Here is a 70718-nt window from a genome sequence, read left to right as displayed (position 1 = left end):
TATTGTCCTTTCCCCAGTGCACAGTTATTCTGGTAAAAGGCAGGAGGTCTTCTTGGGGAAGGATGGGAGAAAGATTCACCGCATAAATTATCAGTAATGTAGTGGGGTCCTTCCTCAAGGGGACCCAGCCTCCACTTCATTCAAGGTGTTCTGGGTCTGTAAACTGGCTCATGTCTAGAAACTGATGGAGGGGTCGGGATTCTCTGTTTTTATAATTCAAATTAGTCTTTTCACAATTCTAACTAGAAGTTTTCTGCTTGTATAAATTAAGTAGGAATGCGTAGGCTTTCTACCAACTTCACTTCTGGGAACACCATGATTTATTAGCCAGTGCCATAGGGCTACACAAGTAAGATTATTCTGATTGCCGCTTTGCCTTTGCTGTCCATTATGGTAGTAGCTATGCCCACCTTGCCTTTGGCGGTTTAGTGCTGCCACTTGGCCCCTGCCACCTCAGGATCCAATTATACCCATTGTATTTAAATTTTGTAGTTTAGTTACTGCAGTTCCCACCATTAGATCTGACATATAGAAAAGAGCAATTACAAGTCTCTTCAAAGATGTAGGTGCTGCCTTCACAAATCTATTTCACAAGTCAGTATTCAAGGGCATATCTTCTGGACCCTCCCAGCTGGGATGAGTAGGTCTAACATGACTAATACACTCCACCATCCCAATCTCCATTAGCCTTTGGATCCCTTCCTCTACATTAAACCAAGGTAGATCAGGCATTTCCAGCTGCTCACAGTGGGCCATCTTTTAATCCATATTTCAGCTATCCAAGCAAATAAGCAACTACAACCTTTTTTAACTTCCTGAGCTGCAACATTAAAAGCAGAGTCTTTACTTAGTGGGCCCAAATCAATGAATTCTGCCTGACCCAACTCTATGTTCCTTCCATCATTATCTCATGCCGTTAATATCCATTCTCATGCCTGTTCTCCAGATTTCTCTTTATAGAAATTAGAAAACTCAAGCAGTTCTTCTCGGGTGTAGTGCACCTCCTCGTGGATCACACTCTCAACCTCACCTCCAGGGGCCTGCCGGGACTTTAGTCTAGTTATAGGTCTAGAAGTAAAAAGGGTTGTTGGGGTGGCACCTGAGGAGAATCAACATTATCTCACCTGGCAACTCCCTCAGGGGAGGCCACCACTGTTGCCTCAAGAAGCACAGGGTTCATCTCCTCAGACAAAGGTGGAAGGGCTGATGGCAGCATGGGTCAGGGAGGGAATGTTGCCACTAGTGGGGATGGGGAAACTGTTCTGGCAAAAAAGATTCATCAGAGTTTACAAACTCAGTGTCCCCAGCTTTATCAGGGTCCTTCCACACATCCCCATTCCAAGTTGCAGGGTCCTATTCTTTTCCAATCAATGCCCTCACTTTAACAGTACCCCCCTGGTGAGGCTGTGCATGCATCTTTTGTTGCAGGTCAGCAACTCACATGATAAGACCTTGGGTCTGTTTTCCCACAATTTTAGCTCTTTCTCTACAGGAGATAAGACTCTCACTCAGGGCAATCTTAGCAGATTTGAGGCTCAGTATCTGCTTCTGAAGCCGGGAGACAGAATCCCTGAGTTCATCATTTTTTTTCATCACTTTGTCCACTGAACTTAGGAGCAACTAACCAGCTTCATTATGTTCTTTGATTCTCCGCATATGGTCAAAGGTATTATGTATAGAGTCACTAAACTTCTTGCCTCTCACGAGTGCTGAATCACGAATGTCAAATGCATTTATTTTAAATAACTCTCTAAACAGTTCATGTCAAAGGCTAAAAGTGTTTTCCATACTATTAGAAGTAGAGTCCTTAGCATTTTTGGGGTCTAATCATATTAGGCAACCAACTCCAGAAATGCCCAAACCAACAAAAGAACTCAATCTTTAATATTCTCTTTCTCTAGAACCACCCCTGGTACCAAAAATCTGTATTAGTCAGGGTTCTCTAGAGGGACAGAAGTAATATAGGATATATATCATATATTTTATATATATATACATATATAAATTATATATTTAACTAGTACCTTTAATCGAAGTGGCCAGAGTGGCAGGGAAGTTATGGGGGGTCCAGTGCTGATATAGAAGGAAGATGACAGGATGTGTAGGAGGAAATGTTTAAACTTTTGCTCCTATTCCATTGTGAAAATGTCAGGTGGCACCTGAGACCACAAGTGCCAGTAGTCTGGTTTGACTGAAGCAGTAATAGCTCCAGTCTGTGCTAATAACCACCTAAAACCACATTAATAGGTGAATTGGCTTAATTGAACATAAAGAATGGATTACAAATAGAGTGTTGAGCATTAGAATGAAACAGGCATAATGAGGTTAAGTATGATTTCTGATGCTGAATGAAAGTTTAAAAATGAAAATCACTGCACTGAGCTATGAAATGTTAGATAATTCCAATGGCAGAACTCCTTAGATTTCTAGCTGCTGGTCAGCCTATATTATATCTATATATAGATATAATAGATATATATATATATATATATACCTATTACTTCTGTAATAGGTATATATTCCCCCTTCCCAGGACTTCTTGATTTTGCTTCCTCTGGGTTGTAGGGGTTTGTTGTTTGTTTAGTGACTTTTCTGGACTATATTTTAAAGTCTACATTCTTTGTCATGTACAGACTCTGCCATCCCTTAATTTATTAGCTTAGCGGCCACCTAGTGATTTGATAGAGATTTTCTTAAATGTATGGAATTTAAAAAAAATCCCAGTATTTGTAGATGCTATGCATGTGTCTGTGTTGGAGCACATAATACCTCAAAAGATGAGCTAGTCTATCTTCACTTTGGCCAATTTAAGAGTTTTTCATGATGATAGCAATATCTTGAATATCCACATAGTATCATTGTGGAAAATAGTCATACTTTATATAATAGTACATTTTCACAATGGGCAATTTTATCCTGGTTAGCCCCAAGGGCAGCTTGAGAGAATCACAATTGTGATAGTCATACTTAGCCATGATGCATCACCTTTCTTCTGAGAATGAAAAAAAAAAGTCATAAATGGTAAATAAGCTTTCCAACACCCACTGGGGAATGGATATTATTATACAAGCTAATTTTAAAGATGAGTAACCGAAATCAAGTTTTCATCTGCTGAAGTATAAGGACCCTGCCCCAGATGTTTGGGTCCAGCTTCCTTTCCCATCCTCTGGGTAAAGTCCAATGTGTAGCCCAGAGGTGGTTCTCAATGAACACTCAAATACAGACGAGGAACTAAGGCACAGAGAAGCTTGTGTAACAGGTCCTGAGCCACCAAGCAAGTAAGGGTGGAGGAGCACAGATGCAACTCAGGGTCTAGCTGAACCTGCAGCCCATACTGTTAGAAAGAGGTGCTTGCCAGTGTTCCTATCGGACAGCATCATCTTTATTACCAGTGATCATGCCCCAAGCAGGCATGAAGGGGGAGATGGCTTGTCAGTTCAGACACTTGAATAACAGGCACCATTGCCTTTTCAAGAGCTTCATAGATGGAAACCACTCAAGCTCCTCAGAGTCTAGAGCCTTGAGGGCAGACGCTATTTTAGTGAGATCCAGGGAGTCCTGGAGCTGAACCACTGCTCTGCAGGCCCACAAATTCAGTTTTAGCAGTCCTCCCAGCGTTGTCCAGGCCCCAGAGGCTATCTAGCAAAAGCAACATGACACTGACACACAAACCAGTTGTCAACCTCAAGGTTTCTTACTATTAAGTAAAAATTTCCAGACAGACAAGGAGAGGAGGCTGTAATGATCTCTGCGATAGCAGATTTGAGTTAGAGATATTAGGAAGAACTCACTGTTGACTTAATATTCATGCAGATCATTGCATCTAGAAATATTTGTAGATATATTAACAGGTTACTATACACACATATAATTTCTTGCTCTGTCAGCAGATGCCACAAACACCCCAGTAGGAATGAGCATACCTAATATACAGATCTAGATTTCTAATACCATTCTCCAATTTTAAAAAATGGGCTCAGTGGAGAAATTGCTGATGGTTGAAGCAGATCAGGAAATATGCAGTCTATTCCTGGAACATCTTATTGTGCTTGACAGTAAAGAAATACTAAAAAAAAAAAAGTTAAACACATTGACAAATGTATAAGAAAGACATGTACAAAGAGAACTAAGAGAAAGTGCTCCCAATGGCCAAACCTGGAGTAATTTTAACAACAGAACATATAAAGTTGTATTGGATTTTCAACAAAGTGTAAAATTAGTATCCGTAAGTCCACATTGAGATAAATAAATGATTACTTAAATGCAAAAATGAGGGTGAACAGACAAATTTCTCATGGGAAAGAGTTCCAAACAATTTATGCAGATACTCTCACTCTCACAAGAAAGCAGAATGTGATTCCCCACTGCTCATAGTGTGGGCTACACAGAGTAACTTTCTTCCAAAGAGAACACAATGAAATAGGGGAATAAAAGAGAAACTTTACAGTAATCATACTTCGCGCAGGTGTTCAAGGTAAACATCATTAGTAATAAGTCATGCTGATAATATGTAGCCTTGATGTGAAGTGATGAGAATGGCATTTCTCCTTTATTGTCTTCTTCCCCAGAACCCATAACCCCAGCCTAATCATGACAAAAGTACCAGACAAACCACAACTGAGGGTCATTCTACAAAATACCTGACCAATACTCCTCAAAACTGTCAAGATCATCCAAAACAAGGGAAGTATCACACCCAAGAGGAATCTAAAGGGACCTTACCACTAAATATAATGTGGCATCCTGGATGGAATCATGGAGGACCAAAAGAACACTAGGTAAAAATGAAATAAATCTCAATAAAGAGTGACCTTTAGTTAGTAACACGTAACGCAACAATTGTAGCAAATGTACCATACTCATGTAGGATGTTAACAATAGGGGAACCTGAAACTGAAGGAGGAGGCATATAGAAACTTTGTACTATCTTTGAAAATTATTTTCAAGCATAGAATACCTCAAAATAAATAAAGTCTATGAAATTTTAAAAATGGATATAACAAAAGGAAACTTTGCAGAGTGATGAATTTAATTTTTATAAAAGAAACCATACACAAGCACAGAGAACTAGGAAATGTGACGCCAACCATTTCTGAGTTGTCCTCAGACCTTTCCTCCCCTGCAGCCTCTAAGCTGGACTCGCCCACAAGACCCGCCTCTTCCCCCTGTGCGATACTTCGGAAATCCATCCCTCATCTCCAGCCTTTCAACCACTGCCCTAATTTGGCCTCACAATTCCTCTCACTTGGACTGTGACCGGAGCCCCCTAATAAGGCTAGATGCTCTGGGACCCCATACTTGCTCAAGAAGGGCTATAGAACACTTACCAGGGGTAATTGCCACAGAGAAAGGCTGGCAAGAGCCAGGCAGGAGATCAGTCCCTTGTCAAGGAGGCTGGAGTAAAGAGTAGGGGGTTTAGCCATGGCTGGTGGAACAGGGAGGTTTCTCAGGGAAGTGAGACCATGGCTGAGAGGTCTCTCACCAGCCCCTCAGGGGGCAGGCTTGGGGCACCTGGAAACCCTCAAGACCTATCCACGGATGGGCACAGGTATGCTCCCATCTGCTCTGCCCTGTGATGTTCAGAATTGTCCCAGTCCTGTGTGATGTGTGTCCATACAGGAGGCTTCTGTGGAGGATGCTGGACCCTGAAATGCCTGTAGGAGAGGATGTGGGGTGCATGGAACATCCTAGCTGCTGCAGCCCTGCAGTCCTTAGGAAACACAGGGTGAGCATTCTCCATATCCCTTTGCTCTGTCCAATAAGGGACATGTGGTGTTGCTGTTTCCACCAATGTCCCCTGTGGGGTCCAAGGGCCCACGCTGAGATCAGCAAGATGCAAGTTCTTGAGTACATAGCCAACGCCAATGGGAGGGATCCCACTTCTTACCCATCCCTCTGCGGACCTGAGTCTCCATCCCTCAGATTCCCAACGCCGAATGAGGAGGCACCTCAGTCTAAGATGGGGGCGGGGTGGGCCCCCTGTCCTGGGGTGCTGGGTCTCCTCAGGCCTCTCTCATCTCCCAGGAACTCATAGCATGCAGGATCACTGCCAGGCACTTGCCGGTACACCAGGTACTTTTCCTGCACCCAATCTTGGGTGAGGAGCTTCTTGGGCTCCCCAAAGAGGAAGTGCTCCCTTCCAGCATACACCCCCATAATGCTGAGGACTTCCCACATAACCTCCATGGGACGCAGTTCCCCTCCATGAAGATCACACCCAGGACTATTATCAGGAGGCCAAAGTTGGGCATGCTCTGCTCATTACCCGGTATGCCATCATAAAAGAGGCCGAGGGAAACAGAGGAAGCTGGGATTTGTGAGATACCTTTTTCTTGGCATGTGAGAGGGTACCTTTTTACCTTCAGTCTTCACCAATATTCCTCTCCTTGACTACTGGTGAGAGGTGACAGCATGCTGGCAGCCCTCACAGCCCTTGCTCACTCTCGGCGCCTCCTCTGCCTGGGCTCCCACTTTGGCAGCACTTGAGGAGCCCTTCAGTCCACTGCTGCACTGTGGGAGCCCCTTCCTGGGCTGGCGGAGGCTGGAGCCGGCTCCCTCAGCTTGCCGGGAGGTGTGGAGGGAGAGGCGCAGGCGGGAACCGGGGCTGCGCTCGGTGCTTGCGGGCCAGCACGAGTTCCGGGTGGGTGTGGGCTGGGCAGGCCCGCACTCAGAGCGGCCGGCTGGCCCCGCCTGCCTGGGGCAGTGAGGGGCTTAGCACCTGGGCCAGCAGCTGCTGTGCTCAATTTCTTGCCGGGCCTTAGCTGCCTTCCCGCGGGGCAGGGCTCGGGACCAGCAGCCCACCATGCCTGAGCCTCCCCCTTGTTCCGTGGGCTCCTGTGCCGCCCGAGCCTCCCGGACGAGCGCCACTCCCTGCTCCACGGCGCCCAGTCCCATCGACCACCCAAGGGCTGAGGAATGCCGGCGCATGGCACGGGACTGGCAGGCAGCTCCACCTGCGGCCCCGGTGCCTGATCTACTGGGTGAAGCCAGCTGGGCTCCTGAGTCTGGTGGGGACTTGGAGAACCTTTATGTCTAGCTAAGGGATTGTAAATACACCAATCGGCACTCTGTATCTAGCTCAAGGTTTGTAAACACACCAATCAGCACCCTGTGTCTAGCTCAGGGTTTGTGAATGCACCAGTTGACACTCTGTATCTAGCTACTCTGGTGGGGACTTGGAGAACCTTTGTGTCAACACTGTATCTAGCTAATCTAGTGGGGAGGTGGAGAACCTTTGTGTCTAGCTCAGGGATTGCAAAGGCACCAATCAGCACCCTGTCAAAACAGACCACTGGGCTCTCTGTAAAATGGACCAATTAGCAGGATGTGGGTGGGGCCAGATAAGAGAATAAAAGCAGGCTGCTCCAGCCAGCAGTGGCAACCCACTCAGGTCCCCTTTCGCACTGTGGAAGCTTTGTTCTTTTGCTCTTTGTGATAAATCTTGCTGCTGCTCATTCTTTGGGTCCACACTGCCTTTTTGAGCTGTAACACTCACCACGAACTCACCGCGAAGGTCTGCAGCTTCACTCCTAAAGCCAGCGAGACCACAAACCCACCAGGAGGAACGAACAACTCCAGACGCGCCACCTTAAGAGCTGTAACACTCACCGCGAAGGTCCGCAGCTTCACTCCTGAGCCGGCGAGACCACGAGCCCACCAGAAGGAAGAAACTCCGAACACATCCGAACATCAGAAGGAACAAACTCCGGACACGCCGCCCTTAAGAACTGTAACACTCACCGTGAGGGTCCACGGCTTCATTCTTGAAGTGAGTGAGACCAAGAACCCACCAATTCCGGACACACTGGCAGATCCTGGACTCCACCCTGTGCTGACCAGGTGTCTATCCCTCTGCTGACCTGACAACCTGCCTCAGACCAAGAGCCCCACCTCTCTGAGATGTGGGAGGCACAAAGTGAAGGGGCACTACACGGACAGCCCTGCATGGCATGCCAAAGGCTGACAGATGGAGCAGATTTCAGGGGTGCCTGCTCTCTCTGGGTGTCCTCCAGGTATTCAGATTTACTCATGACAATGCCTGCCCCTTTCCCTTCATCCCCTGGAGGCCCCAGGTAGGGGAGGCATGTGCCATGCTCACGTTTCTGCCAGGTGGTTGGGGGTGTGAGGTTTCATGGAGGTGAGCATCTGGTTCCAAGGGGGTGATGATAGGTAGGTAAGCAGTGGAGCCACAACTGGTCAGCAGAGGAAGGAGTCCCAGGATCTTTAGGACTCAAGATGTGAACCCCTCGTGAAGACTGGAGATACCCCCATCCCATAATGAAGGGATCCCACAGAGTCTCTCTGTCCCCTGTCCTTGTCTCTTTGGAGACCTGATCATGGGTGGCTCTAAGTGGCAAGGTCACTTGTACCACAGGCAGGAAGTTGGGGAATCTTCAGGGAGATTCCCTGAAGATTGGTGTAAAGGGAAGTCTTGGTGTAAAGGGATATGTCTGCTCATCTCAGGGGTTGGGAGTAGAGGAAGGACAGGCCCTGGCAGAAGTAAAGATGAAAAACCCACAGGAGGACTTTGGAATCCCCAGAACAGAAGGGTCCAGCCTCTGCTGTCAGCCCTGGACAACCGCATGATGGGGTGATGGGACGTGGGGCCCCTTACTTCTGTTTTGGAATCTTGGGCAGGTGAGCACTATGTTCTCAGAGGACGACTTCCAGTCAACAGAAAGAGCCCCGTATGGTCCACAAATACAGTGGTCCCAGGATCTGCCAAGAGTCCAGGTGAGAAACCTGAGGGAGGATTGAGGGTTCCTCCTGGCCAGAACACAGAGGGCTGCTTAGAAATCTGCTCTGCCCCTGCTGTCTCCCCAGAGAGCATGTGCAGGACTATCTGCTGAGACCCCTCTCTTATACTGGGATCATTGGTCTCAGGGAGGGGGAGGCATTGGTCTGAGAGGGCTGCACTTAGGTCAGCAGTGGGAGGGTCCCAGGCCATGACCAGAATCAAGGTGGGGGCTGACGGGACAGCACTTACCAAAAACATGGGACTCAGCCCTTCCCTGCCCCTTCTGTCAGCTATGGGAAGTCCCTGGGACCGTGGGTGTTTCTATTTCCCTGATTTCCTCTTCTGGTGTCTCCTGGAGGTAGAGCTTTGGTTTAAGGAGATGGCGTCAGGTCAACAGAGGGAGGGTCCCAGGCCAAGATAGGCATCAAGATGGGAACCAAACAGGCTCCTTACCTGAGGACACATGGACCCAGCCGACTGTCACCACCACCTGCTGTCCTTTTTGGGTATCCCTGAATTGTGGGTGGGTTTTGCAGGCCAAGACCACCATCTCCCAGAGAACCCCAACTAGGAAGTGGGGAGCTGCCTCTCTTTCCTAGAGTCCTGCCTGGGGCCTCCCAGGACTGATGGCAGGGGCAGGTTTTCTACCTCAGGGATAACTTGTTGTCTGAGTCCTCCCTCAGTGCTCTGGGACTTCTCCCGGGGTTGACCTGAGGCTCCACTTCTCAGACCACAACCCACTCCTCTCTGACACCCCAAAGGCAGAGTGAGGATGCACCACATGTGGGCACTGTGCCTTGGAACTCCAAGGGCCAAGGTCCCCACTGAACTGGAGTCCAAGGTCTCCTGAGTCCTCCCTCTTCCTCCCCTTGATCCTGGCAGGGCTGAACCAGAGATCCCCTCTGCAGACCTGAGTCTCCATCCCTCAGATTCCCAACGCCGAATGAGGAGGCACCTCAGTCTAAGATGGGGGCGGGGTGGGCCCCCTGTACTGGGGTGCCGGGTCCCCTCAGGCCTCCCTCATCTCCCAGCAGGGACTGGGCCTTATCTGTGCTCCCCCTAGGTCATTCTCATGATACCAAGCCTCTTCCCTCGGTCAGCCCAGGATGCGGAAATCAGGATCCACTTGCCTGGCAGCAATGCCAGGAACTTCCCAGGGCTGACAGCAGAGAGGGAGCCTCGCTCTGTGGGGCCTCAGCCCTCCCTCGGGGTCCTGACCTTGATGCCTGGCAGAACCTGGGTCCTGCTCCCTCCTAACCAGCCCTGCCCTGGTCACACCAAGCTCTGACCCCACAGTCCCTTGAGGCTTAAGCGGCAGGGAGCAGAAGGGGGTGGGGGGTGCGGCAGGAGGGGAAGGCCCAGCCTGAGAAGTCCGTCCCCATGGGGTGATCCAGGGCTGGCAGCAGAGGCGGTGCTGGATTATCTGGGGTCCTCTATCTGGGGAGGGAGCGTCCTCAGTCCTCCCTCAGTGTCTCATCTTGCCTCCTCACAGAGCCTGGGCCCGCTGCCCTCAGCGGATCACAAGCCGCCCTTCAGAACCAGGCTGTCACTTCTCTCTGACCCCCTAATGTGCAAGTCCGCAGTACCAAGCCCGGAGGTCCTTTGCATTGACTGCAGGGACAAGGATGGACTCTGGGGCCCCTCTATCAGGATGGGGTGGAACCTCTCCATAATTTCTCAGAGTCCTGATGTTGATGTCTGGAAAGGCCGGGGCCCCACCCTTTATGGAACTGCCTCTGCCCGGGTCACACCATAGACTCGCAGAGTCTCCTTGAGCATTGAGGTGGGGGATTGTCTCAGCCTGATAATTTGATCCCCTGTTGTTTCAGGGCTGGCTCCAGGGTTGGCGCTGGATTATTTGGGGCCCTCTATCTGGGTAGGAGGCCTCCTCAGTCCTCCCTCAGCTCTCACCTTGCCTCCTCATGGAGCCTGGGCCCACTGCCTTCTGCCACTCTCAAGACACCCCTCAGAGAGATGCCCTCTCTTCTCTCAGATCCCAGAGGCAGAAGCCAGTGGAGGTCACATCTGGCCCCCATGCCTGGAGCTTCCCTGGATTGACAGCAGTGGCAGTACTCGATTCTGCTGGGGTGGGGGCAGGGGGAAGAGTAATGGCGACGGGTGCAGATGTGGTCGAGGGTCATGGAGGTGCCTCAATCCTCCCTCAGGTTTCTGTCCTTCATTCCTTGCAGAGCCTGGGGCTCCGTCCTCTGCCAATGGTGTCTCCTCTCCTCAGACCAAGTCTCTGATTCTGAGTCCCCTGAAGTGGCAGTGAGGGGGAGGTGTCAGGTCGGGGGACAACATTGCCAAGGTCTTCCAGGGCTGACAGGAGGGACCGAGCTGGATTCTGTGGCCCCTCTATGTAGGGAGGGTGGACCCTCACTTCTCACTCAGGAGACTCCTCCTCCTGGCTCCCAGCTCTTTGATGAAGTGATGGGTGGGAGATGCTCTGTTTCTGTCACCTCTGAGCATTTGCCAGCTGCACCCCTTGCAGAGAATGGCTGCGGGTCCCAGGCTAGGTGCTTCCTGGGGGTCTTCAGCACCTATGATTTTAGTGACCTCTGGGAGAAGACCCACACCTTCCTACAGGGGCTTCTCCCCAACCAGAGCTAAAGGCTAGCCCTGTTGGTTCTGGGATGGGTGTACCAAAGTCCTCCTGTGGGTTATTCATCTTTACATCTGCTGGGGCCTGCCATTCCTCGGCTCCCAATCCCTGAGATGAGCAGACATCTGCCCTTTACACCAAGACCCCATCTCCCTGGGGGTTCCCTAACTTCCTGCCTGTGGTACAAGTGAGCTTGACACTTAGGGCCACCCGTGATCAGGTCCCCGTAGAGCCAAGAACAGGAGACAACAAGATTCTATTTGCTAGATCATTTTTTTGTAAGACTGTTGTAAGAAATGTATTGAATCGCCTGACACAGTGCCTGGCATATATTGAATATTTAATAAATGGTAGTTTTCAAATATTATTTTTAGACCACATCTTACTATAATCTCCTTTGGGAATTACTTCTGTTGTTATCTAAAATATCTCAGAGAATATGCAGCTCAATAGAACATAAAATATCGAATTAGTCAAAATTGAAGCTTTGTGAATAAAAGTTAGTAAAATTTCCCTCCGAGATGGCCTATTATTTAATTTGGGCGTATAAGAGTCTTCCCCATCTGGATGCAGCTCAAAGATCTTGAAAGTTGAGTGAAAGACCAACTCATTCTCTCCCTCCCAGCTGCTTTTCCATCCAAACCACTATTTTCATTCATTTTACTCCTATCCCAAACCTAGCCCTTGATTATCTGAGTTCTCCATTTCAGACCAAGGCCTTACCTCCCTGAAGCCCCACTCTCACCCCACTGCAGAAGTGAGAGCATGCCACGTCCAGCCTCTTGGCAGGGTCATCCTAGGGCTGACAATCGGCAATAGCCAGAATCCTGGAGGGCCCTTCTTTTCTGGAGTGTTGAGTTCCTTCCAACTTTATTCTTACAGGCTCTACTCACTTCCACAGTTACTTATGTCAGCACATTTTCTCTTGATATTCATTAAAGAGGTTGTTTCATATCTTTGTAATATATAGTTATTCTGTTTTGTCATATTGTCCATTCTTTCCTGGGATATTCAGACCTCCTAAATTATTTTTTTATATTTGCATACATTAGGGGTCACAATTGTTCTGAGCATTTTGACAAATGCATAGTGTTATATTCACCATTACAGTATCATACAGGATAGCTTCACCACCCTAATAAATCCCCTATGCTTACCCTATTCAATCCTTCCCCTTCACCCACCCAACCCCTGGAAGCAACTGATCTTTTTACTGTCTCTATAGTTTTGCCTTTTCCAGAATGCCAAATAAATTGTATCATCATACACTATCTAAACTTTTCAGGCTGGTTTTTTTCACTTAGGGATAGGCATTTAATATTTATCCATGTCTTTGTATGGCTTGTGATGTGGTTTGGCTGTGTCCCCGCCCAAATCTCAACTTGAATTGTGTCTCCCAGAATTCCCATGTGTTGTGGGAGGGACCCAGTGGGGAGGTAACTAAATCATGGGGGCTGGTCTTTCCCATGCTATTCTTGTGATAGTGAATAAGACTGAAGAGATCTGACGGGTTTATTAGGGGTTTCCACTTTTGCTTCTTCCTTATTTTTTTTCTCTTGCCACTGCCATATAAGAAGTGCCTTTTGCCTCCTGCCATGATCCTGAGGCCTCCCCAGCCATGTGGAACCGTAAGTCCAATTAAATCTCTATTTCTTCCCAGGCTTAGGTGTGTCTTTATCAGCGGCATGAAAACAGACTAATATAGCTTGATAGCTCATTTCTTTTTATTGATTAATAGTGTTCTATTAAATGGTTGTACCACAGTTTGTTTATCCATTCACCTACTGAAGAACAACTTAGTTCATTCTATTATTGACAATTATGAAATAAGCTATGATACAAATTTATATGCAAGATTTTGTGTAGAAATAAAATTTCAAATTACTTGGATTAATACCTAGGGGTGTGTTCTCTGAATCACATGGTAATACTATGTTCAGCTTTGTAAGAAACTCACAAATTGTACTCCAAAGTGACTGTACTATTTGCATTCCCACCAGCAATGAGTGATTCTTTTTGCTCAGCATCCGTGCCAGCAATTGATATTGTCTGTTTTTTTTACTTTAGACACTCTAAATATGAAATTAATGTAGCTATTCCAGCTTTCTTTTGTCAGTGTTAGAATACCTTTTTCAACCTCCTTACATTGAACTTATGTGAGTCCTTATAATTTAAAATGGGTTTCTTATAGACAACATGTTCTTGAGTATCATTTTTTATTAATTCTGACAACCTGTCTTTTATTGGTATATTTAGACCATTCAAACTGAAAGAGATTATTAATATAATTCATTAATATCTACCATGTATGTAACTGTTTTCTATGTATTTAATTTTTCTTTATTCCTCTTCTTTTTGTCTTCTTTCACTTTATAAAACATTTAGTACATGTAAAATACACCTTTTTTAAAAAAATTAGTCTTTGTCTTAGAGTTTATAATATATATTTTAATAACATGCCATAAAACAACACTATACTGCTTCATATGTAGTATAGATACCTTATAAAAGAGTATACTCAGTTCCTTCATTGCATTGCTTGTAACGTTACAATCATTTATTTCATTTATCCATATACACTAATTGTCTGATACATTGTTACTATTATTAACTTAAATAAATAGTTACCTTTTAGGTCAGTTAAGAATAAGAAAGCATTTTATTTTACCTTTATTTATTTCTTCTCTGGTATTCTTTCTTTATGTAGACCTAAACTTAGGACCTATATAAGATTCCTATAATTGATAGAGAAAAGTAGAAAATCAGTAAGAGCAAAGAAGATCTAATGACCATTAAATGCAGAGTATCATTTGAAAATTTCAACACATTTTATTTTAAAAAATTCTCAGCAAATTAAAAATATATGTGAGCATTATCAATTCATTGAAGGAAATCTACAAAAAAACTAGAGCTAAGAATATGCTTAATGATGAAATACTGAATGTTTTCCATCTAAGGTCAGGATCAAGGCAAAAATAACGGATTTCATACTTCTCCTCAACTTTTTCTATTAGAGGTTCAAACTATTGCAATAGAGCAAGAGAAATAAATGAAAAACATGATTCAAAAGGAAGAAATACAATGGTCTTTCCTGCAAACAACATGATGGTCAGTGTGGAAAATCCTAAGGATTCTACAAAGAAAAAAGGAAAACTGCAATTAATAAGTGAATATACCACGGTTATAAGATACACATTTAATACAAAGAAATTAATACTATAGCTCTATACTAACAGCAAACACATGAAAATGACAAAAAGCAAGTGCTTTATGAATAGCAAAACATAAAATACTTTGGAATACATTTAATGAAAAATTTGTAAGACCTGTACACTGAAAACTACAAAATATGACAGAAAAATTTGAAAACATCTAAATAAATGAAGAGATAATCCATGCTCATACCTGAGAAAAACCTAAATCGTTGTTTTATTCTATTGCTTATAATTCAATACTATCATTATTTATATTGTTGCTCAAATTTTCCAGCTTTTGGGAGCCCTTTTAGTCTTTGGAAGCTCCTGTACCCTTTTTATATACTGCATCATTTCTTAAGCACGTCTTTATTTTCCGGCACCACAAAATGCTAAGCTCACCTTGTATTTTCTATGCCCCAGTCCTAGAACCAAATAAATAAATAAATTTGGACTTCCTCAAAATTAAAATGAAATGAAGACAGGCCACAGACTGGGAGAAAATATTTGCAAAGCACACATCAAAACACTGACTTGCACCCACAACATACAGAGAACTCTTAAAAACTCAAAACTGCAAAAAGAAACACCTAAAAATTGGCAAAAGAGTTGACAATTTGCGAAGGGGATATACACATGGCGAAAAAGCACAGGAAAAGATGTTCAACGCCATTACAGGTTAGGGAAGACAAACTACAACCAGGATGAGGGCCCGAAACACATGGCTTCAGAATGGTGAAACTCAGCAACACTGACAAGGCCACGTGCCTGGGAGGATGCAGAGGAACTGGGACACTCCAGTGTTACTGGCGGGAAGGCAGGTGCTACCGGCACTGTAGAAAATGGTTTGGCCATCTCCGATGCAGTTAAAAGCGCACTTACCGTGGGACTTGGCTGCCCCACTCCTGGGTATAAGATTTACCCCCAGAGAAGTGAAGGCGCGCAGCCTTGTAGAAACCCACACACCAGTGTTTGTAGCAGTCTTGTTTGCATTTTGGATAGCGGCCTTGTTTGGTTTTCACAAACCACCCTCAGCGGACAGTCAGATAAACTGTAGGCATCCATACAATGGAATACCACTCAGAACTGAGAGGGAACGACCTGTGGATACAGGGATGGAACAACTTGGATGAATCTCATTAGAGACATTATGTGGATGGCGGGAAGCCAGTCTCAACAGGTTACTTGTCTCGCGATGCCATCTACATAAAGTTCCAGCAGAGACAAAAGTACAGTGACGGAGAACAGATCAGTGTTTGCCGGGGCTAATGGTGGGGACAGTGTGATAGTGAAGGGACAGCACGGAGAGTTTTGCAGGGTGACAGACCTCTTCTGCATCCTGCCTACGGCTGTGCGAATCTACACTTGTGTGAAGACTCAGGGAACTCACACCAAAGGAAGACGGTCACTTTTCCTACTGTATGATAGATGAGTAATAAAAAGGGAGAACGGAGGAGTGTCGTCCCAGGAGGCAGGGCAGGAGGGCGAAGACGTGTCACAGGGGAGCCTGGCCAAGTGGCGCCCCCGGAACTCATCCTCTGGGCTTGTGTGTGGATGAGACAAGGTCTACCTGGTACGACAGGGACATACTGGGAATGCGCCCTTGCCGTGGAGGCGGGGACCCGGCAGAGCTACGTATCCAGCATCAACCCGCCAAGTTCACTAACTTGGTAGGGGTGAGGTTAGGGATCTTTAGGAGCCCAGGCAGCCAGACTTTCTGGGGAGCCCATTCCCATTTGTGTTGCCAAAGTACCCCCAGCAGGTTGTGGGAATGTTGCCTGTGAAGAGAGTCTGTTGGGGTGAGATCTTGTGTGTGTGCACAGGGTGACAGTTGTGTCCCATTTCCCGGGAAGCTGTGATGGCAGCAGAACCTAGAGGAGCCTGAGAGAGTGTGGGAGAGTGGGCCTCTGGAAGAGTAGAGGCTGCGGAGCCAGGTGCAGGGCTGTCTGTCACCCAAAGGAAGAGGGACTGATGACTCACTGAGCGTGTGTGTCCCCTGGTGGCAGCAGGCCCCATAGTGAACATACCATACCTTTTCTGTCCTGAGCGATGCTCCCAGCAGTCCTGGGAGATGGAACGGTCCTTATTCGTCTCACGGGAAGGACCGCCTTAACTGGACAGACACAGCAAGGTGCTAAAGATGCCTTCCATCAGAGGCCAGGTTGGAAGCTCTAAAGAGACTTCTCTTGCTGTTCTCTCACCCACCCCCAGGTTGTGTGTGTCCCGCTGTGGATTCTCATGTCCTTTCTGTGCCTGGTGGTCCTCTACTACATTGTGTGGTCCGTCTTGTTCTTGCGCTCTATGGATGTGATTGCGGAGCAGCGCAGGACACACATAACCATGGCCCTGAGCTGGATGACCATCGTCGTGCCCCTTCTTACATTTGAGGTAAGCGTTCCACGGGAAGCCTCTTCAGCCCCTGAAGCTTGCGCTTCCCCTGACAGGATTCTGCACCCCTAGAAAGGCAGCCTCTGTCCCTCGAGCTCACAGTGAGCCCACTCTAGGAGAGGGGAGAGAACACAGCCGTCTCCGAGAGGGAGCTTCGGTGAAAGGAGAGCATCCTTCCTTTCTCTTGGGGGCAGAATGTGGGGCTGGCAGGGAGAAGAGTGCACCTTTTTAGCCATGGTGCCTCTGTATGGCTCCAGTTTCCACTCTCGGAAAAGCAGAGTTGGATGTCAGATTTGTGTATTGGAGTCACGTGGAGAATTCTAGAATGGGAGCTGTTGACTCCTTAGAACAAACACCGGGAGGAGTTTGCCATAAAACTGCTGGCACTGGGAACTTTTCAAGTGGATAGGCTATTGCCGAGCTCTGAAGAGGGACATGAAAGCTCATTTTGAGCTTTCCCCAGGGATAGGTGGTTTCCTGCCTTTTTCTGGCGGTGCTGATGTTGCCTCTTGTGGGAGCTCACGCGGGGGTGGGGTGGTGGGGAGGAACTGCCTAATCAAGTCTGGCTTCCGCCTCTGCCCATTTTCGGTGCTGGCATCAACCGGGACTATGTCTCTTTCTTTAGATTCTGCTGGTTCACAAACTGGATGGCCACAACGCCTTCTCCTGCATCCCGATCTTTGTCCCCCTCTGGCTCTCGTTGATCACGCTGATGGCAACCACATTTGGACAGAAGGGAGGAAACCACTGTATGTACTCAGCATTTCAGAAGTCCTTGGTGTGTGTCTGGGGTGGGACCAGGGGGTGGGGGGGCGGATAGAAGTCTAGGAAGGGATGAGTCCCCGAGGGCCCCAATTTAGAAGCTTGTGTGGGAAAGTGAGGGCTGAGGAAATTCTGGGACCTTCTAAGGGAAGGGCATGCCGTAACTCTGGTGTTCTGCTGGCCTGCACCGGGACTTTTCTCGCAGTGCACGCTGCCATTTGAGGTAGAACCAGACACGGCAGGCAACCTCTCAGAGATCCCGTTCCCTCCTCTGCAAAATGGGGATCAAGACAGATTCTTCCCAGGCCCGGGAGGGTTTGATGGAAAATCCACATCTCCCACCCAAACCTGGGATTCATCCTAGGTCCCTGTTGGCCCCTCTGCCTCCCCCATATCCTTGCTGCCATCACCCGAGTCTTGCCTGTCTTGCCTTGCTAACACTCTATTCCCCTCCACCTGCTTGCTGAGGCAGACACTTCCAAAATGATCTCTGCAGAGGGTGCCTTCCTGGCAAGGCTGTGAGCTCCATGGCATGGAAGCCCAGAGCATTGCCCTTCGGAAAGCCAGTGGGTTTGGGGGCAGGGCCTCACTGCAGCCCAGCAGCCCAGGCTATGCTTGCTGTTTGTGTCTCTGCCCCCCCGGGAGCAGGGAGGGCTTGCACCGAGCTGACACTCCAGTAGCCTACAGAGAGGAATAGTGGGACTGGGAAAGTGGCTTTAAGGTGGCTCCATGAGTTCAGGCCCCCTCCTGGCCAGGACCCACGCATGACTACCGCCCTCGCGGATTCCAGAGGGTGACAGAAATCTTGTTCTTGGGTGGCACTGTCATCCATGAGTTTATCCTGGCTGGAGAAGATTAGCGGAAGACACCGTAATCTGCGCACCACAGATATTTTGAGACTCACTGGAGCAGTAGTTCTCAAACTTGGGCATCCAGCAGAATCCCAAAAGGGCCAGGAAAAGGGGACCGCTGGAGCCCACCCTAGCCCGACTCAGTTTCTGGAGGTCTGGGCTGGGGCCCGAGAATGGCATCCCTAACTAGGCCCCGTGGACGCTGTCCCTGCCGGTCCGGGAACCCCACTCCGAGCAGCACAGAGCTAGCATTTGCACTTCTTCCCCATTTTGGGTACTCAAGCCCTGTTCAGGCTTTGTGACTCAGGAGTCTGGATAAAGTATGTTATGACATTGTAGGAGTGAAACTTCTTGTTATGGAAAGAAAGTTAACAGGAAGGTCGGTTGAGCCTCGTGTGTGAAATAAAAAATTCTTATTTTTCAGGGTGGTTTGGTATCCGCAAAGATTTCTGTCAGTTTCTGCTTGAAATCTTCCCATTTCTACGAGAATATGGAAACATTTCCTATGATCTCCATCACGAAGATAATGAAGAAACCGAAGAGACCCCAGTTCCGGAGCCTCCTAAAATCGCACCCATGTTTCGAAAGAAGGCCAGGGTGGTCATTACCCAGAGCCCTGGGAAGTATGTGCTCCCACCTCCCAAATTAAATATCGAAATGCCAGATTAGATGCCACTTCCGGGGACAGAGCTTAAGTGGACTGGGACGCACTCTCTCCGCCTTCCTCTGCCCCCTCGTTCACCCCGCAGACCAGAACCAGTACTGGAGCTGGGTCTCCAGGTACGTCCATCTCATGCCTTGTTTGCATCCAGCCCCTATCAGCCACTCACCACGACGGGACGCGGAAGTGGCAGGTGACGGGGGTGTGTGCCAGCAGATGCGGATGCCAGGAAGAGTGTGAGAACGGGTGGGATTTCCATCTGTCTGGGAGGGGCTCCAGGTACCCCTCTTCCCCGTCAGACCCACTGGGAGATGGCTGCTTGCCAGGCCCCCAGAAGGAACATCTGTCTATACGGTGCTGAAATCCCAATCAAAAGTATTGTTTAGAAATGTATTTCTCCACAGGGCTGACCTCCTGCAGCTCGCTCAGCACTCCCAGGTCCTCAGCACTCCCAGGTCGTGGCTGGGGCAGTCAGTAGGAACTGTAACTATGCCTCCGATGCACCACGTGTTTAGACACAGCACAGTCCTTTTTTCTGTTCCTACTGTGGAAGTAGTTTCTCTTTGGGCATGCTGACAGCAGTTTTTCATAGCCTCACGGATGAGCCCTTTCTATGGGAGTGACTCCATGCTTGTATACAGAGTATTTATACAAATGTTTTAGCATCTTCATATGCGGTGTTAACCCCTAGTTCTGTACAGCATATTCTGTTCAAGTATTTTTTTACAAGCTTGTGCTGTAGGCACATGCCTTCTGCTGCAGAAGTGGACGCCTGTGGCACACTCCCCCCCCCCCCCCGTGGGGTGCCATGCCTTCATGGGACATTGCCACTTCTGCCCTGGAACTCGTGCAGGTACGTAGTAGCTGCTACTGCCAGAACGGCAACACCAAGCAAGAGATGGTCCATGCTTTTCTGACGTTCTCAGAATAGTGGCTAGCTTCAAACCTGACAAGCGCTGCTTGAAGCCGGAACACTAGAGAATGTTGCTGAGAGCAGAAACGGCCACGCGGGTCACGACTATGCGTGGGAAAGTCTCAAGCTTCCCTCCTGCCAGCAACAAGAAGGCTTTGGAGTAGGCACGATGTTTTCACGTGTGCGTGCTGTTTCTCCAAGCACTGCAGGTTCCGCCGTGTGTCAGAGGCTGCAAGTTTAACATCCTCCTGCCTGAAAACAAATACGTCCTTTGCTGAAAAGAGGGTAAAAAAAGAGCTTTGATCTTCTCAGCCAGGAGAAGAGTGTGGTGTTTTCACGCGGGCAACTGCTCGCCGGCCTACATGGGGTTAATTCAAGTCTGCTGCGAACACGACTCCGCCCCTGGCACTGGCCTCCAGCAAGCCCTGTTCTCTTTGGGGTACAGGGGAACGGGATGGTTTAGCCTTTCCTGCTCAGTGTGTAAAAAATGTAGCTAAAGCCACTATTTTTGCTCTCTTAAGCTGTTCAATAAAGCGGTTCCTCATTTTACACGTGCATGATGTGTATCTTATTTGCTGGATGGCCCAGGAAACTGGAATGGTCCTCTCAGCCAGCCTCAGAGGAAAGAAATCTCTAGCTGGCACAGGCAGCCAGTGAGTGAGGCTGGCGGCTGCAGGGGCACAGCCTTTAGAATGAGTCCTTCAGTGCACAGGTCCCAGGGTATACGGGGTAGTGGGAGGAAGGAGGGGACGCCTCGCAGATGCCACTGTTGGCTGGGCTACACCGTGCCACGCTTGTTACTGCTTAGGAGGCTTTCTGGAGTGTTCCTTGGGTGCTACGACAATCTGCAGCAGACACTGTCCTTTTACCGCTCCTGGTCCTCGTTTGCTCCCCAGTGATGTCAACAGCTGAGGACTGCTCACGCTGCAACAAAAGGCTCTGCAGTTGCTGTCTAGCTCGCCCTAGCCGTCTCTAGAGTTCTGCCTGAACTGAAACTCAAGTGGGGTTCAGCTCATGACTTGTGGCAATTGACCAGGAAATTCACCAGTTGCTGTGGCTGGAAGGATTTTCAGTCCTGTGGGTTGTAACCAGAGGCCACAGGTGGATTCTGCCTTAGGCTCATGAGATTTCTGACTTGCTGTTCAAGAAAATGCCTTGTGAAGTGACAACAGTAGCTCTGACCCAACTGCCGGTGCCTCGCTAGTTCCTATACGTCCCACTGGATCCTCACAGCCCCGGGAAGCAGGTGCTACTACTCTTATCCCCGGGAGGAGACAGAGGCCGAGAGAGGTTAACTGACGTGCCCAAGTCGCACAGCTCGGCAGCGGCCGGGTTGAGCATCAGCAGTCTGTTTGCAGACCCCTCACTGTCACCCCCTGAGCCAGTGCGTCTTGGGCCCTGCGGTCAGGATGTCTCAAGCGTGGAGGCATCACCGGTTCGTGGCAGTCTCTGGAAGGTCACTGAGCTCTGTGCCCAGAATCGAGTCGGGGAAGTCTGTGCAGAGGTGGCCCTGTGTGTGGGGACAGTGTGTGACACAGACACTGCTTTGGATGGACACCTCTCCCGTGACCTCCTAGCATCCAATCCCAAAGGAACAACTGTTGCAGAGATGGACCGCTGGACACAAACCCACGTGCGTTTCTCTGGAGACACTGGCCAAGGAAAACAAAACATGCTCGAAGGCCAACAGCTGTATGCCCCACCGCGATGTGACCGCAGAGACCCGGGGTGTAGAAGGGTCTCTGCCTGGTGGGGGGACACGTGCAGGCCGAGGAGAGGCAGGAAGGAGGCTGCCTCCGACTCCCCCTGGACTGCATGGCGACGGCATGTGGTGGGGCAGTCAGCTAAGCCATTTGCCTAAGTGGCTGTTGGGCATCTGCGTGCTGGGGACCGACAGTGTGGGTGTGTTAGGATCTTTATGGAGCACATTGCTGCCTCTGGCTAGGACAGGGTGGAAAGGGTGGCGTGGCTACAGCCTGACCCATGGGCACCGTCCTACCCTTTGTTCTGTGCTTCCGAGTGTCAGTCATGTGCTGGGGTCTGTGGGCCCATGACTCAGACGGTGAGCTCTGACCTTCCTGAGCCAGGGCTTTGCTGTAGTTGTGCCTGGCTCAGGAGCTCTAGGACAAGGGGACCGCTCCAGGTCTGCATCTACGGTGTGGCAGGGCCCCTCGGCACTCTTGTGCACTAGTGTCATCTTTCCCATTGAAATGACTGTGAGGACCAGAATGTGCACATGCAGATGGGCAGCTACTTGTCTGCCTTGGCCCTTTATTACATAACTTGCTGGGGGTGTGGAGATGCCACCCCCCCCCCGCAGTCAGAGCCCCTTTATGATGTCATGGGGCTGGTTACATGACTGCCAAGGAGTGCTGCTGGCCACACTGCACTAGCAAGTTTGCCAGATGGAGGACAAGCCATCATTGAGTATGGCTCGCTGTGAAGAAAGAAATTCGAGAGGACAGGATCATGGCTTGGAAAGGGTGCCTTTTCCTCCCCAGTTGCACTCAGAGACCTACCTTCACCCAGCAGATCCTTCCCCTGCCTGGGACGACCCGGGGTCCACTGGGAGCCCTAACTTCAGGCTGCTGACAGAAGAAATCGCTTTCCAACCTCTGGCCGAGGAGGCTTCGTTCAGAAGGCCACACCCTGACGGTGACGTCCCGCCCCAGGGAGAAGATAATCTCCTCTCCCTCCCCTTTCTGCAGAAACTGTGGAGACTGGCCAGCAGCAACCAGTTTTCATCCATCTGGTGGGATGACAGTGGGGCTTGTATAGTGATCAATCAAAAACTCTTTGAAAAGGAGATTCTCAAAAGGGACGTCGCACACAAAGTGTTTGCCACAACTTCGATAAAGAGCTTCTTCCGCCAGCTAAACTTGTATGGCTTCCGAAAACGGCATCAATGCACTTTCAGGACCTTCACCCGCATTTTCTCCGCAAAAAGGCTGGTCTCCATCTTGAATAAGGTAATGAACGACAAGCCTCTGGAGGGGTTAAGTCGGTGGGCTCTGGGGCCTGGTCGGGTGGAAGTCCCAGGACTGCCTCCTGGGAAGTGGGTGACCTCAGGCAGGGTGTGGGGCCATCGCTGTGGGCCTGTGTCCCCCTCTGGGTGGAGATGACATGAACTAAGAGTGAATGTGGGGAGAGGGCTGAGGATGGTGCGGGCCCCTCTCGAGTGTGTAAAATATCACAGGTGCTAAGTAGCCGTATCTGCGTGTCGTCCTCCCCGGGGCCAGCCATGTCGTCTGGCGGTTGCTGTGTCCCCCTGACTCCATAGCACATTACCCTGTGAGGTGAGCAGGCCAGGGGAGTCTGGTATTTGTACCACTGTCACCCTAGCTGGTGTCTGGAGAGGTGCTCAAGGGGAAGCACTGAAGGGCGCCTGGCGCAGGAGGTGCAGATGCTCCTGCTGCCCTTGGTAGGTGGGCCCCTGGTGTGGAAGAGCCAGTGCCCAGGGCCTCCAACCCAGCCGGGGTGCATTCTGTTGCCAGCTGACACTGCATGGGGGAGGCCCAGAATCTTCTTCCCTCCTGGTCTGCAACTTCAAAGACCGTTTCTGCCGGCCATGGACACCCTAATCTGCCATTTTGAGGCTTTTTCCAAGACGGAAAGGCCCGCCACAACTTGGTAAACCTTGACGATGTGAACGCCAGTCCCCAGCTTCCTTTGGGGACTGGGACCTTTTCCAGAAAGGCCTCCTGGGCCTTTCACAGTAGAGTTCTCTTGCACAGGGGCGTAGATGGTTGGTAGTTGTAGTCCATCCTTGTGACTTGCAGTTTCCTTTTGTTTATTTAAACTTTGACTTATAGTTAGAGTTCTACTGCCATCCTTACTTTCAAAGAGACTCCCCTCACCTCCTCGTGAGGATGAAGAGAAGAGTGGGTGTCAAGTCTGCACCAACACATCAGGAGGAGGACAAGCCAGAAGCTGCTGGATCCTGTCTGGCACCAGCAGACACTGAGCAACAAGATCACATGTCTCCGAATGAGAATGACCAGGTCACACCGCAACACCGGGAACCGGCAGGTCCCAACACCCAAATCAGGAGTGGCTCTGCTCCACCAGCAACTCCTGTGATGGTGCCCGATCCCGCCGTGGCGAGTGACAACGCTCCAGTGACCCAGCCGGCCGGCAGGTGGTCAGAGGGCAGCCAGGCTCACGTCACTCCGGTGGCCGCTGTCCCTGGGCCTGCAGCGCTGCCCTTCCTCTATGTCCCTGGATCTCCCACTCAGATGAATTCTTACGGGCCTGTGGTGGCCCTTCCCACAGCGTCCCGTAGTACCCTGGCCATGGACACCACAGGACTTCCTGCACCTGGCATGCTGCCCTTTTGCCATCTCTGGGTACCGGTGACCCTAGTGGCTGCTGGGGCTGCACAGCCTGCTGCCTCCATGGCCATGTTCCCCCGTCTCCCAGCTCTGCACCACCATTGCCCCCACAGCCACCGCACGTCACAGTACATGCCAGCTAGCGATGGGCCCCAGGCGTACCCAGACTACGCAGACCAGAGCACATAGAGGGGAGCATTTGGGCAGAATATGTGCTGGTCAATAAATGTGTCAGAAAATGAGTAATTTTCTGACTGCACAAAAAAGTCTTCATGGTCTCCGTCCTTTTTCTTTCTTTGCAGTCCAGTACCCCCCTCCGACATCTTTGGCTTGCATGATAGAGACTTCAGCCTAACACACCTCCCTGGAAAAGTGCCCAGGAGATACTCGAGCAGGTGCTGGGTTTTAGGAAGCCCCTCAGACATCCTACCTCTGCTCATTAAAAATTACCTGGAGCTGGCCGGGCGCGGTGGCTCACGCCTGTAATCCCAGCACTTTGGGAGGCCGAGGCGGGCAGATCACGAGCTCCGGAGATCGAGACCGTCCTGGCTAACACGGTGAAACCCCGTCTGTACTAAAAATACAAAAAATTAGCCGGGCGTGGTGGCAGGCACCTGTAGTCCCAGCTACTCGGGAGGCTGAGGCAGAAGAATGGCATGAACCCAGGAGGCGGAGCATGCAGCGAGCCGAGATCGCGCCACTGCACTCCAGCCTGGGCGACAGCAGGACTCCGTCTAAAAAAAAAAAAAAAAAAAAAAAAAAAAATTACCTGGAGTTGCTCGCTGAGTGCCAATTGTGCTGCTAGCATTGCCGGCCTAGGTAGGGTTCACAATGACTCTGTGTTACTGGCCATTCCTTGTCATGGCGGTGCCTTTATATAACAGGATCTTCACTTTACATACAGATGAGATCACGTCTGGCTTTGTCATTGGGTTAAAAAGTGCGCTTGATAGTTGTGGAGGTGACACATACTACCAAGGAGTCCTACGGGTTTGCAGTTTAGAGGGTGCTCATTAGTGTCTGGTGGACAGGATTTACGTTTGGCTTTTATGTCTGTACTGGATCCGGTGGGGTTTTTTACTTCCTTCCTTGATTCCCCCACTATGCCCCCACTTTTTCTTTCTTGTTTTCCTTCCTTCCTACTTTCCTTTCCTTTCCTTTTTTCTTTCTCTCTTTCTCTCTTTGCTTCCTTCTTTCCTTCCTTCCTTCCATCTCTGTCTCTCTCTGCTTCCTTCTTTCCTTCCTTCTTTCCTTCCTTCCTTCCTTCCGTCTCTCTCTCTCTCTCTCTTTCCCTCCCTTCCTTCCTCTTCCTTTCTTTTGGAGTCAAAAATTAATTTAAAAGATGTCATGTCATGTTTTAACTTAGGAAGCAGCCTTTTCTGGACACTTGGGGTGTTCATCTTAGAACACATGCTATCATCGACGAACCTCTTTGACTGATCAGAGGAAATAGATTCAAGTTCTTACCATAGACACAACTGGGCACAGACATCAAAAGAGCTCTGAAATCGGGGCGTGCAGAGAGCCCCAACACCCACACACCAGAACCCAGAGGTATCCCTGCCTGTGATTTTTAATTTGACAGTAGGTGGCAGAGTCCTGGGAGACGTGGGAAGAGGCCATAAGAGAATGCAGACATGGGAATGGATTAATCCAGAGTCCAGCCATGGTCTGCAGGTGGATCTCCCTGTCTCGGCCTGCTCACTTACAAATGGGTGCTCATTTACAAATCTGTGTGAATCACATTTCATCATTTGTGAGCTCCTTAGTTTCCAAGAAGTACAATTTTCTCATGTGTTTCTTGGACTTTATGCATATGCCTCCAGAGTTTGAATCATGCAAACATGCTGCCACTTAAAAACCTCTTTCCTACAAACTTACACCCCTCCGATCGTGGTTTTTCCGTGAATCTCAGCCGGGCACGGTGGCTGACGCCTGTCATCCCAGCACTTTGGGAGACTGAGGCAGGTGGATCACGAGGTCAGGAGTTCAAGCCCAGCCTGGCCAAGATGGTGAAATCCTGTCTCTACTAAAAATACAAAAAATAGCCGGGCACGTTGGCAGGCACCTGTAATCCCAGCTACTCGGGAGGCTGAGGCAGGAGAATCGCTTGAACTCAGGGGGCAGAGATTGCAGTGAGTCGAGATCACGCCACTGCACTCCCGGCTGGGCGACAGAGTGAGACTCCATCTCCAAAAAAAAAAAAAAATACTGTTAGAAGAATGGAAAAAACTATATAGATGGAGAGAAAATACTAGTAATCTGATATCTGATAAAGAACTCGTATGCTGAATAAATACCAAACTTTTAACATTCAACCTTTGAAAACAAAGAATCCAACTAAAGATGTAAATGATTTGAAGACATTCACCAATGAAGACACGCAGAAATACACATACATTCACCAATGAAGATACACACATGAAAAGATGATCACCATAACTATTCACTAATAATGCAAATGTCAACAGCACTAAGATTCCTCTACCCACCTATTACAATGGATAGAATTCAAATACCTGAGAATATCAAATTCTGGAGAGGATGTGGGATTCTCATTCATAGCTGGTAGACAAGAAAAATGTTTCATTCACTCTAGAAGGCCTTTTGGCCCTTTCTTATGTAGTAAAACATAGACTTACCTTTAGATCCATCAGTCGTACTACTGGTTTTACCTAAGTGAATTGGAAACTGGTTCTCACATGGAAAATCGTGTACACGAATGTATATAGTAGTTTATTCATAATCACCAACCAAGATGTCCTTGAAGAGGTGAATGGATAAAACCAATGGTACTTCCACAAACTGAAAGTGTATTCAAAGTTCAATCTACCCTCAAATATTCCAGGACAGGAAATTTTGGAGGCCAGTTCAGCCAAGTGGCAAGGGAAAATGAATCACCATCTTATCTCAACTCTTCCAATGCATCCAAAATGGGCAATTGTTTAACTCATTCTCCCAGGCTCGCTCTCCTAGATTCATAAACAGATGAAGGCACCCGAGCACTCATGAAAAGAATTTGTGAGGCAAGTGTTCACACACATCACAGCAAATGTCATAAACAGATAATCACATATCCAACACAACAGTGGATTAAACGAACAAGCTGCCTGTACGCATGGAATAAAAATAGGAGTAAATGTTAGAAAAAAATTGAATTCTAATTCCCTGCATACAAGCTAGACTAGAAAAAAACATTCAGTCATGACAATGGGTACAGGAAAAGGCTCTGAAATGAATTCTGTGTAAGTACAAATTAACAATGTTTAGCAAACTAACATTAAAAGGAACTTCCGTTTCCTAAAATGGGCAGCAAGCATACATAAATGTGAAATGTCAGAAGCTCTGCCATTCACGGCAGTGACAAGTCGTTGACATATGCTGTCACCACTACCACCTACATCTGCAGTGAATATCAAAATGAAAAAGAGCCAGAGCTATGGATGTCAAGATGAAAATGAGATATGAAGACTGCAAAGAGATATAGTATTTGTTAACTATATGATTATCTACATAGAAAATTCAAAGGAATAGACACATTGAATATTCAAATGAATAAAAGACTTCAGAAAACATCATACAGAAGGTCATTAAAGCAAAATCAAGAGCCTTGCCACACAAAACCAACTTAGTGCATAAAATGGAAAATAGAAAATACACCATTCACGGCAGCATTAAAATCCAAAATGTAAATAAGAAGAGCCTGACAAGACCTTTATGGAAGCAACTGTGCAAAGTTGCTGATAGACTCAGGAAATAATCTCAAGTAAATGGATCTGTATACCATATTCCTTGATGGGGAACAGAATATGGCAAAGATGTAAGTGCTACTTAAATTAAATACAGAGTGAGTGCCTTAACTGTCATTGCCAAAGTGACAACCAAGCTCAGGTTGCTGTGCTCTGCTCCCCAAATCAACCCCGGAAAAATATAGGAGGGAAAAGATTAAAAAAAAAAAAAACCATCAAAACAGAGAAAGCCCTGGGGATGACTGAAGACTGTGCTAAACTAGTACTTGTGTTTTGGGTCCAGGGAGCAGCAGGGAAATCGAGGAGGTCTGTACCCTGCATAGATGGCAGATTACAGGATGGATAGGAGAAAGTGTTTAACATTCCACCCCACATCATCGCGCAATCTGAGGCAGCACCACAAAATCTGATGCCAGTAGCCCTGGACTAGTATCAGGACACCAGGAAATTTGAGTTGATTGAGACACTATGGCTCCAGAGTTCTGCTAACAACCACCTGAAACAAACTTAGTAGGAGAAGACCAGCCTTCCAAAAAATTACTATTTTAATGGAATATAAAGAATGAACTAGGAATAGAACAGTAAGTATGTGTGAAGGCCACATACTATGAGTAGATATTAATAAAATATGTGTGCATATATATAGTATAAAGTCTAGAAATACAAACGAATATGTAGCTAAAGATATATACATGTAAGTACATATAATTATACATATATGATATAAAGGTATATATGCGTGTATGTATACATATAAGCATAGATGTATATAATGTCTAAAACAGGTATGTATATAAACGTAGATATAAACAAAATGTACAATACCATGTATAATGTACACATACAATGTAAAATTTATTACCATATGAATGAGAATTAAAATATGAAAATCGCTAATCTGGACTCTGCTGTGTTCGATACCTTCAAAACACATGGCTTCTCCAAATCTCTTGCTGCTGCTCAGCCTCTTCCGTGTAAAAATAAATCTTTTAGGACAAAAGGTTTGCAAAGTCTAGCTCTGGCTGGGGAGGAGCCCCCATGGGAAGGTGTGCATCTTCTCTCACAGGTCCTACAATCACAGGTGCTGCAGCCCCCCAGGGAGCATCTAGCCTTGGACCCGCAGCCATTCTCTGCAACGCGTGCAGCTGGGCAAATGCTCAAAGGTGACATAAACAGATCATCTCCCACACATCACTTCATCAAAGAGCCAGGAGCCAGGAGGAGAACCCTCCTGAGAGGGGACTGAAGGTCCACCCTCCCCACATAGAGGGGCCACAGAATCCAGCTCAGCCCTTCCTGTCAGCCCTGGAAGACCCTGGCAATGTTGTCACCCCGACCACACCCCTCCCCTCACTGCCACCTCATGTGACTGGGAGTCAGAGACTTGGTCCCAGAGGAGCAGACCCAATGGGCAGAGAATGGGGATCGAGACCCAGGCATCAAGGTCAGGACCCCCTGAGGGATGACTGAGGGCCCCTATCCCCATCCCCACCCCTACTCCGCCAGAACCCGGTTCAGCCCCTACTGGCAACCCAGGGAAGCCCCAGGCTTGGGGGCCGGATGTGACGTCACTGACGCACGCACTGGGGGTCAGAGAGAAGGGAGAGGCCTCCTTCTGAGGGGCGGCTTGATACCGGTGGAGGGAAGCGGGCCGAGGCTCTGTGAGGAGTCAAGGTGAGGTGCTGAGGGAAGACTGAGAATGCCCCCACCCCAGATAGAGGACCCGAAAGAACCAAGTGCCGTCTCTGCTCCCAGCCCTGGACCACCCGGGGGGCCGATCTGGGGCTGACTTGTGAGGCTGGGCCGACCCCCTCCCTCCGCCGCTCAAGCTGCTGGGCACTCTGGAGTGAGAGCTTGGTGTGACCAGGGCAGGGCTGGTTAGGAGAGGGCAGGGCCCAGGCTCTGCCGGGCATCAAGGTCAGGACCCTGAGGGAGGGCTGGGCCCCCCCAACCCAACCATGACCTACAGCCCCAGGTTCCCCAGCCCCATCCTCAGCTCCACTCTACGCCCCACCCCACCCCAAACTCTCCCGCGGAAGAATCTGGTTCCGCCCCTGTTGTCAACCCAGGGAAGCCCCAGGTGCCCGGATGTAAGGCCAGTGACTCCCACACTGGGGGTCAGAGAGTAGCGGGGGCCTCGCTGTGAGGGGCGGGTCGATATCGGCGGAGGGAAGCGGGCCCAGGCTCTGTGAGGAGGCAAGGTGAGACCCTGAGGGAGGACTCAAGACTCCCCCGCCCCAGATAGAGGACCCCAAATAATACAGCGCCACCCCTGCGCCAGCCCTGGACCACCCCGCGGGGTCGGGCTTATCAGGCTGGGCCCAGGCTCTGACTGGCATCAAGGTCAGAACCCTGAGGGAGGGCTGAACGCCTCCACACCCCTAACCCAGCCACCACCAGCATGACCTACAGCCTCAGGTTCCCCACCTCCATCCTCACCGCCCCCCCCCCACTCCACCCCACCCCCAAGTCTCCCGTGGCAGAATCCGGTTCGGCTCCTGCTGTCAACCCAGGGAACCTCCGGGTGCCCGGATGTAAGGCCTCTGACTTGCGCACTGGGGGTCAGAGAGTAGCAAGGGCTTGGTTCTGAGTGGTGGCTGAAGATCGGCAGAGGGAAGCGGGCCCAGGCTCTGTGAGGAGGCAAGATGAGACGCTGAGGGAGGACTGAGGACGCCCCCACCCCAGATAGAGGGCCCCAAATAATCCAGCACCACCCCTGCCGCCAGCCCTGAACCACCCCGGGGGCGGACTTCTCAGGCTGTGGGCCACCCTTCGTCACCCCACCGCTTAAGCCCCAGGGGACTCTGGGTCAGAGCTTGGTGTGACCAGGGCAGGACTGGTTAAGAGAGGGCAGGGGCCAGGCTCTGCCAGGCATCAGGGCCAGGACCCTGAGGGAGGGCTGAGGCCCCATAGAGGGAGTCACTGCCCCTGCAGTCGACCCTGGGAAGTTCCGGGCATGGCGGTCAGGCAAGCGGATCCTGATATCTGCATCCTGGGCTGAGCGAGGGAAGGGGCTTGGTATCGGTAGCATGGCCGCGGGAGAACAGAGGGAGGGCCCAGGTCCTGCTGGGAGACAAGGGAGGCCTGAGGGGACCCAATACCCCAGGACAAGGGGCCCACCCCGCCCCTATCTGAGACCGAGGCCCCTCCTCATTCAGCCTCGGGAATCCGACAGATAGAGACTCAGGTCCACAGAGGGGTGGGGCCCAGCCCTCTAGGAGACCAGGGAAGGAACAAGACGGAGGACAGAGGCGACCCCGGAGTCCAGCTCAGTGGGGATCTTGGCCTGGGCGATCCCGGGCACGGTGGCCGCATGTGGTGCATTGTGGCTGGTGGGATCGGGTGTCAATGGGAACAGGGCTGTGGTATGAGGAGTGGGGCCTCAGGTGAGCAGAAGGAGGAGTCCCAGAGGCCTGAGGAAGGATTCACCAGACCTCTCATCCCAGACCTAGGAAACCTGCCCCTGCCGTCAGTCTTGGGAGGCCCCAGGCAGGACGGTGAGGAAGGGAAGTGCCCCCTCCACCCCCAACACACACTTTCTCAAAGAGGGTCTAAGGGAGAAATTGGCCTTGGTCTGCGAGACTCATCTCTGGTTCAGCAAAATGGAAGGGGCCAGATTCTGTCAGAAGCAAATACGAATACCTAGAGGACACCCAGACCGACGAGGCCCCCTGGAACCTGCTCCTTTGGTCAGCCTTGGGTATCTCATGCGTGAGTGACCATGAGGTGGCCCCTCACTTCTGCCTCCCGGGTCTCAGGGAGGTGGGGGCCTTGGTCCGAGGGGTTTCCTCAGCTCAGCAGAGGGAGCCACACCTGGTCAGCACAGGGTGGAATCCAGGGTCTTCCAGGAGTGACGGGGAGGAAGTTTGGTGAGGACTGAAGGTAAGAAGGTACCTCCACGCTCTCAAAAAAGAAAGGACCTCACAGACACTGGTGTCACCTGTTCTCAGCCCCAGGTGGCCCCAGGCAGGAATGGCATGAGGCATGCTCTCATTTCTCCCACGTGACTGGGGGTGAGCGGTCTCAGGGAGGTGAGTACCTTGATCCCAGGGGGCACTGAGAGATTCAACAGAGGGCTCCACACCTGGTCAGTAGAAGGAGGACTCCCAGGATCAGCAGGACCCAAGGTGTGCCCCCTTCATGAGGAATGGAGGTACCCCCAACGCAGAAAGAAGCCACCCCACAGAGTCTAGGTGAACTCTGTTCTTAGATCTGGGGGCGGGGTGGGGGGGGCCTGATCAAGGATGGTGCTAAGTGGCAAGCTCATTTGTACCATGGCAGGAAGTTGAGGAACCCTCAGGGGGATGAGGCGTTGGTGTAAAGGGAGATGTCTGCTCATCTCAAGGGTTTGAGGGTCGAGGAAGTGGAAGCCCCAGCAGGAGTAAAGATGAATAACCCACAGGAGGACTTTGGAACACCCACCTCATACCTGAAGGGTTCAGCTGGTGGGGTCAGCCCCGGACACCCCACGCAGGGGTGACAGATGTGGGGCCTCCTCACCTCTGTTTCTGGGTCTCAGGGAGGTGAGGACTTTGTTCTCAGAGGGTGTGTGGACAAAACAGGGAGGCCCTGTGTTCGACAGACACAGTGGTCCCAGGATTGGAGAGCAGTCCAGGTGAGGAACCTAAGGGAGGATCGAGGGTACCTCCAGGCCAGAGAAACTCTCAGATCAAGAGAGTTAGCCCTGCCCCTACTGTCACCTCAGAGAGCCCAGACAGGGCTGTCTGCTGAGGTCCCTCCTTTATCCTGGGATCACTGGTGTCAGGGAGGGCTGGCCTTGGTCTGAGGGGGCTGCACTCACGTCAGCAGAGGGAGGGTCCCAGGCCCTGCCAGGAGTCCAGGTGCAGACTGAGGGGACCCCACTCACCAAACACAGAGGACCTAGCCCCACCCTGCCCCTTGTGTCAGCTGAGGGAAGCCGCTGGGTGGATGGACTCCCCTCACTTCCTCTTCAGGTGTCTCCTGGAGATAGGGCCTCAGGTCAACAGAGGGAGGGTTCCAGACCCTGCAGGCATCAAGGTGAGGACCAGGCAGTATCCTCACCCCAGGACACATGGACCCCATTGAATTTGGACATCTCTTACTGTACTTCCGAGGAAACCCTGGGCAGGTGTGGGCAGATGTTGGTTGGGGCATGTCCTTCTGTTTCATATCAGGGATGTGAGCTCTTGATCTGAGAGACTCTCAGGCAAGTAGAGGAGTAGAGTCCAGTCCATGCCAGGAGAAAGGTCAGGGCCCTGAGTGAGCGCAGAGGGGACCATCCACCCCAAAAGTGTGTAGAACTCAAGAGTGTCCAGCCCGCCCTCTTGACAGCACTGAGGGACCGGGGCTCTGCCTGCAGTCTGCAGCCTAAGGGCCCCTCGATTCCTCTTCCAGGAGCTCCAGGAAGCAGGCAGGCCTTGGTCTGAGACAGTGTCCTCAGGTCGCAGAGCAGAGGAGACCCAGGCAGTGTCAGCAGTGAAGGTGAAGTGTTCACCCTGAATGTGCACCAAGGGCCCCACCTGCCCCAGCACACATGGGACCCCATAGCACCTGGCCCCGTTCCCCCTACTGTCGCTCATAGAGCCTTGATCTCTGCAGGCTAGCTGCACGCTGAGTAGCCCTCTCACTTCCTCTTTCAGGTTCTCAGGGGACAGGCTGACCAGGAGGACAGGAGCCCCAAGAGGCCCCAGAGCAGCACTGACGAAGACCTGTAAGTCAGCCTTTGTTAGAACCTCCAAGGTTCGGTTCTCAGCTGAAGTCTCTCACACACTCCCTCTCTCCCCAGGCCTGTGGGTCTCCATCGCCCAGCTCCTGCCCACGCTCCTGACTGCTGCCCTGACCAGAGTCATCATGTCTCTCGAGCAGAGGAGTCCGCACTGCAAGCCTGATGAAGACCTTGAAGCCCAAGGAGAGGACTTGGGCCTGATGGGTGCACAGGAACCCACAGGCGAGGAGCAGGAGACTACCTCCTCCTCTGACAGCAAGGAGGAGGAGGAGGTGTCTGCTGCTGGGTCATCAAGTCCTCCCCAGAGTCCTCAGGGAGGCGCTTCCTCCTCCACTTCCGTCTACTACACTTTATGGAGCCAATTCGATGAGGGCTCCAGCAGTCAAGAAGAGGAAGAGCCAAGCCCCTCGGTCGACCCAGCTCAGCTGGAGTTCATGTTCCAAGAAGCACTGAAATTGAAGGTGGCTGAGTTGGTTCATTTCCTGCTCCACAAATATCGAGTCAAGGAGCCGGTCACAAAGGCAGAAATGCTGGAGAGCGTCATCAAAAATTACAAGCACTACTTTCCTGTGATCTTCGGCAAAGCCTCCGAGTTCATGCAGCTGATCTTTGGCACCGATGTGAAGGAGGTGGACCCCGCCGGCCACTCCTACATCCTTGTCACTGCTCTTGGCCTCTCGTGCGATAGCATGCTGGGTGATGGTCATAGCATGCCCAAGGCCGCCCTCCTGATCATTATCCTGGGTGTGATCCTAACCAAAGACAACTGCGCCCCTGAAGAGGTTATCTGGGAAGCGTTGAGTGTGATGGGGGTGTATGTTGGGAAGGAGCACATTTTCTATGGGGAGCCCAGGAAGCTGCTCACCCAAGATTGGGTGCAGGAAAACTACCTGGAGTACCGGCAGGTGCCCGGCAGTGATCCTGCGCGCTACGAGTTCCTGTGGGGTTCCAAGGCCCACACTGAAACCAGCTATGAGAAGGTCATAAATTATTTGGTCATGGTCAATGGAAGAGAGCCCATTTGCTACCCATCCCTTTATGAAGAGGTTTTGGGAGAGGAGCAAGAGGGAGTCTGAGCACCAGCCGCAGCCAGGGCCAAAGTTTGTGGGGTCAGGGCCCCATCCAGCAGCTGCCCTGCCCCGTGTGACATGAGGCCCATTCTTCACTCTGTGTTTGAAGAGAGCAATCAGTGTTCTCAGTGGCAGTGGGTGGAAGTGAGCACACTGTATGTCATCTCTGGGTTCCTTGTCTATTGGGTGATTTGGAGATTTATCCTTGCTCCCTTTTGGAATTGTTCAAATGTTCTTTTAATGGTCAGTTTAATGAACTTCACCATCGAAGTTAATGAATGACAGTAGTCACACATATTGCTGTTTATGTTATTTAGGAGTAAGATTCTTGCTTTTGAGTCACATGGGGAAATCCCTGTTATTTTGTGAATTGGGACAAGATAACATAGCAGGGAAATTAATAATTTTTTTTGAAACTTGAACTTAGCAGCAAAATAGAGCTCATAAAGAAATAGTGAAATGAAAATGTAGTTAATTCTTGCCTTATACCTCTTTCTCTCTCCTGTAAAATTAAAAGATATACATGTATACCTGGATTTGCTTGGCTTCTTTGAGCATGTAAGAGAAATAAAAATTGAAAGAATAATTTTTCCTGTTCACTGGCTCATTTTTTCTTCAAACATGCACTGAGCATCTGTTATTCGGAACACCCCGGGTTAGTAGTAGAGATGCTAGGTAAGCCAGACCCACCCCTTTGCCATAGGGTGGTGAAGTCTAGGGGCTACAATCCTAAAATTAAGGTGGTGCCATGTCCTCTAAGAACTAGAGGAAAATAAGACATGGATGAGGGTTTGGGGCTCTAGATGACAGCAGTCGAGTGTATATGCCCTGAGCCAGGGCCTTTTGGGCTTTGGGAAACTGCAGTTCCTTCTGGGGGAGGTAATTCTATTGAAGCTGGGTGGTGCCAGAGCCAGATTCTCAGAGGATGAGAGAAAGGCCTGGAATGGACGACTGCTCAGCAGTTCCTTTTGGATAGTGGATGAACAGAGAAGAGTCTCCACCTGGGGCAGGAGTAGAAGGAAATCGTCCCGCGCTCTTGTCTCGGTGCGGTTGAACACAGTACAGGGGCTAGGTGATGGATACCTATCATCTGCAAGGGTTTCCTGCAAGATGAGGGTGAATCTCCCAGAAGGGAAGCCCAGAAGTCATTGGCCAGGTGCTTTTCTGCCTGTCTGGGAGAGCCAGAGTTGATCGTATTTAAAAGGCATTCTAATCAAGTTATCTCAGGTGGGATTTGACCAATTGTGAGCAAAGGCTAGATTTCAAGTGTTAACAAAGTAAGTGAAAACACTGTCTTGGATCAAAAAGCAGGTGGGAGAGAGGAAAGGAGTTGATCCTCGATTCAAATTCTAGGAGCTTTGAGCTGCATTCAGCTGCGCAAGACTCCAGCACACCCAAATTTTGAAGTACATTCGCTAAGAGGAAATACTTAATTTTATTGACGAAACTTCCTGTTGGGGCTGATTATCCCGTGTCCTACTGAGCTGTATATTCTCTGGTAAGTCTTGGAGAACAACAACATTTACGAAATCCCAGAGTGCTAGGGTCTAGGGTCAAATAGTATTAGATATGACAGCCATCCGCCATTCCTTAAACTTCTGACTTAACGCCAGGCCCTGAGCCAGATGCTTCACTTACATTGCACACACTCTAACCGTCCTAGTGGAAGGGCCTCATCATACCTGCTTCACAGATGAAGAACCAGAGGCTCACAGAACTTGGGCATTTCCCAGGATCAGGTGGCTAGTAAGGAACAGAGGTGGAACCGGATCCCTGATCTGAATTCCTCTAGAGCCCGTGCTGTTCCCACTCCCCTGAGCCGGAGGCAGACCTCCTCACTGGCACTTCATTTCTCTTCTCAGCAATGCATCATGTCTCTCAAGCAACAAAAAGAAGGACCCTGAGGCCAAGGTACTAAATGCAGGCCTAAAGAAGGTGACAATGAGCATCAAATACAATTTGGGGATGGCATGCCGGGGGTCCCCTGGGAACTGTCTGCTGGGTGCTGCCTGTTGAGCACCTACTATGAAACAGGTTGTAGGAGCGCCTACAGATGCTCATCCACATCTTTGATCCTCTCTTTCCTGGGCACAAGGGACGAATACATAATCAGCACTTCTGTCTGGCATCAGCACGTTCCCGTGTCACAGTGCCCTTCCCCGGTCACTATCATGTTTCCTCCCTTCTGACTCTGCGACCTGACCTACTGCTTGCTCTTCACTGTTGCCTCCCCCTGGAGGCTGGGCAGACCCGCCTGCCCTTCCTGCAACATGGAGCATTCCTAGCCCTTGAAGTAGTCCCCTGGTTCTCGCACGGCTCGCCCTTAGTCCAGTCCCACAGCCGCAACCATTCTGAACGGTGACTTTAGACACTTGGTCCTCCCTCCCTGGGAGAATTCTACTCTGTGTATTCCCAGTGGGCTGTGAGAAGAGTCCAATTTGACCCATAAGCTCCTGGTTGGGTTACAGCCCCCAAGATTGAGAGAGTGTTTTCACAGTCAGTTGCATATTTGTAGTAGGATTTTATTGAGTTTGTTATCTGAAGCTGGGGACAGAACATGCAAACAGACGGATGGTGCTCAGAAATTCCCCTCCTAAGAGGTAGAAGAGGAGCAGCCATTTCATGAAGCTGAATTCTTACAAACCCTGGGCTCCTCCCAGGAGGGGAAAAATGGTTCCATGGCGGACATGCCAGCTGGAGTTTCAAAAGAATAATTAACCAGCCTTTCACTGCTTCCTGTCTGGCATCTGTCCCTAGGAACACGCCGGCTTTCAGCGTGACTAGTGGCACCTGTACAGGTGTTCGGGTAAGAACAGTCATATGGAGGGTAGCAGAGATGATGGGTAAGATTCTGCCCCTGCATCAGATGGAAGGAGGAAATCTTCAGCTTCTCGAGATGATAGATGGTGTTGCAAAGGGAAGTGCAGAAAATGCTATGGAGTGTAGAAGGTGAACTCTCCATGCTGACCTTACAGGATCCTCTTCAAATTAGATGGGTTAATGCAGTGATCCCCACCCTTCCTGGCACCAGGGACCGGTTTCTGGAAGACAATGTTTCCATGAGCACGGGGTGGGGGTGGGCATTGTTTCAAGATGATTCAAGCACATTACATTTATTGTGCACTTTATTTCTATTACTATTGCATACTCACCATCATGCAGAATCAGTGGGAGCCCTGAGCTTGTTTTCCTGCAAATAGATGGTCCCATCTGGGGGTGATGGGAGACAGTAACAGATCATCAAGCGTTAGATTCTCATCAGGAGCACGAAACCTAGACCCCTCACGTGTGCAGTTCACAATAGGGTTCCCGCTCCTATGAGAATCTAATGTCGCCACTGATCTGACAGGAGGTGGAGTTCAGCTTCACCTGCTTGCCCAACCACTCACTTCCTGCTGTGCAGCCCAGTTCCTATCCACGGCCGGGGGTGTTGGGGACCCCTGGGTTAATACGTTTGAAAGCATCTGTAACATAGCAGACACGTTGAGCATTTCAAGGCAAATCTGGTCTTCTCAGAAACTTCTCTAAGAAACATTGTTGTTGTCACAACAGTTAATAGTTTCTGTAAAGTGTCCTCTACTTCTAGCTGTGTTCAAAGCTGTTGCTTCTCCAAAACCACGTTTTCTGGGGTTTTGTTTTGTTTTGTTTTGTGAGACAGAGTCTCACTCTGTTGCCCAAGCTGGAGTGCAGTGGCAAGATCACAGCTCACTGCAATCCCTGCCTCCCAGGCTCAAGCCATTTTCGTACCTCAGTCTCCCGAATAGCTGGTATTAGAGGCATGCACCGCACGCCTGGCTAATTTTTGTATTTTTAGTAGAGACAGGGTTTCACCATCTTGGCCAGGCTGGTCTTGAACTCCTGGCCTCAACAGATCTGCCTGCTTCTGCCTCAAAAAGTACTGGGATTACAGGCTTGAACCACCGCACCTGGCCCAAACCCATGTGTTTTAAATTTCTCAGATTGACTTCGGGCCTTTCGGCTTGTCTGATCTACTTAAAGATCTAACTTTTGATTCCATCAGTATGATTTATTGTTTTTCTAAAATTTCTGAAATCTCAATTTCATTAATTTTTCTCTTCTTGTCTATATTATCCCCATCGTTTTGCTCACCTTAGGTTTAATTTCCTTTTACTTTTCTAGCTATTCGAGATCAAAATATACATATTTGAGTCTTTTATTACTTTCTAATATAAACATTTCAGTACATAAAATGTCCCCTAGGCACATTTTAGCTAAATTGCAGATATTTTAAAACATCACATTTCCATTTTTATTTATTTGAAAATATTTTCTAACTTTCCTCAAGAATTTTTTTAAACATGGATTAGTAAAAATGTGTTGTTTATTTTAAAAATACTTAAGGACTTTACAGACATTTCCTTTGTTATATCTTGAATTACATTCCATTATAGATTTTAAAAAGATACTTTGTACAATTCCAATTATTTTAAATTTTTTATGGGTGTTTTCTGGTCTCTTTTGGTAAAAATTCCACACACACTTGAAAATACCATATAATCTACTGTCGTTCTGAGGAGTGTTCACTAAAATCTAATCAGCTCAAATTTCTTCTTTGTTGTTCAGCTCCTCCTACACCCTTGCAGAATTTCTGTCTACTTCAACCATTTACTTGGAGAGGACTGTTGCCATCTCCAAATATCATTGTAGATTTGACGATTTATCCTTGCAGTTCTATCAGATGTAGTTTCTTGCATTTTGAAGCTCTGCTTTTAGGTGAATTAATAGTTAAGATTATTATGTCTTCTCCCCAAAAGAAACCTCCTCCATGTGCAGTTCATTTATAGCTGTACCCACCACTGCGCGCCGAACCCTGACTGCCACTCATCTGTACTCCATCGTTTCAGTTTTCTCTTTCAAGAATGCCAGGTAAACAGAATAATAGAATATGTAACTGGTTGAGACTGGCTCCTTTCACACAGCAAAACACCTTCGAGTTTGAAACACATTGTTGTGTGTATCAGTAGTTCATTCTTTTTCATTGCTGAGAAGTATTTCATAGTAAGTAAGGATGGCCCAAAATTTCATTTCCCATTTACCCATGGAAATACATTTGTATAATTTCCAGGTTTTGGCAAATATGACTGGAGCTGCTATAAACATTCACGTACATAGGCTTTTGTGTGAACATAAATTTTTCTTTTTCCCTTAGGTGAAATCGCTGAGTCACATGGCATGTGTTCATAAGTAATTACCAAATCATTTTCTGCAGTTGTCCCGTTTCGTAACTGCCACTAGCAATGTATGAAATTTCAAGTTGTTCTTCATCCTTGTTAGCACTTACAAGTATCTCGTTAAAAATTTCAGTCATTTTCAAATATGTGTTATGGCATCTGATCATGGTTTAATCTGCATTTCTCTAATAGCTGTGATGTAGAATAGTTTTTCATGGGCTTATTTGTCATGCGTATGTCCTTTTGGGTGAAATGTCTATTGATATGTTTTGCCCTTCTGAAAAATGTGGTTGTTTGTGTTAAATGAACTCATGGGAGGCCATTGTTTTGCCCTAATCTCTGGCCCCAGACCCCAGCAGAACAGACAAAATCAGAATAGTGTCCCTTGTACTAACTGCCATTCATCAAAGTGAACATTGAAACGGGCCAGTTCTCAAAAAACTAAAAACAGAATAGTCACAGCAACCAATAACGAGGAGCCCATCGTACCTGAGCAGGCACGATAAGAAAGTTTTCTCTGCTTTAATCCTACAAGGAAATCAACTTTGAAATCACCAAACCACCTTTTGTTCCCTGTTTCTACTTTTTTCGTCCTCTTCTGCCTATAAGCCAACGTCTTTTGCTCAACACATAGGGACACTCATTCAAGTTGACGGAGAGAAAAAATGCCCATTCAAGAATCATAAAGAAAAGCCAGTTAGATCTTTGAACAAAATTTGGTGAAACTTTGTGTTTTGACATGTGTTCTAAGTTTTGAGATTTTGGGAATCTTTATACAATTTTCATAAAAGGCCTTTGGTGTACATATGATTTGCAAATACTTGTGAATACTTCGTTTGGCTTTTTAGTGTCTCCTCAGTGTCTTTCTCAGAGCAAAAGTTTTAACTTTGAGGAGGTCTAATTTATTATTTCTTTTCTTTATGAATCACACTGCTGGTGTCATGTTTAAGACCTCTTTGCCTCACATCAGGCTACTAATATTTCACCCTGTGTTTTCTTTAAAAGTTTTTTCTTGCTGTTGTTGTTTGTTTGTTTGTTTTTTGAGACGGAGTCTCACTCTATTGCCCAGGCTGGAGTGCAATGGCAGGATCTCGGCTCACTGCAACCTCCGCCTCCCGGGTTCAAGCGATTCTCCTGCTTCAGCCTCCCGAGTAGCTGGGATTGCAGGTGCGCACCACCACGCCCAGCTAATTTTTATATTTTTACTAGAGATGGGGTTTCACCATGTTGGCCAGGCTGGTCTTGAACTCCTGACCTCGTGATCTGCCCACCTCGGCCTCCCAAAGTGCTGGGATTACAGGCGTGAGCCACTGCACCCGGCCTTCTTTAAAAGTTTTATAGTATTTCATGTAACATTTGGATCTGTAATCCACTTTGAGTTAATTTTTGTATAACATGTGAGGTTTTGGTCAAGTCTTTTTTATAACACATGGATGTTCAGTTGTTCCAGTACCACTAATTGAAAAGACTAATATTTTTCCAATAAATTGTCTTTACCCCTTTCTAAAACCTCCATTGCTATATTCGTGTGGATCTATTTATGGATTCTCTGTTTTAATCCATTAATCTATACGTGTATCCCTTAGAAAATTCCATAATGACTTGATTGTTTTAGGCTTATGCTAAATCTTAAAATTGAGTGGTACGATTTGTGCAATTACTCTGTGTTTTGAAAATTGTTTTAATTATTTCAAAACCTTTACCTTTCCGTATGCTTTTTGAATCAGCTTGTGTACAAGTACAAAAAAGCTTGCTGGTATTTTACTGGAGTTACATTGGATCTATGGATCGCTTTGTTACAGATCACATATCTTCACTGAGTCTTCCAGTGAATGTACATGCTATGTCTATTTAGTTGGGCCTTCTTTGAATTTTTCATCAGCATTTTGTAGTTTTCACCATCCTGATATGTACATGTTGTGTTAGATATATACCAAAGCATTTCATTTTTAATTTTATTAAAATGGCTATTTTGTTTTTGTTTTTGATTTTTAGGTATTTTTTGGTAAAAAAAAAAAATCAAGAATTTATAGTATAGAATTTACAGTGTAGCTGGAGTCAACAAAGCCTTTGAGGATAATATGCTGTATCAGCTGGGCCTCAAATGATTATTTGGAAAGGAGAAAAGGGCACACAAGAAGTGATACTAAAAGAGCAAAGTGATTGAGATGGGATTTTTTTTCCAGGGAATCTCTTTTAATTTTAAATTATTATTATTACATTTTAAGTTCTGGGGTATATGTGTAGAACGTGCAGGTTTGTTACATAGGTATACACGTGCCATGTGGCACTATTCACAATAGCAAAGACTTGGTACCAACCCAAATGTCCAACAATGATAGACTGGATAAAGAAAATGTGGCACATATACACCATGGAATACTATGCAGCCATAAAAAAGGATGAGTTCATGTCCTTTGTAGGGACATGGATGAAGCTGGAAACCATCATTCTCAGCAAACTAACACAAGAACAGAAATCCGAACACCGCATGTTCTCACTCATAAGTGGGAGTTAAACCGTGAGAACACATGGACACAGGGAGGGGAGCATCATACACTGGGGCCTGTCAGGGGGTGGGGGGCTAGAGGAGGGATAGCATTAGGAGAAATACCTAATGTAGATGACAGGTTGATGGGTGCAGCAAACCACCATGCCACATGTATACCTATGTAAAACTGCTATGTTTAAAAAAGTTTTCCAATTTTCTTAAATTCTTATGTTCACTCGGGTATGTAAGGAGCTAGATGGCTCTCTGCCTCTGACACAAACAAGATAAGAAGCTGAACAAATTGGAAAACAACAACTTTTCTCTGATCCCTCAGAGAGCTGAGGCCATAGGGCTGATTGCTGACCCAAAACAGAAGAGACAGTAGATACAGTCAGCCACAACTTTGGAGAGCAGAAGCTCAGGAGCTGAATGCCCGGAAACAAGGACCAGGATACGAAAACCTCATCTTTATAAGACGAATGGTGGAGGGCTCACTATGGACAAATTTGAGAACTAAAAACTCCTGGGGGCACCATCTAGAAGGCTACCACAGTTTCCAGAGTTTTACCTCTGGGAGCCCTATCAGGTTCCCCCAGTGAGGACCAGAGTGAGAAAGGAGTCATTCGAAAATATGCCCAGAGCATTCTGTTCTTCAAACGAGGGCCTGCCCTCAAGAGAAACTGTTTTACCAGAGTCTGTCCTACTTGTTTTTTTTCTAGACTCTCATCAACATTGGGTAAGGAAAATACCCAACTACAACATTCTGGCCCCTTAATGTCTGTCCAAGGAGAAAACAAAACAAAACTGAGAAGCACTAGTGAAAGCCACAGCCCGGTGTACACTGACTCAAGCCTGCCATGTAGTCATAGGAGGATAGAAGTCTTCCCCTCCCTCTGCAGCTCACTGCCACATCAACTGGGGAATAAAACTGAAAGAACTGTGAGTGCCAGACCATAGTGAACAGGTCTCTAAGGAAAACCAAACACAACCAAGGAGGAAAAGTGAAGGACACCACAGGGAGGTTTAGCCTCTGACACCTACAGCTACAGCAAACAGTAAACACAGCCAGATGAAGGTAAACCTCACACTAAAGGCCTATTTAACTTCATTCTTTTCATCTGACACATTGTGGCAAGTTTGCAAAAGGAAATTTCAAAGCATACTAAGAGACAAAAAAAAAAAAAAAAAAAAACAGTGTGAAGACAAAGAGCAGGTATCAGAAACAGACTCAGATATGATAGAGATGTTGGAATGATCTGACTGGGAATTTAAGACAAGTATGAGTAACATGCTGTGGGCCCTAATGGAAAAAGTGGATAATATCCAAGAATAGGTAAGTAATATAAGTCAAAATATGGAAACTCTTCAAGAACAACTGAAAAGGGGCCTGTAATCCCAGGGCTTTGGGAAGCCGAGGTGGATGGATCACTTGACGTCAGGAGTTTGAGACCAGCCTGGTCAACGTGGTGAAACCCCGTCTCTACTTAATAAATAAATAAATAAATGAGTACAATACAAAAATTAGCCAGGTGTGGTGGTGGGCGCCTGTAATCCCAGCTTCTCGGGAGGCTGAGGCACAAGGATCGTTTGAGCCTGGGAGGCAGATGTTGCAGTGAACCAAGATCGTGCCACTGCACTCCAGCCTGGGCAACAGAGCGAGACTCCTTCTCAAAAAAAAAAAAAAATGAATGAATGAAAAGGAAATGCTAAAAATTAAAAAAAGAATGAATGAATAAATGAAAAGGAAATGCTAAAAATTAAAAAATATATAGACCATAAGGGAAATGAAGAATGCCTTTGTTGGGCTCATCAGGGGACTGGACAGGGTGAAAGGTACAATCAGAGAGGTTAAGGAAATGCAACAGCAACTTCCCATTTTTATTGCCGTTATATGAAATACGATTATCGTGTGTTGAGCTTCTACCTTGCGACCTGCCTGCACTCACTTATTTGAGGAGTTTTTGTGCAGTTTCCTTGGTATTTTCTGCATAGGCAGTTGTGTCTTCTGAGATTGGAAACAACATTATATATTCTGTCCCATTCAAGATGTCCCTTATTTATATTTCTTGATTGATTTCACTGGTAAGAATCCCACTACCTTTCTGAATAGGAGTGGTGAGAGGGGACATCCTTTTCTTGTTTCTCTTTTTAGGGGAAGGCATTCAGTCTTTCACTATCCAGTTTGATATTTGCTCTTGGTTTTCTGTACATGTACTCTGTCAGGTTAAGTTCCTTTCTATTTCTAGTTTCCTGAGACTTTTCACTGTGATTATGTTGTACATTCTCAAGTGCTTTTGTCTGCTTTAGTTGAGGTCATCATACATTTCTGGATATAGTGGATGGCATTGATCAACTATCAGATATTAAACCAGCCTTGCATTCTCCAGATAAATCCCACTTTTAAGATATTGCTGGATTCTATTTGCTAATTTTTTGGACATTTTGCATCTATGTTTATGAAGCATATTGACCTCTAGAATTTTTATTGGTTTGTGTTTCCTTGTTTGTTTGTACTGTTAGCCTGGTAATACCATGGTAATGTTAACCAGGTAAAATGATTTGGGAGACATCCCCTTCTCTTCTATTTTCTCTGAGAGACTGTGCAAATTCATGTTACTTCTTTAAGTGGTTGTACGAAATCTCCAGTGAACCTATCTGGGTCTACAGATTTCTTTCTCAGAAAGAGTTTTACTATGAAATCAGTTATTTTGGTAGCTAAAGTACTCTTCAAGTTATCCATTTTGTCTAAGGTGAGTTCCGCTAGTTTCTGATTTGGGTAGAATTTCATTTCATTTTATCATGAATTCCATTTCAGTTATTGAATTTTTCTGCACAGATTTCATCTTAGCATTTCATGGCTATCTTCAGGTCTACAGGTTCTCTAATGATATTTCCTGTTTCACTTTTGATCTTAATAATTTGTATCTTCTCTCTTACTTTCCATGACTGACTAGAGTTCCATCCATTTTCTTGATCCTTTCAAAGAACAGCTTTTGGTTTCCATGATTTTTCTTTCTTTCCTTTTTTTTTTTTTTTTTCGGATTTCATTGTGAACTATTTCTGTTGTGTTTTTTTCTTTTCTTCTGCTTGCTTTGAATTAATTGGTTTCCCTCTTTTTCTGGTTAGTTAAGGTAGAAGCTCACATTATTTATGTGAGATCTTTCTTTTATCTTAATCTAAGTAATGTTATAATTTTCTCTCTAAACACTGTTTTAGCTGCATCCCACAAGTTGTGATATGTTGCTTTTCCAATTAAATTCAGTTCTATGGACTTTTTAATTTCCTTGAGGCTACCTTTTTGATCCTTGAATTGCTGAAGATGGTGTCGTTTAATTCCACAGGGTATGATAATTTCCTATTGTACTTATGTTATTGTTTGATTTCTAATATGGTGCCATAGAGGTCGAAGAACATATGCTTGATGATGTGGATTTTTAAAAATCTGTTGTTTCAAAAATGAAAGAAAGAAAGAAAGAGAGACTGGCAAGGTGGCTTACACCTGTTATCCCAGCACTTTGGGAGACCAAGGCAGAGAGATCACTTGAGGTTAGGAGTTCCAGAGCAGCCTGACCAACATGGTGAAACCCTGTCTCTACTAAAAATAAAAAAATTAGCCGGCCAGGCGTGGTGGCTCACACCTGTAATCCCAGCATTTTGGGAGGCCGAGACGGGCAGATCACAAGGTCAGGAGATCAAGACCATCCTGGCCAACATGGTGAAACCTCATCTCTACTAAAAATACCAAAAAAAAAAAAAATTAGCTGGGCGTGGTGATGTGCGCCTGTAGTCCCAGCTACTTGGGAGGCTGAGGCAGGAGAATCACTTGAACCTGGGAGGTGGAGGTTGCAGTGAGCCGAGATCACGCCAGTGCACTCCAGCCTGGTGACAGAGCGAGATTCTGTCTAAAAAAAAAAAAATTAGCCAAGCATGGTGGTGTGTGTCTGTAATCCCAGCTACTCGGGTGGCTGAGGCAGGAGAATCCCTTGAACCTGGGAGGCAGAGGCTGTAGTAAGCTGAGATCTCACTACTGTACTCCAGCCTGGGTAATGGAGCAAGACTCTGTCTTAGGAAAAAATATATATATTTATTTTATGACCCAAGAGATAATCTAGCTTGGTGTGTTTTCCATGTGTGCTTGAAAAAAGGCATATTCTTATGTTGGTGGTGCTGTGATATTTGCATCCATAGCATTTCTCAGTCCTCCTGAATAATGGCTGACTACTGGGTGATGGTCTACCACTAGTTCAGTCCTCCAGTCCTCGGTAACTATGAAGATTTCTGCGTGAGCACCTTAGGTTGAGCCCAGGAATTTCTGCTCAATTTAATGTGTTCTCTTGCTTACATTCGCCACTCTCAGTGGTTTTTCCCAAGCTCACTGGGTCGCTGGGGACTTTCTCTGATCCTCTAGCTAGAAGGTAAGTCTTTTGTGTCCTCACATTGCTGCGCATTTCCCTTTCAGGGGTCAGGCTAGGCGGCCAAGTTTTGAGAGGATAGACAGAGAAAGGATTTCTCTCACACTTGTTTTTCCTCCAGCTTCTTTCAAGATTTTTTTTCTCTTTGATTTTCTGCAGTTTGAATATGTACATAGATGTATACTTCTTAGTATTTATCCTGTTCCCTGTTCTATGAGCTTCCTGAATCTGCAGTTTCATGTCTGTCATTAATTCGGGGAATTCTCAGCCATTACCACTTCAAATATTTCCTTTGTTTCTTTCTCACCTTCTGAACATGGTGTTTCAGTTATGCACAGTGGTGGTGCCTTTTGTAACTGTCTCACGCTTCTTGAATTTTCTGTTACTTTTCTTCCTTTTTTCTCTCTTTGCATTTCAGGTTTGGATTTTTGATTGACGTTTCTTCAGGCTTGCTGCTTGTTACCTCAGCCATGTCCTGCCTATTGATGAATTAATCAAAGATATCCTTCATTTCTGTTACAGTGGGGGTTGTTTTATTTTTCCTAATAAATTATTTGTATCATGATAAAACACCTATCACATAAACCCTCCTAACCATGGTAAGTGCACAGTTCAGGGCTCTTAAATACATCCATACTCTTATTCAACCATCACCGTGGCTCATCTGAAGAACTCTTTTCCTCTGACAAAAATGAAACACTATACCCGTTCAACAATAACTCCCCATTTTTCCTCCCTCTCATCTGGTAACTAGCTTTCTATTTCCTGTCTCTATGAATTTGATGACTCTATGTACCCTGTGTAAATGATATCCTACAGTATTTGTCTTTTCATGCCTGACTTATTTCACTTAGCATAATGTCCTCAGGTTCAGTCACGCTGTAACTTATGCCAGAATTTCCTTCCTTTTGAATGCTGAATAATTTCCCATTGTATGTATATTGCATTTTCCTAATCCAATTATGTGTCAAGGGACACTTAGGCTGGTTTCACAGTTTAGCTATGGTGAACATTGCTGCTATATATATGGGTCTACAAATATCTCTTTGAGACTCTGCTTTTAATTATTCTGGGTATACATTCAGAAGGGGAATTGCTAGATAATATGGTAACCCTATTTGGAATTTTGTGAGGAATCACATACTGTTACCCACGGCAATTTTGTAACATTTTGTATTCCAACCTACACAGAGATTCCACTAACACCACATCCTTGCCAACTTGCTATTTCCTGGTTGGTTGTTGCTTTATTTGTTTTAACAGTAGCCATCCTAGTGAGTGGGAGGAGGTGCCTCATCGTGCCTTTGATTCCTATTTCCCTAATGATTAGTGATATTGAGTATCTTTTCTCATGCGCATCAGTCACTTGTGTATATTTTTAGGAGAAATGTCTATTCAAATATTTTCCCCATTTTTGATTTTGCTGTCGTTGTTGTTTTTGTCAGGTTTCAGGTGTTCTCTATATATCCTGGATATATATCCCTTAACAGATATGTGATTTACAAATATTTTCTCCCAGTCTTTTGGTTGCATTTTGACTCTGTTCATTGTGTTTTTGATGCACAGAAGTTCTTAATTTTCATGAAGTCTAATTTGCCTGTGTTCTTTTATTGCCTATTTAGAGTGTTTTAGATTTTTAGTGTTTTCTTGTGATTCTTCTTAAAGAGTTTCCATCTCCCTGCTATTATTACCCACCTGTTCTTGCATGTTGTTCACTTTTTCCATTAGAGCCCTTAGCCTATTCATCATAGTTGTATTAATTCTCAAGCTGGTAATTCCAACATCTCCGCTAAACCTGCATATGTACCTGATATTTACTCTTCAACCTGTGATTTTTTTTTCCCCCTTCACTATGCCTTGTAACATTTTTGGTGAAAGCCAGTAGTAATGTCCTGAGTAAATGGAATGGAAGAGAATGGGCCTTTCAGCTGAGAGTTTATTTTTATCTGACTATGCGGTAGACTGTGTTTACTGTTTGCTGGAGCTATAGGTGTCAGAGGTTAAACTTTACTCGGGTGTCCTTGTTTTGTTCTTCCCTCCTGTCTTGGATTTCCCTAGAGACTTTTTCTTCTTCTATTTGGTTTGTTTCTTTTAGACACAGTGGCGCTCTATGTTGCCTCGGCTGGTCTCAAACTCCTGGCCTCAAGTCACCCTCCCGCCTTGTCAACCGAAAATGCTGTGATTACGGGTGGGAGCCATTGTGCCTGGCATGGGACTCTTCTTAAATGAAGTTTGCGATGTGCACTTGTTTCAGTGCTGCTCCCCTGCTATTACACAGGAGCCTACTGACATCGTGGTAAGGTGTGGGGGAGGGGAAGTGTTCTACACACCTATGAGCAGGGCTCAGTCTTTTCATTGGCCTCTGCCACTGTGCTATGACCTGCACGAGTGCTTTTCCTTTCCTACCCCCAAACTCTCCCCATACTTTTTGGTTGAAATTTCTTGTCAGAGAGCAGGAATCACCTATTCGAGGGTTTTAGGTGCCTGCCTGCCCAGCTGTGGTTGATGCTGCAACCGCAGGTTATAGATTCAGGACTGGGGCTGGTGTGGAGGCAGGTCCAGCAGGATCGAAAGGTTTTTTTCCCTCATTACCCATGTCCTCTATGGGCCTGCCTTCCTAGCTTTTGGACCGTAAAGAGAGACCTTCATACATACAGCTTTTCCTATCCTTGTGCAATTCTCAAATGTAGGCTGCCTTTGAGTCCACGCTTGGAGATACAAGAGGGAGAAATAGCATAGGAATTTCTCCACCATATTGACCTTACTTCAACTTCTGGTTTCTTTGCCCAGTGCTCCTCTTCTGAACCATGCACCCTTTTGGACAAGGCGTCTTTACAGGAAATTATCAGTAGGACCTGACACAGCAGGGCAAAACCGAGCTGCATATAGATGTCACATATGCCGTTAGGGGTCCTGGACTGAACCAGTTAACACGAACCCCATTAACCACAGAGGTGCATCTTAGACAGCCACGTGGCTTCCCTCTTAAATTTCAGTATTAACTTTTTCTTTATACTTGGCCAATTGAATCAATTGGGGCATCAATTCAGGCAGGACACAGCTCTGGACCGTTGTGACCTGACCTGAAAGCCATCCAGGACTGAGGCCATGTCACAAAGGCAGGGCACACATGGGACTTACAACCCCGAGGGCACATGTGGTCCCCCTGCAAAGGCACACGGTACCCTAATTTGGGCACCCCAAGATGGCCGAACTGAGTCCGGAAGCACAGAATATCAAGGCCTCACTGTGATATATCACCATGGCACCTCCTGCCAGCTACAAGGGTATCCAGTACAGGACACATAATCCAGTTCAGTCCCTGGTTTCACTTGCAGACAATTTGGCTTCTCCATGACCGGTAGGGAGGGCATCTGAAGGTACTCCGTGGGGAACACAGTGGAGCCGGGGTCTCTCCCTCTGTCCCCTAGTCAGCGAGGTCAGATGTTGTCATGGGTGCAGCCATCAGTTTGGGGTCACGGAAATTGCAGCTGCTGGCAAAGGCAGCATGGGGAGTTTTCTTTCAGCAAGAGAAGAAAGCTTCCAGGAACAGTTCTGCAACACCAGGATCACAATGCCCTCCTCACACCTCCCCAGATGTTGTGTTTTTCCTCCGTCCTTACTAAATCAGCATGGCCCACTCAATAATAAAAGCTTTACATTGTTTCAGTCATCCCCTACCTTGCCTGAGGCCTTCTCACCTGGCAGGGCTGTGTGTCATGGGGACAAAACCATTTTCACAGTAAAACACTGTCATAAAACAAGGTGTGAACAGAAAGACCCATCATGTTTAGGAAGCAGCCAGGAAAAAATCCTATGTTTCCAAAAGATGCCAAAATGAGTTTGCATACCCCTTTTCATCCTGCTCATTTATGCAGTAAACAGTATAGAACAATAATGATAAAAAGAAAATAAAATCCATCCCTTCCTGGGCTCAGCTGCATTTGATAATCCTACTGCCTGGCGTGTGGACCAGGAGGAAGGAGAGGAAGCAGAGTTAGGCTGTCTGTCCACTATCAAAAACTGCAACTGAAGTGGGTCCTGGGACACAAGTGACTGGCAGTGGACATGCTAGAGAGATGATCTGAGACTGATCTGTCACGAGTGGGTGGAGAAATCACAGTCGGTGGGGGGTGCCATCCCACAACATGCAGCTTTCAGCAGACATCGCACAAGTTAGAAGTGCAACCTGTCTGCGTCAGAAATACAGTGCCCATGAGCAGCTTCACTCCAGTTGGCCCCACCGGAGATCAAGCCCTTCATCATGGGCATCTGCAAGAGATGTGGGAGGTCTGTGCTGCATCTGTGCTGTGTGGTGACGGTTTCGAACCCCACTAACAGGTGTTTAAAACCTGCCAGGGTTCCAGAGTCAAAGATGCCTTTGTTGCATTGAGCTATGCCTGCTTTCTGCTTGGCACAGCTTGTGGTGAGTCCGAAACAGCTCAGAGCAGATACTTTGGTTTTAGTTTAGAGTCAAGGCCAGCCTATTGAGATTTGTGACTTTGCAATTCCAAAACAGTCGGGGGTGGGAGGAAGGGGTTCTGTAGCAGCAGGATAGCCAGCACGCTGCAAGGCCAGAAAACAGTGAGGCAGGGAGACGCCTGCCTGGCATGCTTTCCTATGGCCTTTAGGCCTTGCCAGTCTTACAGTCCAAACATGCACCTCAAATCACGCACCTTAGCTCCGACAGTCATCAGCTTACACGTGGCTGACATCCCAGTTCAGAAGAGCTCATTTCACACTGTTTGGGACTGGGGGTTGATCAAGGAAAATGAGAGGATCACCAGAGGCTGTACCATACAAGCAGCTTTATTGGGTGGTGCTTGGACAGGGAATGCAGGGAGGGGACAGACTGTCCAGAGTCTATGTTTCCAGGGTCACCATCAGAACGGAAGGAAGGCAGGAGAACTGATGGTGCAGATGGGAATTGGAGAAGGACCTTATGAGTATAGGTGATGTTGCTCAGCAGCTGGGCCAAGTGGCTTGGGAGTCTCGTAACCATAAGGTTCTATCTTATCTACGGTTAGCAGATGTTGGGTGAGGACTAGCAGGGTATGCAAGCGAGGAAGGCTCTGAATGCCTAAAAACGTGCTTAGCTGTGCCACGTTTCAAACCATCAACGGTGTGAAAAATTCAGTTTTGCGCTGATGGGCTTCTGAGCCAACAGGTCTCAGTCTTGTGAAGAAAAACAGTAGAGAAACATCAGCAGTGCTGCACGACAGCTGAGATGCTACTGCAAGGCCCTTTGCCAGCCACATCCCACGTCTAAACAATAAGCAAGGCCTTCCTCCAGCCTAGGGGCTACACACACAGGTCATCTTTGGTTCATTTATAGAACACAACCTGAAAACTGTTTTTAAAATCTCTGAAGATGTATCTCCACCTGGAGACCGTCTCTCTTTTTCCATGTGGACTTCCTTTCTCCAGGGATCCCAGGAGGCAAGAATTATCACCTTCAGAAACACTTTCTGTTTCCCATACTTGAAAAGCTTAACGCGAACACACACGCAGAGTTAGAGAGAAAGAGCGTGAAAGCCAATCCAAGCACTAGATATACATTGATTGAGAATAGTGTTAATACTGTAATTCCTCACAGACAAAGTTTCCTACAGAAGGCTTTTAAGATTCTGTAGAAAAGAAAACCAGTGGAAATCACGAGCATCCAAGTATCCCTGTCTACAGCAAGGGAGGAAAGCTCGGTGTTAAGCAAAGCTAGCACTGTCTCCTTTAGAAAGGCTCATTAACTCGGGGACCTGTGTGAAACAACATTCAGGGGAGGCCACTGCTGTGGACTAGCCTCCTGCCCTAAGCCCCAGCTGGCCACACCTGACCAGAATGGGGTCACTTGTGCTGAGCGCCTTGGGGATCACAGAGAAGTGAGGGCCTGGTTCTGATGGCGGCTTGAGATTGTTGAAGGGAAGCGGGCCCAGCTTCCGTGAGGAGGCAAGGTGAGGCCGTGAGGGAGGACTGAGGACGCCCCCGCCCCAGAGGGAAGACCCCAAATAATCCAGCACCACCCCTGCTGCCAGCCCTGGACCACCCGGGGGCGGACTTCTCAGGCTGTGGGCCACCCTTCACCACCCCACCGCTTAAGCCCCAGGGGACTCTGGAGTCAGAGCTTGGTATGACCAGGGCAGGGCTGGTTAGGAGAGGGCAGGGGCCAGGCTCTCCCAGGCATCAAGGTCAGGATTCTGAGGGAGGGCTGAGGCCCCATAGAAGGAAGCTCTGTCTTTGCTGTCAGCGCTGGGAAATGCCGGGAATGGGGACCAGGCAAGTTGATGCTGCTGTCCACATCCTGGGCTGATGGAGGGAAGGGGCTTGATACCATGAGCATCACCTCAGAGGAGTAGACGGAGGGCCCAGGTCCTGCCGGGAGAGCACGGAGGCCTTAAAGGACAATCACTACAGGACAGGGGACCTGCCCCGCCCCCATCTCAGGCTAAGGCACCTCCTCATTTCGCCTCAGGAATCCGACAGATAGACTCAGGTCCGCAGAGGGGAGCTCTGACGCAGCCCTGCCAGGATCAAGGGGAGGAAAAAGAGGGAGGACTCAGGACACCTTGGACTCCAGATCACTGGGGACCTCCGCCCTTGGAGGTCCCACGCACGATGGCTGCATGTGGTGCATCCCTGCCTATGCCTTGGAGACGACAAAGAGGAGACGGCTTTGGTATGAGGACTGGAGGCTCAGGTTAGCAGAGGGAGGAGTCTCAGGACCCTGAGGGAAGACTCAGCTAGAGCTTCTTTCCCAGAGGTAGGACACCTGCCCTTCCTGTCACTCCTGGGGGGCCTCGGGCAGGACTGTGGGGAACGGACCTGGCCCCCACTTCCTCGTTAGGGATCCCAGGGAGATGGTGGCCTTGACCTGGAAGACCGTCCAAAGTTCAGCAGGAGGGAAAGGGCCAGGCCCTGTCGGAAGTAAATCTGAATATCTGTAGGACACCCAGACACAGGAGGCACTCCTGAAATATGCACCTTTTGTCAGTCTTGGGAATCCCATTGAGGGGTGTCAGTGTAGAGTCCCTTCACTTCTGCCTCCCAGGCCCCAGAGAGGTGGGGGCCTCCGTCTGAAGGGTGTCCTCAGCTCAGCAGAGATAGCCACACCTGGTCAGCACAGGTTGGGTCCAGTCTGCCAGGAGTCAAGAGGAGGAAGGTTGGTGAGGACTGAAGGTAAGAAGGTACCTCCACACCTCCAAGAAGAAGGGAACTCGCAGAACCTGGCTTCCACTGTTCTCAGCCCCGGGTGGCCCCAGGCATAGGTACCATGTGGCATGCTCTCCTTTCTGCCATATGGCGGGAGGTGGGAGGTCTCAGGGAGGTGAACACCTTGGTATTAGTGGTACTTACAGTTCAACAGAGGAAGCCACATCTACATCTGGCCAGCAGAGGGAGGGGTCCCAGGATCAGCAGGACCCAAGGAGTGCCCCCTTCATGAGGACTGACGGTACCCCTGGCCCAGAAGGAAAGGACTCCACAGATTATGGCTGTCACTTGTTCTTAGCTCTGGGACAACCAGATCAGGAATGTCCCTAATTGGCAATCTCACTTGTACCACAGATAGGAAGTTGGGGAACCCTCGGGGACATGGGGTGTTGGTGTAAAGGCGAGATGGCTGCTCCTCTCAGGAGTTTGGGAGTTGAGGAAGGGCAGGCGCCAGGAGGAGTAAAGATGAATAACCCACCGGAAGACATTGGAAGCCTCACCCCAGAACCAAAGGGGCCAGCTCCTGGAGTGAGCCCTGGACACCCCACCCAATGGTGATGGGATGTGGCGCCTCCTCACTTCTGTTTCTAGATCTTAGGGAGGGGAGGACCTTGTTTTCAGAGGGTGACTCAGGTCAACACAGGGACCCCAGTCTGATCGACTGACACACTGGTCCCAGGATCTGCCAGGTGTCCAGGTGAGGAACCTGAGGGAGGACTGAGGGTACCCCCAGGCAAGAACACAAATGGGGGCTCCACAGAAATCTTCCCTGCCCCTGATGTCACCCCAGAGAGCATAGGCAGGGCTGTCAGCTGAGGTCTCTCTCTTATCCTGGGATCATCAGTGTCAGGGAGGGGGATGCCTTGGTCTTAGGGGGCTGCACTCAGGTCAGTAGAGGGAGAGCCCCAGACTCTGCCAGGAGTCAACATGAGGACCCAGCAGGCTCCTCGTCCAGGACACATGGTGTCCAGTGAATTTGGATATCTCTTGCTGTCTCTCCCAGTGGACCTAGGCACATGTGGCTAGATGTGGGTCCCCTCATACCCTTCTGTTCCATATCAGGGTTGTGAACTCTTTATCTGAGTTTCTCGAGCCAGCAAAAGGGCAGGATGAGGCCCCTCCAGGAGAAAGGTGAGTGAGCACAGAGGGGACCATGCACCCCATGAGAGTAGGGACCTCACAGAGCCTGGTCAACCCTTCTGACAGCACTGGAAAGCCGGGGCTGTGCTTGCAGTCTGCACCCTGAGGGCCCCTCGATTCCTCTTTTAGGAGCTCCAGGAACCAGGCAGTTAGGCCTTGGGCTGAGGCACTGTGCTCAGGTCACAGAGCAGAGGAGTCGCAGGCAGTGTTAGCAGTCAAGGCGAGGTTCTGATCTGAATGGACAACAAGGGCCCCACACTGCCCAGAACACAAGGGACTCCAGAGAGCCCAGCCTCACCTTCCCTACTGTCAGTCCTGCAGCCTCAGCCTCTGCTGGCCGGCTGTACCCTGAGGTGCCCTCTCACTTCCTCCTTCAGGTTCTCAGCGGACAGGCCGACCAGGAGGTCAGAAGCCCCAGGAGGCCCCAGAGGAGCACCGAAGGAGAAGATCTGTAAGTAGGCCTTTGTTAGGGCCTCCAGGGCGTGGTTCGCAAATGAGGCCCCTCACAAGCTCCTTCTCGCCCCAGATCTGTGGGTTCCTCCCCATCGCCCAGCTCCTGCCCGCACTCCAGCCTGCTGCCCTGACCAGAGTCATCATGTCTTCTGAGCAGAGGAGTCAGCACTGCAAGCCTGAGGAAGGCCTTGAGGCCCAAGGACAGGAGGCTCTGGGCCTGGTGGGTGCACAGGCTCCCGCCACCGAGGAGCACGAGGCTGCCTCCTCCTTCACTCTGGTTGAAGGCACCCTGGAGGAGGTGCCTGCTGCTGGGTCCCCCAGTCCTCCCCTGAGTCTCAGGGTTCCTCCTCTTTCCTGACCATCAGCAACAACACTCTATGGAGCCAATCCAGTGAGGGCACCAGCAGCCGGGAAGAGGAGGGGCCAACCACCTAGATACACCCCGCTCACCTGGCGTCCTTGTTCCAGTGGGAAGGTGGCTGAGTTGGTTCGCTTCCTGCTGCACAAGTATCGAGTCAAGGAGCTGGTCACAAAGGCAGAAATGCTGGACAGTGTCATAAAAAATTACAAGCACCACTTTCCTGTGATCTATGGCAAAGCCTCAGAGTGCATGCAGCTGATGTTTGGCATTGACGTGAAGGAAGTGGACCCCGCGGCCACTCCTACGTCCTTGTAAGCTGATTGGGCCTCTCCTACAATGGCCTGCTGGGTGATGATCAGAGCATGCCCAAGACCGGCCTTCTGATTATGGTTTTGACCATGATCTTAATGGAGGGCCACTGTGCCCCTGAGGAGGCAATCTGGGAAGCGTTGAGTGTAATGGAGGTGTATGATGGGATGGAGCAGTTTCTGTGGGGAGCTGAGGAAGCTGCTCACCCAAGATTGGGTGCAGGAAAACTACCTGCAATACCGCCAGGTGCCCGGCAGTGATCCCCCGTGCTACCAGTTCCTGCGGGGTCCAAGGGCCCTCATTGAAACCAGCTATGTGAAAGTCCTGGAGTGTGCAGCCAGGGTCAGTACTAAAGAGAGCATTTCCTACCCATCCCTGCATGAAGAGGCTTTGGGAGAGGAGGAAGAGGGAGTCTGAGCAGAAGTTGCAGCCAGGGCCAGTGGGGGAGGTTGGGGGAGGGCCTGGGCCAGTGCACGTTCCACACATCCACCACCTTCCCTGTCCTGTTACATGAGGCCCACTCTTCACTCTGTGTTTGAAGAGAGCAGTCAATGTTCTCAGTAGTGGGGAGTGTGTTGGGTGTGAGGGAATACAAGGTGGACCATCTCTCAGTTCCTGTTCTCTTGGGCGATTTGGAGGTTTATCTTTGTTTCCTTTTGCAGTCATTCAAATGTTCCTTTTAATGGATGGCGTAATGAACTTCAACATTCATTTCATGTATGACAGTAGGCAGACTTACCGTTTTTTATATAGTTAAAAGTAAGTGCATTGCTTTTTATTTATGTAAGAAAATCTATGTTATTTCTTGAATTGGGACAACATAACATAGCAGAGGATTAAGTACCTTTTATAATGTGAAAGAACAAAGCGGTAAAATGGGTGAGATAAAGAAATAAAGAAATTAAATTGGCTGGGCACGGTGGCTCATGCCTGTAATCCCAGCACTTTGGGAGGCCGAGGCAGGCGGATCACGAGGTCAGGAGATCGAGACAATTCTGGCTAACACAGTGAAACCCTGTCTCTACTAAAAATACAAAAATTAGCCGGGCGTGGTGGCGGGTGCCTGTAGTCCCAGCTACTGGGGAGGCTGCGGCAGGAGAATGGTGTGAACCCTGGAGGCGGAGCTCGCAGTGAGCCGAGATCGCGCCACTGCACTCCATCCAGCCTGGGCGACAGAGCGAGACTCCGTCTCAAAAAAAAAAAAAAAAAAAAATTAGCCCGCTGAGGCGGTGGGTGCCTGTAGTCCCAGCTACTCGGGAGGCTGAGAAGGAGAATGGTGTGAACCCAGGAGACAGAGCATGCAGTGAGCCGAGATCGCACTGCTGTAGCCTGGGCGACAGAGCAAGACTCTATCTCAAAAAAAAAAAAAAAAATTAAATTATAGTTAATTCTTGTCTTTCTTGTATTCTGTGTAGTTAAGAAATAAATATTTGCTTGGCTAATATATATTGGATTAGCTTGGCTTCTTTGAGAATGTAATTGATTTAAATATGAATAAATACATTCCCCTGCTCACTGACTCATTTCGTCCTGCAACATTCATTGAGCTTCTGCTATTTGGAAGACCCTGAGTTAGTATTGGAGATGCTAAGGTAAGCCAGGCCCACCCCTAACCTTACGGTGGGTGAGTCTAGGATCTGCAGTCATATAACTAAGGTGGACAGATGTCCTCCAACATCTAGAGGAAAAATAAGAGAGGGGTGAGGGTGTGGGGCAACAGGTGAGAGTGGTGGAGTGTACATGCCCTGAGCCAAGGCCTTTTGGGCTTTGGGAAACTGCAGCACCTTTTGGGAGAGCTGATTCTAGTGAAATGGGGTAGGACCAGAGCCAGATTCTCAGAGGATGAGAGAAAAGCTTGGAAGGGAAACCTGCTCAGCAGTTCCTTTTGGGTGGTGGATGAAACAGAGAGGCATCTCCTCCTGGGGCAGGAATGGGAGGTGTCCTGCACTCTTGTCTCAGTGCAGTTGAACACGGCACATGAAGTTGACGATGGATACCCATCATCCGGAAGGGTTTCCTTAGAGAGAAGCGTGAATCTCCTGGGATGTGAGGCTCAGATGCCACTGGCCAGGTGTTTTTCTTCCTGGTTGTGAGAGCCAGAGCTGACTCTATTAAAGAGACATTCTAACTAGCTTATCTGAAGTGCAATTTGGCCAATTATAACAAGGGAAAGATTTTGGGTCGTGACATAATCAATGAAAAAAGTGGTTTGGATGTAAAAGAAGCTGAGAGAGAGGGAAGGACTTTATTCTTGACTCATATTCTAAGAGCTTTGAGTTGCATTCCAGTTGGGGGAGAGCTCTGCACACTGAAATTTTGAAGTATGCCCCGTGAGAGGGTAAACTAACTGAAATTCATTGACAAAACTTCCTTTTTTTTGGCCAAGTAATTGTTCCATGTCCTATTCGCCTGCATAGTTTCTGATAAGTCCTGGAGAACCACAACAACAATAAGAAAATCCCAGAATACTAGGATCTGGGGTCAAATACTAGAAATAAAAGCCATCTGCCATTCCGTAAACTTCTTATTTGTGTCAGGACTTGAGCCAGGTGCATCACTTACATTACATACACTCCAACAGCCCTATTGGTCAAGGCTTATTACCCATGCTTCACGGATGAAGAATCTGAGGCTCACAGGGCTTGAGAATGTCCCAGGATCACAAGGGTAGTAAGTAACAGGGCTGGAACCAGATCTCTAGTCTGATTCCACTGGAGCCCAAGCTGTTCCCACTCCTCCCAGCCTGAGGCCCACTTCTTGAGCAGTAGTTCATTTCTCACCACTGCATCATGTCTCTCAGGTGACAAAAGGAAGGACCCTGGGGACAAAGTACTAAAAGCAGGCCAAAAGAAGGTGACAATGAGAATCAAACAGAATTTGGGTGGCATGTGTTGGGGCCCCTGGGAGCTGACTGCTGGGTGCTTTCTGTTGAGCACCTACTACGAAAGATGTTATGGGAGAGCCTACAAGTGCTCATCCACATCTTGGTTCCTCCGTCAAAGGCACAAGGGACAAGTACACTCCCAGCCAGCATGTCTGTCTGGCCCCAACACTTTCCCGAGTTACAACACCCTTCTCTTGGTTGCCCTCACGTGCCCTCCATTCCAACTCAGAGGCCCAGCCTGGTGCTTGCTCTTCCTTGCTGCCTCAGGAGGCTGCACAGAATCCCCTGCTTTCCCCAGAACGTGGAGCATCCCTATCCCCTGCGGAACCCCCCTAGCTTTCCCACGGCTCACCTTCGGTCCTGTCCCACAGCCACAGCCACCTGGTCCTCCCTCCCTGGGAGTTCTATACACATTCTTTGTTTTCCCAATGGGCTGTGAATAGACTATACTTTGCCCATAATCTCCTGACTCTTGGGAAACAGCCCTGAAGGTGGAGAGTAGATTTTTAAGCCACTCACGTATTTGCAGTAGGATTTTAATGGGCTTCTTATCTGAAGCTGGGAACTGAACAGGCAAACAAATAGATAGTGCTCAGAAATTCCATTCCTTCATAAGAGGTAGAAGAAGAGCACCCAACCTCTAAAGCTGAATTCTTACAAACACTGGGCTCCTCCCGGGGTATGAGAAATGTGTCCTTGATGGACATGCCACCTAGAAGTTGAAAAGAATGATGAATCACTCTTCCACTGCCTCCTGTCTGGCATCTGCACCCAGGGACATACTGGCTTTCAGTGTGACTAGTGGCACCTGCACAGGTGTTTAGGCAAGAACAGTTATGTGGAGAGAAGCAGATATGTCAGGTAAGATTCTGCCCCTGCATCAGGTGGAAGGAGGAAATCCGCAGCCTCCTGAGATGATAGATGGCATTGCAAAGGGAAGTGCAGTAAATGCTATGGAGTATGGAAGGTGAAATCTCCCTGCTAACTTTTGCAGTATCTTCTTCAATTTGATGGGTTAATGCATTTGAAAGCATCTGCTACGTGGTAGACACTTGCAAATTCAGAGAATTTGAAGGCAAAACTGGCCTTCTCAGAACCGTCTATAAGAAATGAAGAGTGTAGTTATCATAACAAATTAGAGTTTGTATGTAGCTTCTTCTACTTCTGGCTGCGTTCATAGCCGTTGTTTCTCCACAACTATATTGTTCAAATTTCTCATATTGCCATGGGACATTTTAGCTAGGCTGATCTATTGAAAAAAATAACACTTGGTTTCATCCATTGCATTTATTGTTTCCAGAAGTTTCTGAAATTTCAATTTCATTAATTTTTCTCTTCCTGTCTATATCATCCCAATCCTTTTGTTTTCCTCAGGTTTAATTTACTTTTATTTTCCTAATTATTTAACATCAATGATTAGATGTTTTATTTTGAGCCATTTGTTACTTTCTTACATAAGCACTTAAGGAGATAAAAATTCCTCTAGGTACTACGTTAGCTGATTTCCACATATTTTAAAACATCATATTACCATTTTTATTTATCAGAATATATTTTCTCATTTTCCTTAATAATTTTTTAAACAAAGAAGAGTAAAAATGTGTTGTTTATTTAAAATTACTTGGAGACTTTACAAATATGTCCTTTGTTATATTTTTATTTTATTTTATTCTGGATTTTTAAAATTTCCACTTTGTACAATTTCAATTATTAAATTGAAATGTATACTTTGAAATGCATACTTTTTTGTATTGAAACGTATATTTTGTACAACTTCAATTATTTTAAATTTGTTAAGGGTTGTTTTATGGTCCATCTTGGTAAAAATTCCACATACACTTGAAAAGAATATTTATCCTGCTGTTGTTCTGTGACGTGTTCAGTAAAAGCCAGTCAGCTCAAGTTGGTTCTTTGTGTTATTCGGGTTGGTCTATAACCTTGCAGAGTTTCTGTGTACTTCAATCATTTACTCAGAGAGGAGTTTTGCAATCTCCAAATGCAAGTGTAAATCTGACTATTTATTCTTTCAATTCTATCAGATGCTTCATGTATTTTAAAACAATGCTTTTAGGTGAACTAACAGGATTATGATGTATTTTTTGTTAATTGACTCTTTTATCATTGCATAATTTCCCTATTTATCCAGGGTAACTTTCCTTCCCATAAAGTTTTTAAAAGTTTACTTTTCTGTTTTTCCAGCTTTCTTTTTAATTTTCAATTTTATTATTTAAATGGACAAACAGTGTTTTTTTCCTTTTCTGTCCAGTTCTGTGGGTTTTGCTCATGTGTAGATTCATGGAACCACCATCACAATCTTCATACAAACAATTCCGTCACCCTCCTCTCCAAAAGAAACCCCTTTTACTTGCTATACACTTACAGTTATACCCACATGTCTACAACTAATAGTGGGAAGCTCTCATCTGTACTCACCATTTCAGTTTTCTCTTTCAAGAATGTCACATGAATAGAAAAAATAGAATATGTACCTGGTTGAGACTGGCTCTTTCCACACAGCAAGACACCTTTGAGTTTGATACACCTTGTTGTGCATACCAGTAGTTCATGCCTTTTATTGCAGAGTAGTTATTTCATAGTATGGATGCACAAAAACTTCATTGTCCATTTATCCACAAAAATATATTTGTGTAATTTTCAGGTTTTCTCAAATATGACTAGAGCTGCTGTAAACATTCATGTAGTAATGTCTTTTAAAAATTTTTTTAGTTATTTTCAAATATATGTTACTGTAGCTCATTATGCCTTAATTTGCATTTCTCTAATAGCTGTGATGTAGAATAATTTCTCATGGGCTTCTTTGTCATGCATGTGTCCACAATGGACAATGCCCTCAACATACTGGGCACTGCAGGAACACACCTCAAAATAATATAGCCGTCTATGTACAAACCCACAGCCAACATCATATGGAATGGACGAAAGATGGAAGTGATCTCCAATGAGAACCAGAACAAAACAAGGATGCATACTCTCACCATTCCTATTCAACATATTATGGAAGTCCTAGCCAGAGCAATCAGGCAAGGCAAAGATATAAAAGGCATCCAAATAGGAAGAGAGGAAGTCAAATTATCTCTCCTTGCAGATGATATGATTTTACACCAAGAAAGCCCCTATAGTCTCTGCCCAGAAGCTCCTAGATCTGATAAATAACTTCAGCAAAGTTTCAAGATACGAAATCAAGGTACAAAAATCAGCAACAATTCTATACACCAACAACATCCAAGTGGAGAGCCAAATCAAAAACATAATCGCATTCATAATAGTCACAAAAGTATAAAATGCCTAGGAATGCAGCGAATCAGAGAGGTGAAACGCCTTTACAATGGCAGTTACAAATACTGCTGAAAAAAATCAGAGATGACACAGGCAAATGGGAAAACATTACATGCTCATGCTTCCGAAAAATCAATATTATTTAAATGGCCATAATGCCTAAAGCAATTTACCGATTTAATGCTATTCCTAACAAACTACCAATGACATTTTTCACAGATTAGGAAAAAAACTATTCTAAATTCAATATGGAACCAGAAATAAACCTGAATAGTCAAAAGCAATCATAAGCAAAAACAGCATAGCCAGAGGCATCACGGGACCTGACTCTAAACTATACTATAATGCTACAGTAACCAAAACATGATACTCTTCTCTAACACAGGTCATAAGCAAAAAGAGCATAGCCAGAGGCATCACAGGACCTGACTCTAAACTATACTATAATGCTACAGTAACCAAAACATGATACTCTTCTCTAACACGGGTTAGAGAACCCAGAAATAAAGCCACACAGCTATAACCATCTGATCTTCAACAAAATTGACAAAAACAAGCAATGAGGAAATGAGTTCCTATCAATAAATGGTGCTGGCATAACTGGCTAGCCATACGCAGAAGATTGAAACTGAGCCCCTTCCAGTTTCAACTCAAGATGAATTCATCTTTAATCCATCAACTCAAGATGGATTAAAGACATAAATGAAAAACCTAAAACGATAAAAGTCCTAGAAGAAAACCTAGGAAATACCATTCTGGATGTAGGCCTTGACAAAGATTTCATGATGAGGATTCCAAAAGCTATTGCAAAAACCCCCAAATTGAGAATAAGACCTAAGTAAACTAAAGAACTTCTTCACATGAAAAGAAACTATCAGCCCAGCAAACAGAAAGGTTACAGAATGGGAGAAAGATTTGCAGACTACGCATCCAACAGAGGTCTAATATCCAGAATCTATAAGGAGCTTTAACAAATTAACAAGGAAAAAACAACCCCATTAAAAAATGGGCCAAGAACATGAGCAGACACTTCTCAAAAGATGACATACACACAGCCAACAAGCATAGGAAAAAGTGTCCAACGTCACTAACATAGAAATGCAAATTAAAATTACAATGAGATACCATCTCACAACAGTCAGAATGGCTATTAATAAAAAGTCAAAAAAGAAACTGATGCTGCTGAGGTCATGAGGAAACTGATACACTACTGGTGGGAATGTACATTCCTTCAGCTATCGTGAAAAGTAGTTTGTAAATTTCTCCAAGAAATTAAATCAGAATTACCAATCGACCCAGCAATCCCATTACTGGATATATACCCAAGGGAATATAAATTGTTCTACCATAAAGACACATGCACACATATGTTCATCGCAGCACTATTCATAGTAGCAAAGACATAGAATTAACGGAGATGCTCATCAATGGTGGACCGGATAAAGAAAACGTGGTATATATGGACCATGAAATACTATGCAGCCATTAAAAATAACAAAATCATGACCTTTGCAGCAACATGGATGGAGCTGGAGCTATTATTCTAAGCAAATTAATGCAGGAACAGAAAACCAAATACCACATGTTCTCACTTATAAGTAGGAGCTACACATTGAGCATATGTGGACACAAAGGAGGGAACAATAGACACTGGAAACTACTTTACCAATGTGGAGAGTGGAGCCTAGGGGTAGGGTGACAATTTGAAAACCACCTATCTGATACTATGATGATTACCTGAGTGATAAGTCATCAGTACACCAAACCTCTGTGACACGCAATATACCCATGCAACAAATCTGCACAGGTACCCCCTGAAACAAAAATAAAAGTTGGGAAGAACCAAAGAACCAAAACATAATTAAAATTTTTTTAAAAATAAATGCAGTAAAGATTGTAAAGTCAGAAAAAAAATTTCCAAAGCATTTTCCACAGTGGTTGTACTGTTTCATAATTCCCACTGGCAACACATCAGATTTTAAATTGGTCTTCATCCTTGCTAGCACTTAGTAATATCTTTTTTGAGAAATTTTCAGTCATTTTAAACTATGTGTTATGCTATCTCTTTATGGTTTAATTCTCGCTTCTCTAATAGATATGATGAACAATGATTTTTCATGTCTTTATTTGTCATGCATATGTCCACTTAGGGGAAGTGTCTATTGATATCTTTTCCCCATTTACAAAATGTAGTTATTTGTGATAAGTGAACTCATATTAGGTGATTGTTTTGGACTAAGGTCTGTCTCCAGGCCCTAGCAGAACAGACCTATACAGAATGGAGACACTGGTGCTAATTGTCACTTAATCAAAGCAAATGTTGGCTCATCCTGTATTCTCTTGTTCCCTGGACTGTCTCCTCTGCTTTCCTTTTGCTCTGCTATGCCCTGCTCTGAAAAGACACCTGCCATTTCTCCCCCAGCAAGCAGGCCTGACCTGCCAGGAGGGCAGCATGCAGCTGTGCTTTGCCTGCTCTCCAAGAATGCCATGGCCCTGAACCAGGGGTCTTGGCTGACCGCAGACTATAACCTGTATAGTGCCTACGATTATACAATACCATCTACGGAGTAAGCGCTTGTGAAAACTGCTCTTCCTGCTGGCTGCAATGGATGAGTGGCTCAGTGGTCTGGCCTGGCTGCAAAACACTTTATAGATACAGGAGCTGGTGTCACAGACGAAGGTTATAGAGGAAATGGTGGGGCTGTAGTGCTTAATTTGGGTAAAGAAAGGTTTGAAGTCAAAAAAAAGTGATCAAATTGCACAAGTTTTCTGTGAATGGATTTTTTATCCGTAAATAGAAGTTCAAGCTCTGGATGAAACTGAAAGGCCTTCAGAAGGTTTAGGTTCCACTGGAAAGAATTAAAATCTATGCCAAAATAGAAAATGTGAAATCATACTGTTTTCTGAAAAATGAAGAGTTTTGCTTAAAGTGATTTGTTGTTTGGTACTTCTCTAAATTTAATAGCTATAACCTTCTAAAAAGACTGCATTTTCATATGATCAAGGAAAGAGTACATCTGTACAGATCACATAATATACTTTCTTATGTTTTTTTTCCCAATAAACAGTTGTATGTAAATCTGTCTTGTGGTGACCTTATTCAAACCGTGACTTTTAAAAAATTAAATGTATATCAATTACTAATACAGAAAAACTTGTATTGCTTAACTCAATAAATGATACCCCATTAGCAATTTATTTTGCTTTAATGGCTTTAAATCATTAATACCTTTTATTGAATTAACTTAAATTCTTTCATGGATACAAAATCTTGCATAAGCTAAACCAAAAGAAATAAAAAATGAAAGGGAGAGATTAAAGTTGTTCCTTGTTCTTCCCTTCTCTTCACTAGTCTAATTTTTTTTAATCTTAAAATTCTTTGTGAGGGTGAGAAAAGAGTCCTCAGTTTATTTTTTCATTATTACATTTCTTTTGGTAGATATCCTGTTGACTAGGAGAGGTATGCTCTTGAAAAGACATGTGTCTTGGGAATTTCTTACATTTAATTTGTTTCCCTGAATTTCATCTGAAAACTAAAAAGTATCTGAGATAGGTGTCAATCAGTTTGGAAGTTTATTTTGCCAATGTTAAGGGCATGCCCAGGAGGTAGGTCTGTGCCTTTCTCCAGAGATGATTTTGAGGGCTTCAATATTTAAAGGGGAAAAGCAAGCTGGAGGAGATTGAGGGAGGGCATGGTCACATTACTGAATGCACATGCTGCAAGAGGAATAGGAGCAGGTAGGGGCATAACCAGTTATGTATTCCTCTCTCCCTCATTAAACTGGCACTTTACGTAAGATAAAGTGAACGTAGAGTAGCTACTTGTGGATATATTTAACCTTTTATCTGTAGCTATCTGCTTAGGAACAAAAGGAAAGGCAGCTTCTTACATGACTCACCTTTCAGATTCATTTTCTTCTTTTGGCATAGTGAATTAGGGTCCCACATTTTTATGTTTCTTTCACATTTCTCCCTCTTCTGAAAATCTTTCAGACAAAGCATTTGTATTAGTCACCTTCACACTGCTATTACAAACTACCTGAGCCTGAGCAATATATAAACAAAAGAGGTTTAGTTGACTCACAGTTCCGCATGGCTGCGGAGTCCTCAGGAAACACAATCATGGCAGAAAGTGAAGGGGAAGCAAGGCACCTCTCACATGGTAGCAGGAGAGAAAGAGCACAAGGGGGGACCTGCCAAACACTTTTAAACCATCAGATCTCATGAGAACTCACTCACTATCATGAGAACAGCATGTGGGAAACTGCCCCCATGGTCCAATCATTTCCTACCAGGTCCCTCCCTTGTCATGTGGGGATTATAATTCAAGATGAGATTTGGGTGGGGACCAGAGTCAAACCATATCAGCATTTTAGAAAAAAATGAGTTTCTGGTTTTGGGTTTTATCTGATCACTCATAGCTAGGACTGTTTATTTCTAGAATACATAATGTCATTCATCATTGTGGTATCTTAGAGAATAATTTCACCAGTCTAATAAATCCCTTCTGCTTATCCGAGGCATACCTTCTCCCCACCCCAGATCACTGGCCACAACAGACATTTTTACTGTCTTTATAGCTTCGCCTTTTCTAGAATGTCAGGTAAATTAGATCATATACTATCTATCATTTTCAGACTGGCTTCTTTCACTTAACACTAAGCACTTAAGATTCATTCATGTTTTTTGTGCCTCAGGGGTCATTTTTTTGGTTGATGAATAATGTTCTGTTGTTGTTGGAACACAGTTTTTCCATTCACCTCCTGAAGAACATCTTGTGTGCTTCCATTTTCTGACAGTGATGAAGTAAGCTGCCACATACATTTGTATGCAAGATTTTTGCGTGGGCATAAGTTTGCAAACCAGCTGGATGTATACCTAGGATTGAAGAGACTGTGTTCAGTTTTGTAATGGAAACAGCTGACAAACTGTCTTTGAAAGTTGCTTTACTACTTTGCATTCCCAGCAGTGATGACCAAGAGTGTCTTTTGTTCCTCGTTGCCAGCCATTGGCATTTTCGATTTTTTGGATTTTAGTCATCCTAATATGTGTGTATCTCACTTTTATTTAATTCACAATTTCCTACTGAAGAATGATGTTGATTATCTTGTCTTATGATTATCTTCATCTGCATATGTTTTTTGTCAATGTGACCATTTAGAGATTCTTGCCTGTGAACTTTAAAAAGCAGTTGGGGCCAGGTGCGGTGGCTTACGCCTGTAATACCAGCACTTTGGGAGGCTGAGGCAGGCAGATCATCTGAGGTCAGCAGTTCGAGACCAGCCTGGCCAACATGGAGAAAGCCCGTCTCTACTTAAAATACAAAATCAGCTGGGCATGGTGGCGCATGCCTGTAATCCCAGCTACTCAGGAAGGCTGAGGCAGGAGAATCGCTTGAACCTGGGAGGTGGAGGTTGCGGTGAGCCGAGATTGCGCCACTGCACTCTAGCCTGGGCAATGAGAGCGAAACTCAGTCTCAAAAAAAAAAAAAAGCATCTGGGCTTCTATTTTTCTGATAAAGTCTTTTAGCACTTTTTTGCCTTTAAGTCAATTAAATATAGAAAATTAAATCATATAAATTATATATAAGCATATAAAATATATAATATATAATTATATATAAGATATCTAATGAGCTCCTTTGAAATTAGAAAAAAATCTAATTTTACAAACCTCAAAATTATTTAAGGTCCCTTATGCAGCAGGGAGTAGCAAGAAGAAAGAGACAGGCAGAAATAAATGGAGAAAACAGAATTCAGTTGACTGAGAAGGGTAAAAAAAATCCCTTTTTGTCAAAAAAAATAATATCCTAGAAGAGAAAGCATAAAGGCCTGATATATATATATATATATATATATATATGCTTGCTTTATACATATACATACGTATGTGTATGTGTATATGTATGTATATTTACCTTTTTTATTGTTATACTTTAAGATCTAGGGTACATGTGCATGACGTGCAGGTTTGTTACATATGTATACATGTGCCATATTGGTGTACTGCACCCATTAACTCGTCATTTACATTCCTATTACATTAGGAATATCTCCTAATGCTATTCCTGCCGCCTCTTCCCACCCCACGACAGGCCCCGGTGTGTGATGTTCCCCACCCTGTGTCCATGTGTTCTCATTGTTCAATTCCCACCTATGAGTGAGAACATGCGGTGTTTGGTTTTTTGTCTTTGTGATAGTTTGCTGAGAATGATGGTTTCCAGCTTCATCCATGTCCCTACAAAGGACACGAACTCATCCTTTCTTATGCCTGCATAGTATTCCATGGTGTATATGTGCCACATTTTCTTAATCCAGTCTATCATTGATGGACATCTGGGTTGGTTCCAAGTCTTTGCTATTGTGAATAGTGCTGCAATAAACATACGTGTGCATGTGTATTTATAGCAGCATGATTTATAATCCTTTGATGTGCTGCTGGATTCAGTTTGCCAGTATTTTATTGAGGATTTTTACATCGATGTTCATCAGGGATCTTGGTCTAAAATTCTCTTTTTTTGTTGTATCTCTGCCAGGCTTTGATATCAGGATGATGCTGGCCTCATAAAATGAGTTAGGGAGGATTCCCTCTCTTTCTATTGATTGGAATAGTTTCAGAAGGAATGGTACCAGCTCCTCTTTGTACCTCTGGTAGAATTCGGCTGTGAATCTGTCTGGTCCTGGACTTTTTTTGGTTGGTAGGCTATTAATTATTGCCTCAATATCAGAGCCTGTTATTGGTCTATTCAGGGATTCAACTTCTTCCTGGTTTAGGCTTGGGAAGGCGTATGTGTCCAGGAATTTATCCATTTCTTCTAGATTTTCTAGTTTATTTGCATAGAGGTGTTTATAGTATTCTCTGATGGTAGTTTGTATTTCTGTGGGATCGGTGGTGATATCCCCTTTATCATTTTTTATTGCGTCTATTTGATTCTTCCCTCTTTTCTTCTTTATTAGTCTTGCTAGCGGTCTATCAATTTTGTTGATCTTTTCAAAAACCAGCTCCTGGATTCACTGATTTTTTGAAGGGTTTTTTGTGTCTCTATCTCCTTCAGTTCTCCTTTGATTTTAGTTATTTCTTCCCTTCTGCTAGCTTTTGAATGTGTTTACTCTTGCTCCTCTAGTGCTTTTAATTGTGATGTTAGGGTGTCAATTTTAGATCTTTCCTGCTTTCTCTTGTGGGCATTTAGTGCTATAAATTTCCCTCTACACACTGCTTTAAATGTGTCCCAGAAATTCTGGTATGTTGTGTCTTTGTTCTCATTGGTTTCAAAGAACATCTTTATTTCTGCCTTCATTTCGTTATGTACCCAGTAGTCGTTCAGGAGCAGGTTGTTCAGTTTCCATGTAGTTGTGTGGTTTTAAGTGAGTTTCTTAATGGTGAGTTCTAGTTTGATTGTACCATGGTCTGAGAGACAGTTTGTTATAGTTTCTGTTCTTTTACATTTGCGAAGGAGTGCTTTACTTCCAACTATGTGGTCAGTTTTGTAATAAGTGTGATGTGGTACTGAGAAGAATGTATATTCTGTTGATTTGGGGTGGAGAGTTCTGTAGATGTCTATTAGGTTGGCTTGGTGCAGAGCTGAGTTCAATTCCTGGATATCCTTGTTAACTTTCTGTCTTGATCTGTCTAATGTTGACAGTGGGGAATTAAGGTCTCCTATTATTATTGTGTGGGAGACTAAGTCTCTTTGTCGGTCTCTAAGGACTTGCTTTATGAATCTGGGTGCTCCTGTATTGGGTGCATATATATTTAGGATAGTTAGCTCTTCTTGTTGAATGGATCCCTTTACCATTATGTAATGGCCTTTGTCTCTTTTGATCTTTGTTGGTTTAAAGTCTGTTTATCCGAGACTAGGATTGCAACCCCTGCTTTTTTGTTGTTGTTGTTTTCCATTTGTTTGGTAGATCTTCCTCCATCCCTTTATTTTGAGCCTATGTGTGTCTCTGCATGTGAGATGTGTCTCCTGAATACAGCACACTGATGGGTCTTGACTCTTTATTCAATTTGC

General features: G+C 46.6%; 3 protein-coding genes and 2 pseudogenes across 9 annotated transcripts; all 5 read left to right on the top strand.

The window, feature by feature from the left end:
• The first annotated feature begins 16637 nt into the window (after nt 1-16637).
• On the top strand, nt 16638-20657 carry LOC129530020 (transmembrane protein 185A-like). The gene is made up of 3 exons (XM_055376207.2): nt 16638-16921; nt 17547-17670; nt 18959-20657. Exons 1-3 carry the CDS (start codon nt 16772-16774, stop codon nt 19201-19203), a joined length of 519 nt encoding a protein of 172 aa, XP_055232182.1. The 5' UTR covers nt 16638-16771; the 3' UTR covers nt 19204-20657.
• Nucleotides 20658-22512: 1855 nt separating this feature from the next.
• LOC101150369 (heat shock transcription factor, X-linked) lies at nt 22513-24708 on the top strand. Its single transcript, XM_004064988.4, has 2 exons — nt 22513-23077; nt 23921-24708. The coding sequence occupies exons 1-2, from the start codon at nt 22514-22516 to the stop codon at nt 24626-24628; spliced, it is 1272 nt and encodes a 423-aa protein (XP_004065036.1). The 5' UTR covers nt 22513; the 3' UTR covers nt 24629-24708.
• A 5050-nt stretch (nt 24709-29758) lies between these two features.
• LOC129530018 (melanoma-associated antigen 9) lies at nt 29759-35538 on the top strand. 7 transcript variants are annotated; one of them, XM_055376202.2, is made up of 5 exons: nt 29785-29862; nt 32139-32219; nt 33565-33651; nt 33810-33880; nt 33956-35538. In XM_055376202.2, exon 5 carries the CDS (start codon nt 34021-34023, stop codon nt 34969-34971), a length of 951 nt encoding a protein of 316 aa, XP_055232177.1. In that variant the 5' UTR covers nt 29785-29862; nt 32139-32219; nt 33565-33651; nt 33810-33880; nt 33956-34020; the 3' UTR covers nt 34972-35538. The 7 variants fall into 7 exon arrangements, with proteins under 7 accessions (XP_055232175.1, XP_055232180.1, XP_055232177.1 ...); XM_055376200.2 differs by lacking the exon at nt 32139-32219 and having other exon boundaries at nt 29759-29862; XM_055376201.2 differs by lacking the exons at nt 29785-29862; nt 32139-32219 and adding an exon at nt 30271-30389.
• Nucleotides 35539-55998: 20460 nt separating this feature from the next.
• Nucleotides 55999-56943, top strand: LOC129530017 (melanoma-associated antigen 8-like; annotated as a pseudogene).
• An 8146-nt stretch (nt 56944-65089) lies between these two features.
• On the top strand, nt 65090-65570 carry LOC101153158 (deoxyuridine 5'-triphosphate nucleotidohydrolase, mitochondrial-like; annotated as a pseudogene).
• The last annotated feature ends 5148 nt before the right edge of the window (nt 65571-70718 follow it).

The sequence above is a fragment of the Gorilla gorilla genome, chromosome X (genome assembly GCF_029281585.2).
Source record: "Gorilla gorilla gorilla isolate KB3781 chromosome X, NHGRI_mGorGor1-v2.1_pri, whole genome shotgun sequence".
NCBI classification, from domain to species: domain Eukaryota; kingdom Metazoa; phylum Chordata; class Mammalia; order Primates; family Hominidae; genus Gorilla; species Gorilla gorilla.
Note: the sequence above shows the minus strand (reverse complement) of the source record. Positions and strands in the feature narration are given on the sequence as shown.

Excerpts from the sequence above, each read along its gene's own strand:
- LOC101150369 (XM_004064988.4), top strand. The coding sequence starts at position 22,514 with ATGGAGGACAAGCCATCATTGAGTATGGCTCGCTGTGAAGAAAGAAAT. Across the intron at positions 23,078-23,920 it reads TGGTCTCCATCTTGAATAAG|TTAGAGTTCTACTGCCATCC; the intron begins GTAATGAACGAC and ends TTTGACTTATAG.
- LOC129530020 (XM_055376207.2), top strand. The coding sequence starts at position 16,772 with ATGTCCTTTCTGTGCCTGGTGGTCCTCTACTACATTGTGTGGTCCGTC. Across the intron at positions 16,922-17,546 it reads TGCCCCTTCTTACATTTGAG|ATTCTGCTGGTTCACAAACT; the intron begins GTAAGCGTTCCA and ends CTCTTTCTTTAG. Across the intron at positions 17,671-18,958 it reads ACAGAAGGGAGGAAACCACT|GGTGGTTTGGTATCCGCAAA; the intron begins GTATGTACTCAG and ends CTTATTTTTCAG.
- LOC129530018 (XM_055376200.2), top strand. The coding sequence starts at position 34,021 with ATGTCTCTCGAGCAGAGGAGTCCGCACTGCAAGCCTGATGAAGACCTT.